General features: G+C 33.4%; 1 protein-coding gene and 2 non-coding genes across 6 annotated transcripts; 2 read left to right on the top strand and 1 right to left on the bottom strand.

The window, feature by feature from the left end:
* The first annotated feature begins 8,456 nt into the window (after positions 1 to 8,456).
* On the top strand, positions 8,457 to 8,563 carry LOC128283297 (small nucleolar RNA R71). Its single transcript, XR_008273639.1, has one exon. It is a non-coding gene; the product is annotated as a small nucleolar RNA R71 (small nucleolar RNA).
* Positions 8,564 to 14,637: 6,074 nt separating this feature from the next.
* On the bottom strand, positions 14,638 to 21,173 carry LOC108484394 (filament-like plant protein). 4 transcript variants are annotated; one of them, XM_053020203.1, is made up of 5 exons: positions 20,789 to 21,173; positions 20,325 to 20,535; positions 18,742 to 18,919; positions 16,798 to 18,155; positions 14,638 to 15,277 (listed from the first exon to the last, which is right to left on the bottom strand). In XM_053020203.1, exons 2-5 carry the CDS (start codon positions 20,436 to 20,438, stop codon positions 14,888 to 14,890), a joined length of 2,040 nt encoding a protein of 679 aa, XP_052876163.1. In that variant the 5' UTR covers positions 20,439 to 20,535; positions 20,789 to 21,173; the 3' UTR covers positions 14,638 to 14,887. The 4 variants fall into 4 exon arrangements, with proteins under 4 accessions (XP_052876163.1, XP_052876165.1, XP_052876164.1 ...); XM_053020205.1 differs by having other exon boundaries at positions 20,325 to 20,584; positions 20,789 to 21,172; XM_053020204.1 differs by having other exon boundaries at positions 20,325 to 20,631; positions 20,789 to 21,171.
* A 48,534-nt stretch (positions 21,174 to 69,707) lies between these two features.
* Positions 69,708 to 69,814, top strand: LOC128282943 (small nucleolar RNA R71). Its single transcript, XR_008273292.1, has one exon. It is a non-coding gene; the product is annotated as a small nucleolar RNA R71 (small nucleolar RNA).
* Positions 69,815 to 72,089: the final 2,275 nt, after the last annotated feature.

Below are 72,089 nucleotides of genomic sequence, written 5' to 3' on the forward strand. Positions count from 1 at the left end.
TAATTTGTATGCTTGGATTGATTGGTATTGGATGTATGTTTCAAGTGCAGGTCTTGGGTGAAATTTTGGGTGAGAAATGAAGCAAGAAATGGCTTCATTTTGTCCACGTGGGCTTGTGTCTAGATCATGTGTGACACACGGCATGGTAATTGTAACACCCCTTACCCGTATCTGACTCCGAGACAGGGTTCAAGGCATTACCGAACTTAAACTTAAAAAAGCATACAAATCCGGGCCACAAAATTTCATCCAAATTTGAAACCTTTCAGTCACATGCAATTTGACCCTTAAAAGGGCGTACGAGGCCCAAAACATACACCGGGAGCAGTTTGGGACTACATTGAGAACTTTCAGAACCTTTTTGACATTTAGAAAATTTTTCTTATTTTGGAGAGTCACATACCTGTGTGGGTAAGCCTTGTGGTCACACATGCCCTTGTGGGTAGGCCATGTGATCACACATGCCCGTGTGGCTTGGGACACGCCCGTGTCCTCAACCCGTGTAACTCTCTAACTATGATGTCATCAACCAAAATAAAGTCACACGGCCAAGTCACACGCCCGTGTGCTCAGACCGTGTGGTGAATTAAATTCCAAAATCAGGTGCAGACTTCACATGACCTGGGCACACGCCCATGTCCTAAGCTCATGCCCTTCACACGGTAGAGACACACGTCCGTGTCTCTGCCTGTGTGTTTACTACTGGGCATTCTTTTTTGCATTAATTAGGGTGTACGGTACACATGGCCGGATCACACGCCTATAGGGCAAATCGTGTGTCACACACGCCTGTGTGCCTACCCGTGTAGACAACTTTGAGGCTATTTTCCAAGCCATTTGACACTCATAAATGCTCATTCACTCATTCATATTTGATGGCATGTAACATAGTATATTTAGTCACTCAAATACTCATAAACATGATTAACCCAAGCTTTTGTAATGTCAACATATTTCCTATCCATACCATCATGCTTTCATATGGCATTCCTCACCAATTTCATATTCATTCATCATGCTAAACCTACTTTCAATTTACTCAATTATACCATAGTTTTTGTCATACTTATTGATACATGATATTCACGACAAGTTTTAAAAATTTATAATTAAGCGTTCTTGAAACTAACTATTATCACGATGAAGGGAAGTGTACCTATCGAACAGTAGTATAGCTTAGCAAAACCAAGAGTACTAGTAATTACTTTCTTTTTATTATCTAGCCTAAAAATTAAGGGATTTGTTTATCTAAATTAATTAACTAAACTAAGAGTGCACAGAGAGAAATTGGGGAAAAGGTTTTAGGATAATTCGATTGATTAAGACAATACCTAAGGAAAAATCCACCTAGACTTCACTTGTTATTTGACTCTGAATCAGACGATTTATTCATTTGACTTGATCCGTAGAAATCCCTAAGTTGTATTATTATCTCTCTCGAGACTAATAATGTCTAACCCTAGGTTGATTAATTCAAATCTCTTTCTAATTAACGCCTTAGTGTTGCATTAACTCAATCTATAGATCCCCTTATTAGGTTTCACCCCAATCCGGAAAAATCTTATCACCCTATCTCTAGTCGTGCAATCAACTCCGCTTAATTATGATAAATTTATTCTTAGACAGGGTCTATTCCTCCTCTGAATAAGAACATCAACTTGAATCAATATCCTGGAATATTAAAACAAGAATTAAGAACACATAATTAAGAATAAGTCAAATATTTATCATACAGTTCAGATAATAATAACAAGATTTGTCTTAGGTTTCATTCCCCTTAGGTATTTAGGGGGTTTAGTTCATACTTATGAAAGAAAGCATCTCAAAAGCATAAAGACAACAAAACATAAGAAAACCCAAAAATCCTGAAGGAACTTGAAGGGAGATCTTCAGTTTTGATGATGAATTTAGCTTCTAAGGTGGATCAATCGACTTTCCTTGAGTAATTCCTTGGTTCCCACTCTACGTCCCCCTTCCTAAGTGCCTCTTCAGGTGTTTAAATAGGCTTTAGAATGCCTAAGAGCCCTCAAAATTGGCCTTTTCTGAATAGGGTTATACTTGGGCTCAGCAGGGACACGCCCGTGTGTGATTACTCCAGCCCGTGGTCAAGGCTGTTGAATAGGCACGAGCGTGTAGTCTACCCATTTAAGTCATGCTTCGATCCTGCCAAAGGGACACGGCCGTGTGACACGCCTGTGTGAGGAAGTCCAGGCCGTGTTGATTTCCCATGTAGGTTCATTTTCTCCGTTTTCGGCCCGTTTCTCGATCTTTTTACTCTCCTATGCCCACCTAAGTATAAAACATGAAATTAAAGGATTAGGAGCATCGAATTCACCAAATCTAAGAAGAAACCATCCATAAATGTGCTGAGCATAGGATAAAAATATGTATAAATACGATTTATCAAATACCCCCACACTTAAGATTTTGCTTGTCCTCAAGCAAAATCCTCAACTCACAATCAAAATAAATTCTTCTCAATTTATAAACCCTATCAATAATATCTCAAAATAATTCATAAGATTCATACATTGAAAATTCAACTAAAAGTACATCAAAGTTTCAAACATTCCAAGTTGAGTATTTTATCACAAAAACATAGGTGTCTCCCCTTATCTAAGTGATTACCTTTGATCAAAATATCACAGAGCTTAAAATCCTCACTAAAGATTCACTCAAATCACTCAAGGTGTTTAAGGACACCAATTAAAGCACTCATTAGTCAATATGATTACCATAGGCTTGCTTGAAAATCTCCACCACTATAAATTGAGTGATACATCAATCAAAAAGGTCTTTTAGAGGGTTGTAATGTGGCTTTGGTTAGGGGGTGTAGTCACAAGCTGAAAGAAAAAGTTAGAATCGAGATTGAATTGAAGAAATCACCTAACTAGAAAAATAACTAATTATTAGTTGAATACAAGTGAGCTTCTTCTCAGAATATGGAATTAACACTTAAGGTCAAAAATGACGAATTACTACTAATATGTATTGAAATATATATTTTTTTAGGAACAAGTCAAATGCATAGAAGAGCAAAACATAGCTAAGCAATTAGTTCAAATCAAATCTCAACAAAAATAGGGATCAAATTAGGGGATTTCAACAATAATAGGTTATGGGTTAATATTGAGGTAAATCAATTAATGGCTTGTTAGGCTCAAAGGGGTTCGCTAAGGGTTAATTATGAAGGTAGGCTTTTGTGGAGTGAGTGGGATAAACCTAAGTGCCTTTATTATCTTGATATATCAAATCAAATGGTGTGGTATTGACATGCATAATCAAGCAAGCTCTAGAATAACAAATCAATACTGGCGCACTCATAATAAAAGTGAGCATGAAAGAAATAACATATGCTCTAAAGGCTCAAAATCTCACAAAAATTATGGCTTTTTTATGTTTAAACTTGTGAATTTCAACACACGATAATACCTAAACTTAGGGAAACAACCTAAAAGTTTATAATTCCACAAAAATCAACTTATCATGCTTGATTCCCTAATGTCTTAAAGTTTAAACAATCAATGCATAAATGCCTATGTTCTAATTCAAGACATATCAATAAAAATCATAAATTAAGTAAAATTCATTCTAATAGTGATATGAGTGATTCACGTGAGAATAAGACAAAATTCAGGGATTTTTAATGATGATATGAAAGACCCTCCACACTTAAGATGTACATTGCCCTCAATGTACAAAGATAGATATATTGAAAAATATAGATAAATAATCATAAGATAAGGAGAGAAGCGAAACTTCCTAAATGATGAATGAACTCCTTAATTTAGAGTTATGGAGGATAATCAGCGAAGGTAATGATGAGAGTGAAGGGGATACTCCGGTGGTGGTAGAGGTTCATTAGTCCATAAGTCCTGCACCAAAAGAATATTATATCTGGTGGTGGCTATGGTCATGGTCGAGCAGGACATGGCAGTCGTGAAGAACTGTTGCCAGTGGAATTTTTAGTTCCTATGTGATGATGGGTTTTGGAGCTCTTTATGACTGTGATAGAATCAGGAACTCTTTAGGAAATATAAGGAAGCATAATTACTCGTAATGAAATAGCCGAAAAAAATCATAAAAACTAAAATTAAACTAATATTAACGGAAAATAAAATAAAAGTACTTAAAGAAGATAAATAAAGATAAAAGTGAAAATAAAAATAATAAATAAAAAGTTTTTAAACATCATCATTACCGGATGGTTCGCGAGGTGGTGGTGGCGATGAGATGTGAAGGTGCTGACAAATCTGGTGAAGTGTAGCATCAATATGATCAAAACGCTGAAAGCACTGCTGCTCAAATTGAGTAAGGTGCTCAGCGATGTCAGAGTATGAGGCCTCTGCATGAACTGAACGATGGATGGGTGGTGGCTGAGACGGTGGGTCCTCGTGACGTGGAGGGACATCATCAGTAATGTCCTCTAGGTCCTCCTCCTCGGTGGACTGGACAAGGCGGTACTGAGGAGGGTAGGTGCCACGTCGTTTCTTGATCATCCTCATGTTTAGCATGCTCGAGATACCCTATGGAGACATCTGGCCGATGAGAGTGAAGGACAATGATTGTGCCACTGTGTTGAGGAGCCCGAAGTGTCGTGCCAAACGAGTCACATAGGGCCCAATAGAGATGACCCCTTTCCTATATCGCTTCGTCTAATAGCGGATGGCGAGGGCGATGAAATAGGCAAAGTCAAAGACGTACCCATTCGCCATGCTCCATAGGAAATAGGCGTCGTGAGTGTTGATGACGCCGGTGCTCTTCCGTCTCCCGTCAGTGTGTGGGCCAAGATGGCATATAGGTATCGCAGGGATGGGGTGAGGGCCGATACCTTAGAGTGGCTAGGATCATAGGAGGCCGAGGTAGGGACGAGGTCTTTCCACCACTTTGAGGGAGAGTAGTAGATGTGGCGGTGGAGGGTGTCGAGTTCATTGTCGTCCATGAACTCCTCCGTGTATAGCCCTAATGCAATCCCCAACTCGGGTACGCTCAACTGGTGCACTAGACCACCAAGGCGGAACTGGACCATTTTAGGATCGTCGAAGTTTGTCATGACGACTTGGAGATGGATGGTCAAGCATAGTTTCATCGTGAGCTCGAGGTATGTCGGTTCAATGATCTCAAAGAAGAGCCCCCACGGTTCAGTCATCAGGAAGGCTCAGACTGCGTCAGCCATCTGAATTTGTTCAAGTGACGCCCAATCAATGCAGCAGCCCACACCTAGGGGTCGGGCCAGTAATATCTGAAATAGCTCCTCCTGAGGTCCCAAGGGGAACTCGAGGAAAGGGTGCCTAATCTCCACGGTAGGACCCAAGGATGACGCTGCTCCTTTCCTTTTCTTCTAGGCGAGGACAGCGATTTTCTTACCATGTGAGGATGACATTGTATACCTGAATTGAAAAGTCGAAGTTCAACCAATACGCCCCAAAAATAGCATGGAAACACAAAACTAAATAGGAATATTTCATAAGACTCGCGTATTAGATGAAGAGAACAAAACTAGAACAACTAAAGCAAATATATTAAGTTATTAAAATAGGACTATGAGAATAATACGACGGGAATATCTAATGTATGAATGCATATGGGTAAGCATAAAATCCATGGAAACACGAAAGATGGATGAATGTAATATAAAAAATGGAAAAATTCTTTAATAATAAGCATGAGTATTTCTATTATTCTACTATGAATGTTCACTTAAAATAGTCAAATGCATCAGAGAAAACTTCAAATAGGCAAAATATTTAAAGAAAATAGAGTGAAAAGAGTAAACAAACGCAAAAGGGAGAAGCTTGGATCGTCAGAAACTGTGTTGTAAGCTGCGCACGGGCGTGGCAGGTAGGGCGTGTAGAGTTGCAGCAGCTCGGGTTAGGAATTTTTGGGGAGCGGGATGATGAATAGTGAAGGGTTTATATAGATTTTGGGGCACACGAGAGTGCCTAATTTTTGCCCGTGTGTTTCAAGATTTTTAAATTTAGGCGCGTCTGACATTCGCCCCACGCCCGTGTTCCTTAGGCGTGTAGGTGCACACGACCGTGTCGCATAGCCGTGTCTTGCTTCGTTCGCTTCTCCCACGCCCATGTTAGTTTGACAGTGTCGACCACGAGAGCTGGGCACAAGCGTGTCGAACGCCCGTGCTAAATTAACAGGATTTCCCACGGTTTCAAAACACGGGTGTGTTGCACGCCCGTGTTGGTTCGGCAGTTTCGCCCACAGCCTTATCACACGGCCGTGGTGACTTATCGCATCCCGTGTTGGGGAAAATTTTTTGCCTTGTTTTCACAAGGCCGTGCTGCACGGCCGTGTCTCCTCCTGTGGTGTGTGCACGGCCTAAGGCACGCCTATGTGCCTGGTCGTGTAGATGGGAAAACCCTGTGTTTCAAGACTTAGTTAGTAGGTTAAATGTGAAAAACTAAAATTTAAATAAATCATTACTATTAGTGCTCAGGTTGCCTCCCGAGAAGCGCTTATTTATAGTCTAAGCTTGACTTACCTCTCTGGTGTGTGATCATAGTGGCTCAAGGAGTTTACACTCCTCATCCCTGCTATCAACTTTATCAATATAAGGTTTAAGACGAGTATTGTTTACCTTAAAAGTTTTGAATTTGGGGTGAATTACCTCGACTGTACCATATGAGAAAATACTGAGTACCGTGAGATTCAGAAGTGGTAATGCGAGGATTTGCTGCATCTAGTAGTACTTTGTCTCCAACCTTAAGTTGATTTGGTGATGTATTGAGCTCGTCTTGGCTTGGTTTCTGTTTATCAGGTGTTCTTGGTTTCTGTATCTGCCATTCATCTAGTTCCTCAATTTGTAGCTTTCATTGTTTATAGATAGGTCCTTTGTTGTTGCTTGAACATGGCTCGTGTATGTTCTTCGAACTTATTTCCTTCAAAGTAGGTTGCACCACATGGTCAGTTTTAGTAGAATGATTTATACAACCACCTTCAATTTTCGATGTGTTACTTGAATTACGAGCTTGAAGGGTGATTGTTTCGTCTCCTAGACGAAGTGTGAGTTCACTTGTGCCAACATCAATTATTGTTCTAACGGTTGCTAAAAAAGGCCTCCCTAAAATTAAAGGAATGTTACTATCATCTTCTATGTCTAGAACAACGAAATCAACTGGGAATATAAATTTGTCAATTTTAACGAGTACATCTTTAATAATCCCCCTAGGAAATCTGATTGTTTTATCGGCTAATTGAATACTCATCCTAGTTTGTTTGGGTTTCCCAAGACCTAGTTGATTAAACATTTTGTAAGGCATGACATTGATACTAGCCCCTAAATCAGCCAAAGTATTATTTACATCTAGGCTACCAATTAAACAAGGAATCGTAAAACTCCCTAGATCATTTAATTTGTTGGCCAGCTTATTCTGTAGTATGGCTGAGCAAACTGTATTTAGTTCCACATGCGACGCCTCATTCAACTTCTGCTTATTTGTTAAAAGCTCCTTTAAGAATTTGACTACGTTTCATCTGCGAAAGAGCTTCAATAAATGGTAAGTTAACATGTAACTTCTTTAATAATTTAAGGAATTTACCAAATTTTTCTTCTATGCGGTCTTTCCTTGTCATATTTGGGTATGGCACACGAGGTTTGTATTCTTTACTTACCGATTTCTGGTCATTGTGGTCCATATCACCCTTACCTTTACTTACCATTGTTTCTTGCCTCGGTTCTGGTTCAGGTGCAACTAACCCTTCCTCATCTTGAATGGTAATTGCATTAATTTGCTCCTTGGGTTAGATTCAGTGTTACTTGTGGTCGTTCAGATATCAATTTAGCGAGTTCACCTATCTGAGTTTCGAGCCCTTGGATCGATGCTTGTTGATTTTTAAGTGTTGTCTCGGTATTCTGAAAAAGAGTTTCTGACACCGAGATGAATTTTGTTATCATCTCCTCAAGGTTCCGCTTTTTCTCTTGTTGGTAGGGTGGTTGTTAGAAGCCTGGAGGTGGTGGTGGTCGCTGGTTCTCTTGGCCTCCCCATGAGAAATTTGGGTGGTTCCTCCATCCTGCATTGTAAGTGTTACTATAAGGATTATTTTGAGATCGAGGATTATTACCCATGTAATTTAACTGCTCGTTCTCCATGTTGTGGCCATAGGGTGGGTAATCTGAATTGCTTGATCCACATCCACTTGCTTCGCACTGCATTACTGGGTGAACCTGTGAAGAACTAAGAAAACCGTCAATTTTCTTATTCAAGAGTTCTACCTGATTAGAGAGCATGGTGACCGAATCGACGTTAAAAACGCCAGCTGTTTTCGTTGGCTTTGTCCTCATGACTTGCCACTGATAATTATTCAGTGACATCTCTTCTATAAATTCATAAGCATCTTCAAGTGTCTTTTTATTGATGGTTTCGCCGGTGACTGCGTCGATCATCTATCGAGTTGAAGGATTCAGGCCATTATGAAACGTTTGAACTTGTAGCCAAAGTGGTAACCCATGGTGAAGGCATATTCTCAAAAGGTCCTTGTATCTCTCTCATGCATCGTAGAGTGTTTCTAAATCCATCTGCATAAAAGAAGAGATATCATTACGTAATTTGGCTATTTTAGCCGGAGGAAAATATTTTAATAAAAACTTTTCAGTCATTTGTTCGCAAGTAGTGATTGACCCTCGTGGTAACGACTTCAACCACTGTTTGGCCTTATTCCTCAATTAAAAAATAAACAACCGAAAGTGGATGGAATCATCAGAAACACCGTTGATTTTAAAAGTGTCGCAAAATTCTAAGAAATTTTCCAAGTGAGCGTTGAGATCCTCGTCCTGCAGACCATCAAACTTAACAAACTGTTGTATCATTTGAACTGTGTTAGGTTTCAGTTCAAATGTATTTGCAACTAAAGCAGGCCTAACTATGCTCGATTCAGTTCCTGTTAAAGAAGGTTTAGCATAATCATACATAGTACGTGGAGCAGGATTCTGGTTAGCAGCAATCAGAAGAGGTAGTGGATTTTCTTAGTTTTCAGCCATCTCCTCGGTTGTGGTTGAAATATCGTCCTCTTGCTCTTCCTCTGAGTATCTTAAGCTTCGCCTTATTTCTCTTCAGTTTCTGCGAACTGTGCGATCGATCTCACTATCAAACAGTAATGGTCCTAACGGGTTTCTTCTGGTCATAAACTAGAAAAACCTGTCAGAAGAAAATAAATGAAGAATTAGAAAAGAAAATAAAAATTTAAATTGCAAAAAAAGTAAAATGGCTAAAGTAATAAAAATTGAGTGCTCCTAATATTCTAGTTCCCTGCAACGGTGCCAAAAACTTGATACGTGATATTCATGACAGGTTTTAAAAATTTATAATTAAGCGTTCTTGAAACTAACTATTATCACGATGAAGGCAAGTGTACCTATCGAACAGTAGTATAGCTTTAGCAAGACCGGATTGTCGAACCCAAAGGAACCAAGAGTACTAGTAATTACTTTCTTTTTATTATCTAGCCTAAAAATTAAGGGATTTGTTTATCTAAATTAATTAACTAAACTAAGAGTGCACAGAGAGAAATTGGGGAAAAGGTTTTAGGAAAATTCGATTGATTAAGACAATACCTAAGGAAAAATCCACCTAGACTTCACTTGTTATTTGACTCTGAATCAGACGATTTATTCATTTGACTTGATCCGTAGAAATCCCTAAGTCATATTATTATCTCTCTTGAGACTAATAACGTCGTGTTGCATTAACTCGATCTATGGATCCCCTTATTAGGTTTCACCCTAATCCGGCAAAATCTTATCACCCTATCTCTTGGCATGCAATCAACTCCGCTTAATTATGACAAATTTATTCTTTGACAGGGTCTATTCCTCCTCTGAATAAGAACATCAACTTGAATCAATATTCTGGAATATTAAAACAAGAATTAAGAACACATAATTAAGAACAAGTCAAATATTTATCATACAATTCAAATAATAATAACAAGATCTGTCTTAGGTTTCATTCCCCTTAGGTATTTAGGGGGTTTAGTTCATACTTATGAAAGAAAACATCTCAAAAGCATAAAGATAACAAAACATAAGAAAACTCAAAACTCTTGAAGGAACTTGAAAGAAGATCTTCAGTCTTGATGATGAATTCGACTTCTGAGGTGGATCAATCGTCTTTCCTTGAGTAATTCCTTGCTTCCCACTCTATGTCCCCCTTCCTAAGTGCCTCCTCAGGTGTTTAAATAGGCTTTAGAATGCCTAAGAGCCCTCAAAATTGGCCTTTTCTGAATAGGGTTATACTTGGGCTCGGTAGGGACATGCCCGTGTACGATTACTCCAGCCCGTGGTCAAGGCTGTTGAATAGGCACGGGCATGTAGTCTACCCGTGTAAGTCGTGCTTCGATCCTGCCAAAGGGACACGGCCATGTGACACGCCCATGTGAGGAAGTCCAAGCTGTGTTGATTTCTCATGTGGGTCCATTTTCTCTATTTTTGGCCCGTTTCTCGCTCTTTTTACTCTCCTATGCTCACCTAAGTATAAAACATGAAATTAAAGGATTAGGAGCATCAAATTCACCAAATTTAAGGAGAAACCATCCATAAATGTGCTGAGCATGGGATGCAAATATGTATAAATTACGGTTTATCACTTATTATCCATGATTCATTCATTTAGCACATGTGCAATTCGTCACACATCTCATCCACAAGCAGTCACGTCAAGCATAACACATTGCATGCATGCATAATTATTAGGGTTACAACCCAAATAATCAATATAAACCATATCACATGGCCATATACAAAATGAATCAAATATTACCATAAGCCAACACATTTGGCTAGACCAATATGACATATAACAAAAAAACCAAGTCCCTATACATGTCATACTTAAAATGTTGAGACTAACTATAGCCAATGTCCAGTTGATAGTGTAATCGAGCCTCCGATGTCCTTCGATCCCGAAGCTAGCTTGGCAATACTATAAGAAAATGAAAAAGAGAGGGGAGTAAGCATAAAGCTTAGTAAGTTCACATGCAAATAAATAGCAACATGATCATATATATAAATACCATTGACATAACATAGTTTACTTATGTGTTATCATAAATTCATAGGCATAGCTTAAATTGGAAGACATAACCTACACATTTTCAATCTTACCAAAAGCTCATCACATACCGAGCTCATTCATATGAGTTTTCCGTACATACCTGTACCAACTCGTAAGACATTGTCATATTTCCTCATATTTGACTTACTTGTCGAATAACTCACAAGTTTACCCATTGAACACTCAGAATACTATCGGATACCCGGAAGACTTGCATATAGTGCTTCAAACGTAGCCACATCTACCTCATATCACAATCACACATTGCTCGCTTTTGAGCTAATCATGAGCCTGCTTACACAAGCTGACAGTCAAGACGTAACTACTTGGGCTGCTCACACAAGTTGACAGGTACCGGCAACACATGCTGGGCTACCCAACCACCGGTAGAACGTACAAGACTAGCACCTGGATTCACAAAATCACATATACATATAATTTCATGAGCTCATAATCTCATAGTTCCTAGTGACATGTCACATTGTATCCTGCATTATTCCTAAGGTTCAAATGGGATTTTCTCGATAACTCGTATTCGTCGAACTCGTTCACAGTGTCATTCTCATTGACCATAAAGTCGTTCATTCACTCGTCAGAATAATTAAACATCAAAACTCATACATTAATAAAGCATTAAAACATGATTCAACATTGCATTATTTACACATGAACTTATCTCGGTACAAAATATGGACAATTAATTCGATTTAGTCCAAAATATTGTTCTTTCTCCAGTCTAGGTCCAGACTTCTTTTTTCTTGATCTATAATAGAAAATTCAGCTCATTTAATCATCACATTATTCAAATCAGTCCAAAAACTATATTTAGGCAAAATTATGATTTTCCCCTAAACTTTTACATATTTACAAATTAATCCCTAAGCTCGTAAAATGAAATGTGTTCATTTTCTTTGTTACTCAAGCCTAGCCGAACCTATACCATGCCCATACAACCCACATTTTCCTTTATTTCACATTTTTACTACTCATTTTTACACCTTTTACAAACAAGTCATTTTTATGCATTTCTATCAAAAATCACTTAGTAAGAGATGTTAAACACACATCAATCTTTCATTTTCTTCCATTAAACATCAAAATACAAACATGTCACAAATGGGTCAAATTTCATACATGAACCCTAGCTCAAAATATGGCTAGAAATGGATAGATCATGCTTCAATGACTTCAAAAATACAAAGAACATAAAAAACGGGGCTAGAGAGCACTTACAATCAAGCTTGAAAAGTTGAAAACCCTAGCTATGGAACCCTTGCAAATTTCGGCACACAAGGAGGAAGATGGACACAATTTTGACTTGACTTTTCCCTTTTTATTCTTTTATTTACCAAAAGATAAAAATGCCCTTAAGGCCTTTCTTTCCAATTTTTCCTATTCATTTTGTCCAAAATTTTAAAACTTGGTCAAATTTCTATTTAAGAACCTCTAATTAATGATCCAATGCAATTTCATGCTTGAAGCTTCTAGAACACAAGTTTTACAACTTATTCAATTTAGTCCCTAGAGTCAAATTAGACACTTTAGGCATAGAATTTCTGCATGAAAATTTCACACAAACATGAAATCATATCATGTACCATCAAATAATCATAAAATAATTATTTCTATTTCAAATTTGTGGTCTCGAAACCACTGTTCTAACTAGACCCTAATTCAGGATGTTACAGTAACATGGGCATGTAGTTAGGCCGTGTGTCCCTTGCACCTTAATTTTGAGAAACAGAATGCTTAGAATTGAGTACACGGGCAGAGAGACACAAGTGTATGTCTCAGCTGTGTGTGCTACACGGCCTATAACACAGGCGTGTGTCATGGCCATGTGAAACCTACACTTAATTTTGAATTGAATTAATTAACCACACGGCCTAGCACATAGGTGTGTAGGATGGCCGTGTGCACAAGTCAGAGAGTTACACAGGGTCGAACACCGCCTCTAGCATGGGCGTGTCCCAGGGTCACACAGGCGTGTCCCTTGGACCACACGAGCGTGTGAGCCTTGCACCTTGGAAAATTTTTGTAATCCCGTGAAAAATTCTTAGAGTCCCCGATTAAGTCCCGACTTAATTTTAATGCTCGTATTGGACCTCGAAGGTTCAATTAGGGAACATTTTGAATGATCTCGGTTAATAAATAGTAATTTGCATAAATTATTTGTATGGTATTGAAATCAAGTTAGATACTGAGTATATCTAAACTATTACTTGTATGGTATTGAAATATTAATAACAGACATACGCCCCAAGAAAAGGGAAAGTAATGCAGTAGCATGTGTTTCATACCACATGTGCATGGAATGACCAATATGGGTAATAGAAGATTCAATCTTTGCTTTTAAGTTGTGCGAGACCCATGAGATCAATTAGATATCTCTATAACGTACTCTTATGACCTTTGACCATTTTTTATATTTTAGTTAAATGTTAGCTATCTTAGTATGCTATCAATGATCAAGTATGATTTGATTTAACGAAATATATCTAGAGAGTAGTTGAATTGAAATAGAGAGATTTGAGGAAAAGGAAAGATTATTATAGTGTCTCATTCAGTTGTATTAATAGACGGACAAATTATGTTCTAATAGTGAACAATTTTGTGAATACAAAATGTTGATTATCATTTTAATAATAAAATAGATCATGAACAATTGGAAATGGAACTAAATGAATCTGTGCTATTGCATGCAAATTTTACTTATATTCACGAGCTGCCACATACACCTAACAGTTATATGGTAGCCAGCTCTCAAAAATAATGTATGTTGATTACGCGACCTACTTTCTATATGAAACTTAAAGAAAAATAAAAAGAGATAATGATGTCTTAATACTTAAGTGTGAGAATAGGTGACAATTACGTACAGGTGGAAAATGTTAGTGTAGACGTTCATAATGTACTTAAAACTCCTCACATAATAGATCAGTTTTCTTGCACTTTACATTTGAAAATAAAAAATCTGAAAAGAAACTGCAGATAGCAGTTCGTGAGGTTAAAAAGGTGAAAAGTCCCTTTACTTTCACCCCACGTTTTTGTTTAGAAAAAAAACAGCCAAGTTGTTAAGCATTTCGCTTATCCTCTAACCTTTGGGGCTATAGTATTGTTGGTATGTAGACGATTTGGGTTTGTGATTTTATTCTTAATCAGTATAGTAAATCGTACTTTTGTGATTATTCGGTATATTCATTTCTTATCTTCTTTTATTTTTAATACTTTCATAATATATATTAGGAGATGTTTACAAAACAAAATAAAATATACAATTAATTAATATAATTAATTAATTACGTAAAAATATGGGTGTAATGCTTGACATAAGTGAAAACAAAAGACAGTTTGAATTGAGCTTCAACCTTAAATGTTAGGGCTAAGCTTGAAGCTTTTATCCAAATGAATATTTTATTTCAAATTTATTTTTTAAAGTCTTTTATTTTTAGTAAAACTCTATTATTAACATATAAATTTTTGGACTCATTCGAATTTCTTAACCTTTGAACATGCTTAGTTTAATGAGGGAAAGAAAAATAATTCATTTTAATCCATTGATATAATAGAAAAATGGAGATAAAATTCGAAGTTTATTATTTTATCATTATAAGATAATGAAATAAGACAAAACAATACTAACAACCTTATAAATATAAGGGAAAGTGAAAACATGGAAAAAAAAATGCTATATTTGTATACTAATTTTCTTTGAGTAATTACTTTTCGTAATTACTTTTCGTTTTGAGCGTTTTTTATATATACCTGGTGCTTCACAAGCTAAAGATTTGGGTCTAAAACCAAATATGAGTGACAACAGATATTCAAATCGGTTTCCCACTCCTACTGCGAGGGAAAATATTCCCAAAACCGGTTCGAGTTCTGTTAGAGAGGATGACAGGTTTAACTGGTAATGTAGATTCCTTGATAATAGCATTGCTATTCTGATTCTCTGAAGATTTAGTATACTCACCTACAATTTTAGAAAACTCAGGAGAGTCTCTTCTAGGAAATTCCATGCCAGTAACACCCAGTTTTGGTTGTTTCTCACTGTTTCCAGTACATTTTAATCCTCCATCTACAAGCTCCAATGGCTTATCAGAGTCTATCAAAAAATCTTCCAGTGTCGCAAGTGATTTCAACTGCTGCCCCAGTGAAGCAATCGTCTTCTGGCACTCTGCGAATTTACGGGCTGCAATTGATAGCTCCTTGTCCTGCATATAACCACTCTCATGTTTATAACGTTACAGCTAACAATTCACAAATGACAGTGCCAATTGACAATCACTCTTTGAACAATTTTTGTAGAAATAAAATGGAAGGCTCATTAATCCCATCTCACATCCCACGTCAGTTTACTTCGTACACATCTTCGCTTGCATTTTTCTTAAAATATCTTTGTCTAGTATATGGATTTGAAAATATCACTTATCAAAAACTTTTAGAAAAAATTTAGTTTACAGTCTTGAATTAAAAGCTTGATAAAAATTTAACATGCATAACCGTATTTAAATATGTTCACAAGTTGGGTCAGATTGTAGCCCAATAATTTTCAAATCTCTTAGCCAAGACCATTTATACCGAATGTGATCTAGCAAACTTTTTATATTAATATTTCTATAATTTTAAGTAAAATATTAATTTTATTATTAAATTTTAATTGAAGTAAAAATTATCTTGTCAAACCTAGGTCAGGTCAGGTTAGACCTACTGATCTGGATGGCTATCCTAACCCTTGGATTGGCCTATCCAAATCTCACTCCCAGTATGAGTAACATAGAGTTGCATCTTATACCAAACTCTATGCATCTTATACCAAAAACCAGCACTTGAAGTTGGTACTCCCCAGTACTCAAACAGCAACTTGCACAATGAGCATGTGCATGGATTGGAGAAAAAGATTGTCACTGCACCTGGGGAATTAAGCTAATAGTCATCCAAAGCTTAGTAAATTAAGGCAGTATAAAACTATGTTACCCAGACTCAGGTATCTGCCCAAGAAGGGTATGTTAAGCTTTTCTTAAATTTTTTCATGAATTTGGAAGATACTCAGAGAGTGATATCCTTATATGTGTCTGACACAAGTTTCTAAAAGAAACAAAGAATCAGAGTAGCATAAGCATATAAAATCATGACAAATAGCAAAACTCAAGTCAGTTTTTCAAGACAAATGCAGAATTCTAAACCTCCAGAATCTCAGTCATTTTACAGCATTATATTGGACATCGATGCTAAAAAGTAGAGGGTGAGCAAAACATCGGTTTGACCAGTTCAGTTTTTATGTAGAAAATATCAATTAAACTGGTTGAAGCACCAGAACCGACTGAAATGACCGACCATAGCATCCTCAACCGACTTAACCTAACCAAACCAAACTATTTTAGTATGGGTATGGGTATTGGGTTTAAGGTGAGGAGATGGAAACGGTTATATATGTTGGTTTATTCAGTTTATTTGGTATTTGGTTTGGAAAACTGAAACCAATAACTCACTAATAAAATTATTTAAGTCGACTTAACCAAAAACCAAAGTCGGTTTTAATTACTTCCTACTTCTTCTAGATGAACCTACATGAAGCAATGCAATAGAAAATGCGAACTTACAGAATAGACTGAAGTGATGCAGTTTCTATTTGAGCTAACATTTGCATATAAGCTTTGCTTCTTAAAAGAATAGATTTCTCTTTTGATGCGAGCAATACCTACAGTTAAAATAAGCATACTAAATAACTAACCTGCTGCACCTTCAACTCTTCATTATATTTTGCTGCATGTTGGAGCTCAGCCTCCCGTCGGAGCTTGGTTTCACATTTCATTTTAGAAAGTTCGTTCTCCAATTCTTTGCACTTGTTCATGTTTTCAGTAGACAATGCTTGTTCCTTTCCGAATGCTTCTTCTAACGAAGTCACTTTCGACATTAAAGTCTTTATTTCAGTTTCAGCATCTCTAAGTCTTGATTCTGCCACTTGTCGATTCATGTTGGCGACTTTTACTTCTTTCTCTGCAGCTTGCTTTGAGTTGTCAGCAAGAGCTAATTGAGTTTGCACATCTTTGAACCTTATCTCAGCTTCACTTAGTTGATTCTGCAATGTTTTAAGTTGTTTTTGAGATTCAGTGAAAGCTATCTGCATTTCCGACTTTTCTTCTTCGGTCAGTGCTAGCTTCTCCTCTAGTTCAGCAACTCGGTGGACTAAGGTTTCAAGATCAGCCTTCAATGGGTTTTCAACTATACTGTTTTGATAAGATACCGGACCGGCATCATTAAAACCACTTCCACTTTCTGTATCCGGCAAAGCTGCAAGCCTTTCCATTTCAAGAAAATCATCCATGAGATTGATTTCAACTGAAGGCGCCATGATGTTTCTTCCAACGGCCTTCTCCTTCCTAAATTGATCGAGTTCTGTAATGAGTGCAGACGCCCATGCATCTGAGCGGCTTCTATCACATCCATTCATCTCCAACCCGTTCATCTTTTGCATATCTGTTTCAACAGCAAGTAGCCTCTCCCCACTGTCTGATTGGCTATCTGTAAAAGATTCAACACAAATTGAGGAGGCAGTGTAAGACTTCTGATCATTAGCAGGCGATGCTTTACGAGCAATGGCTTTTAGCCTGCGGCACTCGATTTCAAGCTTAGCCAACTTCTTTATGCTGTCCAAATGCTGTTTGCTGGCAGTTTCAGCTGCTTGAGTGCTCAGGTCCCTCTCAATAATCCTACGTTCTAGCTCCTCAGCTCGAGAATGGAGCTGAAGTTTAAGGGCTGAATTTTCTTTCTCACATGCATCAAGCTTCAGTTGAAGGTCAGGATCAACTGAGGCAGCAGCGTCACTTTTGGCGGTTTCAAGTTGGGCCTTGAGATTCAGAAGCTGACTCTCAAGCTCAGACTTGGAAGATTCCCACTCATGACATTTCTTGGAAACAGCTTCATGGATTTTCCGCTCTTGCTCTTCCCTTGCTTGCCTAAGTTGTCTAACGCATTCCTTGAGTGCCCCATCCAGATGACCAACTCGATCTTCAAGTGCTGCATTTTTCTTCATAGCAGCATCAAGCTGTTGCTTCAAAGCTACTACATCCTTTTCAGCTTTCTCCCAGCCTAATTTCATATTCAAGAAAAATAAAGCAAGCAGTTAACTTCTCTGTTGCAGCAGATTTTCATATATATATATATATATATAGAGAGAGAGAGAGAGAAGAAGAACCCTAAACTTCCAAGAGAAACGTGCTACCAAGAAAAAACTATTACTCATTAGTTGACCACAAACATGAATAGAACTACTAAGTTGTTTATTCTGTAAACATTTCATCTCTCAAAAAGTTTTTCTATCATTCTCTGTTTTATTTTCTTATCCCCCTTGCAGCTGTATATCAGTAAATCACAGCCAATGAAACAAAAAAGGAGGTAAAATACCATTCGGGCGACCTTCTTTAATAAATAGATGAACATAGAAGCTATATTTGCTGCCATTTTCCGCACCATCATACATATCGATTTGATTTTTTGACTAAAATGTAATTCAAATAGGAATACAGTACTACTGTGACATATCCACATAGTCTTCTAATTAGAGGGGAGATCATGATTGTAAAAACCTGTGCTATTCAAAACAATTTGTTTAAGATTGTGCTGATTTTAATGTTATTTTTCTCACTACAATAATAAATTTTTAGAATAACGATACCTGAGACAGCTTCTTCTGCAACTTTAGCATGCTGCTTAACCAACTCTTCTTTGGCACTGATATTCATAAGAGCAGTAGATAATTTCTCTGTTAGAGATCTCACATTGTTGCTTTCTTCATCAACAGGTACAGCTTTTGATGTAACTTCCAGTGATTGAGAACTAATGGTGGCGCTAGCCTTTGAAAACAAAGAAAGATCAGATTGTCTCCAAACCAGACCAGCAGAAACTAAAGACATTATTACTACATACAAACATACAAACGGAACATATAACTCTAAAACCAGCCTCACATCTCTATCATCATGTGAGAAGAAAATTATTAAGACAAGAACATAATACAACAATCAAGGACCTTTTTTACAGGTTACGTAGGTCACCGTATAACGTATTATAAAGACAAACTATACATAAAGTCCAAGATATTTGAATTCATTGAAAAAATAGGAAAGATAAAACTGGTGACAGATGAGCACAAGCCTGAATCATCCAAAGAGCACCTTCTGGCTCACCTTAAATACATACCCACTACCATCATTTATTTCCTTAAGTCTAGAAGGAACTAAAGTCTGATCAATCATGCTTGTGTAATAAACAAGGCTGCTTAAAACTAACCTACGGCTAGGGAAAACTTCGAAAACAGCCTTCTAAACTTTGCAAGAACCTAATGCAATAGTGATCTATAATTCCTTTCCGTATGTTAAAGGTGATTGAAGGCTCCTATGGCTTCACAGGTCCAATGACAATTTCCTTTTACTAAGAAAGGAAAACTAGACACTTCAAGAATATTAACTTAGCTTTGAAAAGCTTATAAAGAATTCCTGAATCATTCTTGAGTGCTCAAACCAAATATTTTTAGCTTCTCAAGCTCTCGAGGTCTTCAATGCCTTAAGGTTAATCACTCTTTCTAACGTAAATCAGAAGCGATGTCTCACAAGTGATATTCAAGCGCAAATGAAACTAAAGACGGGCAACAATGAAAACTTCATATTTTTCAATGCTATTGCTCCAGTCTTCTTGCTCTTAAGAATTGCCTTCTTATAAAATTGAGTCCAACTATGCTCATAAACACAAGAAGACTAGAACTTCCTGGTACATTCTCTATAAAATTGTAGCAAAAAGTATAATTAATGAATCAAAGCAACAAAAATGCAGAGATTAACCAAAAAGGAAAAGCATCCAAGAACATTTTCAGCAAAACTTGAGCTCCTTAAAGGAAACATTTAAAAGACAAAAGTAGATGGAGCTAACTGATTGCCTAAGCAAGAATGTCCAGACTCAATTATTGGTCTCAACTCTCATCAGAGTTTGAGAATGATAATAAATTTGAAATAAGCAGCCTAGAGGATCATCAAGGGGCTAACAACCAACTTGAGTTAATTCTGGTTAAACAACATTGGATATCATTCAATTTACAACAACAAAAATAACCCGAATTTTTTTCATACGAGTCCATCAAAATACAAAGAAGGGACATACTTACAACACAATTGAAGAATCCATTCAACAAAATTGCAGGATATTAATCTTTCCAAATAAATTGACAATGACAAAGAAAACCAAATAAAGAAAAAAGATATATACCTGCTCATCAGAGAATCTTTCAGAAAAAGATGAAATGGAACCTCCTGAACTATCAGTTTCGCCTGGACTCTTCTCTGTCGACTTTCTTCTCCATAGCCAACTCCTTCTATCCATCTTCAACTCCAACACAGAGCACAATTCAATTCAATTCAGTTCAGTGCTTGGTTTAATCCATAACTTTTTGGTTGTTGTTGTTGCTGTTGTTGTCGAACTGTTGGATGAACAAGAATCGAGGTAACTTTTTTTTCTTTGAATATAATCTGAGACGAGACTTTGCTTAGAATCCACTCTCAATGGACAATCTAACCTCCAAGAAGCAAAAAATGAAATGTTTTCTATAATCATATAATTAATGCATAAACACTGCTAATAATAAAGAATTAAAAAGGGAGAACAGTAAATAATTAGTAGTAAAATATTAGTCTTAGAAAATAATTGAAGGTCACAGTGAGAGAGAAAGTCACCTATCCAGAATCCCGAATAGCGAAATCCAAATCAAAATCTCCCAAATTTTACGCCATTCATTGCTGGGAGACTGAGAAAGATAGATATAGAAAGGCAGACAAGGACTTTAGAACCTCCAATTTCCCTCTTTTCAGTTTCACATTTATGGCTATTTAGCCCATCAAACCAAATTAAATCCTTAAGAGACAGACAGCTAAGGCTAATGGCTAATCGCCTATTCCTCCTACTCCTTGCCCGCCATTTCCTACCTTTGCTTAAACCTATTCAATATTAACTCACAATTATTGCAATTTAATCCAACTACTTATTACTTTAACTCCTTCATTTATTCCTTCATCGCACTTAGTATCTGCAGCAATTTTATTTTATACAAATAAAATGGAAAACCGTAAATTATAAAAAAAATTGAATATGTACCAAAAATTATTTAGTATTAATTTATTTCTTTTGAATATGCAAAATTTGAAGTTTTATTTTATCTAACTTCTTTTAAAAATTTTGAAATATCTTCACGACAATTTTATTTTAAAAATTATATTTATTATTTTTGATTTTTTTTCTTTTTGGAATGAAGGATTATTTTGGAACACTCGTTTTTTATTAAATTCATAATTAATTTCAAGAAATAATATTTAAGAAACCAAATCAAAATGTGACATCAAAATTTATTAGAATAAATATAAATTTCAAAAACATTCCAAAACGAACCATCCAAATAAAATTAACTCGATAAGAATGAAATTCCTTTTTTGTATGTCACAATCCAAACAAAAAGTATCCAACACATGTGCCGAAAATTAAACAAATCGATAAAAATAGCCAAGAAAAACAATTTCAAGCCTTTACAAATTTATTAGTTAATAAATTAATTAAAAAAGAATAACCATTGATTAAATTTGTTAATTAGATTAAAATAATTAACAAATTTAAACACTCCAAAAAACACACGAATAAGCGGAGAATAGGAGAGAGAAATGTCAGTAGAAAATGCAGGGAAACGCACCTGCAGCATAAAAACGTGCACATTTATCGAAAGGGATTTTATGCTCTTTTCAAAAAAAGCAAACATTTATAGTTTTTTATATTAAAGTTTAATTCTAAATTTTACCCCCTTATTTTATGAAATCTGATAAATTAATCACTCTATTTTCTCATAATTAAACTCTATTATTTTATATAAAAAAAATTGAGGAGTTAGTCCAATTGAATAATAGTGCTAAATCTCCTTGTTAAATTTTGACCTAGAAATCAACAGTTAGTAATTTATATGTAAGGAATTAAGGGCGAAGCAAACAAAATTTTTAAAAAAATCAAGATAAAATAATTATTTTTTAGAGTGGTCAAAGCTATCTTTTTGTTTGAAGAACTTAAATTGAATTGTTTATTTTTGGAGGGTCAAAATGTAAATTTTTCATCAATTAACTAGCTAAAAGACATAAATTAAACAATTGATTATTAAAAGAGATTAAAATTGAAATTATCAAATTTAATAAAGTGCAATGATCTAATTTTGATAAATTAAAACAAAGAAATAAACTTCTGAAAGTGGAGGGATAAAACTAGGAAATAATCTATTTTTATTTTTGGAAACGGTAAAAGGATTATTCTACATCAATGATTGAAAATAAATGATAGAAAGCTGGGGACGTCTAATGCAAAGTGGGCGGCTGCCCTTTATGACAGAAATTATTATTATTATAATATTAATATTTTAGATTAGTTGTATTTTGTATTCATTCTCTTTTCTTTTTTTTTTCTTTTTTTTTTCTTTTTTGGTTTTTCCAAATCTTGGTCCGTCTTTATTACCAATTTTCAAATATGTTAGGCGTAATTCTCTCCCCCTGATTTCAGATTGAATCAATTATTTTGGTTTTTTTTTTCTTTTTAAACAAAAATAATTATTGCTCTACCATATGTAGAAAAAGAGAAACTGTTAGAGAGTTTTATATTTTTAATATTAGTTTTATTATAGATTTTTATCATTTCTCTTTCTTTTAAGTTGTTAATAACTCTTTCTCAATCCTTACATACAAGAATAATATGTACTCAAACGCATTAGAATCCATATCCTCCTGTACTAACAATAATATTGGTACTAATAGAGTTAAGACTTAATCAACAGTTGAATCTATATATTAAAATCAAGGCATTTACTAAAAAAAATGGAAATTGTTTTGTATAGTCTAATTTTTAGACTTACGATTTGTCTTATTAAATGCTATGTATTTAATAAATTTTAAATTTTATGAAAACAATATCTTAATAATAAAATGTATTTTTCTAATTGGACCTATATACTTAATTTTCTTTCTATAAATTTTATTTTGACAATTTCAATAGTTTATATTTTAATTTTTATCATATTTTGCATAATGTAATTATTTAATTGATTTTCATTCACGATGAAAAATAGGTTAGAAGAAACATTGATTTGAAAATTTATGATTTGAGAAGGAAAGTTGGTGCACCACTTTGGAAAGTGTGATTCAAATCCCTTCATGAATGGGGGGCAACAAGGACCAAAAAAGGTGTCTAATATATTTAAAATATACTAACTATTTTGGTTAATTAAAAAAATCAATCAACGCTAGTTTTTCTTACATAAAATATAATCATATAAGAAAAAATTATTATATATAACAAATTATCAAAAAATATTTCATATAACAAATTCTTTTAAAGTTTTCAATTTTGTAGTAGTGAAAGCAGGTTAAAGTGCATCTTCACCGTGGTCGGTGACAGTGATAGGCATCGATGAAGGGTGGATTGCATGGTGGCTGTCGGGTTTTTTTGAGAGAGATGGGAAAAATGTGGGAGAAAGGAGAAGAGAAAAAAATACAAAGTAAATATATATATATATATAATGAGAAAATAACATTTATTTATATAAAGAGAAAATAATATTTATTTTTCTTTTTATGCAATACTGTAGTTTTTAATTGGTTGTCTTTTATCTTTCTAATAGGTCCAACAGTTTTCATTGACGGTTGACTAATAGGGTACCAATTTGGAAAAAAATAGTTTATGTGTTACTTATGATAAAAAAATTTAAATACTAATTTGAGAAAAATAATATAGTTTATGTATCAATTTATGAATTAAACCTTAGTTTTATTTCTATATTTTGCAAAAGAAATCAATTTAAATAATTATTTCTTATAGTAATTTTAAAAGAGCTATTTCTTTTAATTATTGGATCTATTTTGTGGCTTATGCTCAATGTCGTAACCATTTTTTTGAAAAAAACAGGTATCGACTTGGAGAAAAAAAAACGAAAACAGGAGTCGTCACCAATCTTTTTAGGTGTGATCGGATCACCTTAAGTTAATCATTTTAATAAAAGTTAAGATTTACTAAAACGATAATTTTGGTCTTGAAAATCGAAAATGAGTTCGGAGTCGATTCATACGAGGAAGGATTAGCACCCTCGATCGCCCAAAATTGGTACCTAGTTGATTAATTAGTGTCATAGTGTCGAAAATTTGAAAACTTGAAAGAATTTAAAATACGATCCTCATTGTAAAGAAAATGCTCAAATGTTAAGGACCTTCTCGTCTCACAATATAAAATGTCACATCCAGTAAGTTGGGACACGACATCTTGAATTTTCGAGAGCGAGCTTGCCTCCGTTACATCAATGTCGAACCTCAAAAAAACCTTTTTCGTAATGAAAATATGGGTAAGCTTCTTACTTTTATTTTTACTTTAGATAAAAAAACAAAATAAAATTGAAAGGAAAACAATAAACAAACAAAGAACTAAAGATAAGAATAGACAAAAAAACCTCTTTTGCTTTGATCTTTGATTAATCTCCAAAACTAGCCTTTCCAAGAAACAAAATAACCTTCTTTCCAAAAAACAAAAAACACCTCCAAAAACAAAAAACCTCCTCCAAAACAAAGAACAATCCTTCTCCAAAAACCAAAACCCACCTCTAAAACAAAGTCTTGAATGGCTTTTATAGCCAAATTTTACAAGTGGAGTGGTTGGGGTGCTTTAGGTGGCCAAGGGTGGTGGAGTTGGTGGCCAAGGTGGGTGGCCAACAAAGGTGGTGGAGTAGGTGGCCAAGGTTTTTATTTATTTATTTATTTATTTATTTTTTGTGTTTGGGTTGGGATTAGGTTGGGCCAAAATTGGGTTTGGGCTTGTAACTGGATAATAGGCTAGGTTTAATTCGGGTTTGGTTTTATTGGGTCTCGGGCAAAATTTGGGTCTTACAGCTGCCCCTCTTTGCTCATTATCGTGTAACGATAATGGAGCAAAGACTACAAAAAGACCAATTTTGCCAGGGCTCGCCGAGTCTTGAGTTCTTGATCTTCTTTAAAATGGCCTCTTGACGGCTTCAATCTGCTTCACTGCAACTCAGGAAGGCGATATCCGCTATCTTTGATCTGCTTTACTGTAAGCACAGGAATGTCAGATTTGTTGTTTTCAACTTGTTCCCTATAAGCACAGGGATGTCATGCTGAAATCTTCGATCTACTTCACTGTAAGCACAGGAATGTTAGATCTGCTATCTTCGATCCGTTCCCTATAAGCACAGGGATGCCAAATCTGTTGTTTTCAACTTGTTCCCTATAAGCACAGAGATTATAAGCACAGGGATGCCAAATCTGATGTTTTCAACTTGTTTCCTATAAGCACAGGGATGCCATGCTGAAATCTTTGATCTGCTTCACTGTAAGCACAGGAATGTCAGATCTGCTATCTTCGATCCGTTCCCTATAAGCACAGGGATGCCAAATCTGATGTTTTCAACTTGTTCCCTATAAGCACAAGGATGCCAAATCTGATGTTTTCAACTTGTTCCCTATAAGCACAGGGATGCCATGATGAAATCTTTGATCTGCTTCACTGTAAGCACAGGAATGTCAGATCTGCTATCTTCGATTTGTTCCCTATAAGCACAGGGATGCCAAATCTGATGTTTTCAACTTGTTCCCTATAAGCACAAGGATGCCATGCTGAAATCTTCAATCTGCTTCACTGTAAGCACAGGAATGTCAGATCTGCTATCTTCGATCTGTTCCCTATAAGCAAGGGATGCCAAATCTGCTTGCTTTTCAACTTGTTCCCTATAAGCACGTGGATGCCATGTTGAAATCTTTGATCCGCTTCACTGTAAGCACAGAATGTCAGATCTGCTATCTTCGATTTGTTCCCTATAAGCACAGGGATGCCAAATCTGATGTTTTCAACTTGTTCCCTATAAGCACAGGGATGCCATGCTGAAATATTTGATCTGCTTCACTGTAAGCACAGGAATATCAGATCTGCTATCTTCGATTTGTTCCCTATAAGCACAGGGATCCCAAATTTGTTGTTTTCAACTTGTTCCCTATAAGCACAGGGATGCCATGCTGAAATCTTAGATCTGCTTCACTGTAAGCACAGGAATGTCAGATCTGCTATCTTCGGTCTGCTCCTCTGCAACTTCAGGGAGATAAGACTTGTTTTGATCTTCTTTCACTGAAACTTCAAGGAGATCTGCTTTGGCTTTTAGCCTCTCCAATGCCATTTCTGGAAGAAGAGGTTTGCTGAAACTTCAAGGAGATCTGTTGTGGCTTTTAGCCGCTCCAATGCCATTTCAGGGAAAAATAAATTTGTAATTTCCAGCTTGTTACCCTACTACTTAGGGGTTTAAGGCCCATCATCTTCGATCTATTTCCCAACTGCTTAAGGGGTTAAGATCTGTAAATTCAACGTGTTACCCTACTGGTTAGGGGGTTAAGGTTTGTAAATCTTCAGCCTGTTACCCTACTGCTTAGGGGTTTAAGGCTTGTAAATCCGGCTTGTTACCCTATTGCTTAGGGGGTTAAAGCCCATCATTTTTTATCTGTTTCCCTACTACTTAGGGGGTTAAGATCTGTAAATCTTCACCGCCACCCTACCGCTTAGGGTTTAAGGCTTGTAAATTCGCTTGTTACCCTCATCGCTTGGGGGTTAAAGCCCATCATCTTCGATCTGTTTCCCTCTTGCTTGGGGGTTAAGATCTTCATCTTCAATCTGTTTCCCTACTGCTTAGGGGGTTAAGATCTTCATCTTGATCTGTTTCCCTCTTGCTTAGGAGATAAGATCTGCAATTGATCTGTTACCCTACCGATTAGGGGTTTAAGACCCTTCGTCTTCAATCTGCTTCCCTCTTGCTAGGGGTTAAGATCAGAAATCTTCACTGTTACCCTATTGCTTAGGGGCTTAAGGCTTGTGAATTCACTGATTCTAGGGACATCACCTGTAGAATCAGTTCCATATATCTATGCTTATGTCAAATAATTAGGATGCTATGATCGAAATGAATCAAATGCTCCTAACTAGATGTGTTATGAATGTGTCAAATAATTAGGATGCTATGATTGAAATGAATCAAATGCTCCTAACTAGATGTGTTATTATATGAATGTAGAAATGTCATGAGCCCTTAAAAAGGCTTAAGGTATCATCGTGCGTTGTTCATTAGGACATTATCGCTAACGTATTACGCTGGCATCTTGTTCGGCTGGTATTCTTGACAGAAAAGTCAAAGAAACAATCACATTTTGCTCGGAAAGCTTGCCCCACTGTAATTTTAGAGTCCCTTCCACTGTACCTTTTAGGACATATAGTTTGTGCCTCCTACTGCAATTTTAGAGGAATAACATTTGGTTTTTTCCATCCATTCCACTGCAACTCAAAGGCATAGTATTTGTATCATCTTCAATCAGTTTGATCTGTTACACTATTCCCTAGGTGTAATGACCAGATGTACATGAATGCAAAGTATCAATTCTTTTTTCGAGAATGACCCTCTTTTACACTTAGGTTGACATTACTCGTCATTTGTCGAGGTTGTATCACTGATGAAATGTCTCGTCTTTTGGTTCAACCAATAAAGAGTCCAAAGAGATAATATTTCCAACCTTTAGGCTTGGTGAGTTCTATTTAGAAACTTCCAGAGTAATATGTAAAACTTCTTTTGTGAAAGTGTTATTAGTCCATTAATCATTATTTCAATGCAAAATGCTTGAAAAAGATCAAAACAATTAACAAGAAGGAAATTAGTTATGAGCATAGCTCGAAATGGATAAATTAATCAAAGATTGCAAATGCAATAAGAATGAAATCAACTCAAAACGAATGATTTAATCAAAGATAGTAATGCAATAAGAAGAAAATTTATTTGGACATATCTTGAGAAGAATCAAAGATAAAAAATTCAAAATGGGCAAAATGGAAGCTAGATGCCCCAGATATCGCAGCCTGAGCTTCTCTGTACCAACTTCTTGAGGACCTTTCTGAGTTCAATATGTGTTTAGAGGATCCGGAGTACTTTGTCGATGCCCCGAGACGTAGCATACTTATTCATTGTTAATTAAGGCATAGCAAGACTAATGTATGCCCCACTTTGATCCAAATTTGAGTTGCCCTTTTCAAGTTTTCAACTTGAATCCCTTTTAGTCTCAAGGCTCCATTTGCGGGGTTTCGCCCTAGCTTCTCTTTTTTTCCGCTTTTTTTTTAGAATTTTTTTGTTTTTTTTTTGTTTTTGTGTTTTTGTGTTTTTTTTTTTTTTGCCTTTGCCTTTGCCTTTGCCTTTGCCTTTGCCATATAACGCCTAATCTTTAAACAATCGCGACCTTTTGATATTGTACAATTTGTGTTAGACATGATTTTCGCACTCTTTATTGGCACCCTTTTTGAAATTTGATGATTGTCGACCTAGTGACATTGGCATATGAAACAACTTTTATCCTTTTCGGGGTAAACGATGACCCCAAAGGCGAATCGGTATTGGTTAGAAGCTTTCAAAGAGATCGGCTCATAACCTCCATGCCCCACATGAAGGGGCACATGAATTTTCTCTCTATAAATTTGGCATTTACAGCATACTAATGCAATCCCTTTCTATGGTGGGCCAGCAGAACCCAAATCTCATGATTAGCCTGGCCATCGTAAAACCATTAGCATATGTCATTCAAAACCCTGCAACATCCTCCTGTCTTAGTAGCCAGGCGTATCTTGATATGATCGTGCAAAAAAATCTTTAAATTCTAGGAAGTAACTCAATGACGTCTCGCTTTGCCTTTGTGGTAATGCAGACTTCGATGTTTGCCTCTTTCTCTTGTCCTAGGCCTACTGTCTACTGTCTTTTTGTAAGAGAGGATCTGTTTTCATCTTACTCTACCATCCTTAACAAATTAAAGAGTAGTCTACATCTCTATCATCTTCGAGTGTTGAGATCCCTTTAGGCCCATATTTCGCTCAAAAGGAGACTCGAGTCAATGACAATTACTCACATCATTGATATCTGGGGACCCGCTGAAGGCAGATTCCAAAGAAATAAATGATTCTAAGGATGATTATTTGTATGGTATGATCATGAATGAAGAATAAATGAATATTTGAAATAAATCCAAAGAAAAAAAGAATCTAAGAACAATTATTTGTATCGTATGAGATGAAATCAAAGAATATTTGCTCAAAAAGATGCATTTTATTGAAATAAAGACTTAGGATACAAGCCTATTTCACAAAAGGGGTTTAATTGCTTCAAGGCTTAAAGCAACAAGCGTGTTTTGAATATTACTCTAGATTAGCTCTAAAAACTACAAGAGGTTCTCTACAGACTAATCATTCAAAACATTTCCAGGTTTGTAAGGACGAATGCCTCACAAGTTTCTCTACTCAGGATCTGATGCTACTAATCCTCTTCTTATTTTTCCATCTTTGACAGAGTCCTTTAATCATTTGCTCTTATCATCGTGATTTGGTAACGGACTCTTTGTACCAGGGGTGTCATCAAACTTCACAATCCCCATCTCGAGGAGTCTTTCAACCATCTTCTTGAAGGCAGTACAGTTTTCTATTGAATGCCCCGATACTCCCGCATGATAATCACATTGAGCGTTTGAATCATACCATTTGGGGTATGGGGGTTGCAACGGCTTTATATAATATGGGGACACCACGTGTGAATCAAATAAACTTTGATATAACTCCTTATATGACATTGGGATTGGCGTAAATTGGAGCTTTTCAAAATTTTGCCTTACACTTGATTCTGCTTTGTCGAACCTTGTTGCCCTCGTAGTCACCTTTGGTTGATTGACGCTTATTGACCTTGAGTGATCTCTATTGTATGAGCTCATACTGTTCACTTCATTCTCCTTTTCTTTGAACCGACCTCTTGGTAGTTTCTCCAACTTCAATCTTGCCACTTCTTATGGCATTCTCAATCATCTCTTTGCCATTACCATATCGTAAAAATTTTGGTAGTATTCCCAATCATATGGGTGATGAATGGGGCCTTCAAAGTATTAATGAAGAGCATGGTCGTTTCCTTCTCCAAAAGAGGTGGTGGACTTGCATCGCTATTTCCTCCACCGCTTGCATCTTGCTGAAACTCTCACTCGGCTTCTTTTCCATGTTTTGTAGTGTGATCCTATCTGGCGTCATATCAGTCACATGGTTATACTGTTGCATGAAAGCCTGTGCAAGATCTCTCCATGAACCGATCTTTGCACGGCTCAACTGATTGTACCACCTAGCCGCTGCTCCCATTAGGCTGTCCTGAAAACAATGGATCAATAGTTGATCGTTGTTTACATAGCCAGTCATCCTTCTACAAAACATTGTTATGTGCGCCTCTGGGCAAGTAGTCCCGTTGTACTTTTCAAACTCTGGCATCTTAAATTTATGAGGAAGCACCAAATCTGGAACCAAACTTAAGTCTTTGGCATCGATCCCCTGATGATTGCCAGTGCCTTCTAAAACCCTAAACTTCTCCTCTAACCACCTGCAACGATCTTCCAATTGTTTCGAGGATTCAGTGGCCATTCTTTCCTTCTCTATTAAATCCAGATTAGGAGTAATAGGGTTGACCGAGCTATCACCCAAATTATTTCCCAACCCAGATGGGAAATTTATGGGGATTCCAGCATCCACTGGCCCATATTGAGGCCTCACTGTGACAGATGGCCTTCTAGGAGGTGCCTCGGTTTGTAGGGGCACATGAGATGGGGTAAAACCTGGAGGGTAAGTAGGATCTTCATTATCTTCTCCCGCATTGATCAAAGGGTTTTTCCCCTTTTCTAATCCGCCAACCAATAGACGAGTTAATTGATCCATCATACTTTTCTGGGACTCTAACATATGGTCCCTCATATCTTGCTGTATCTTAGCCAGTTGCTCTTGCATCTGCTCTTGTAATTGTTCTTGCATCTCCCTTTGCATTTATTCTATCCTTTCTAATCTCTGGTCCATTGCTTTGGTTTTACGGCGGGTATAGTGGCTGTGTTCGGTTGCTTGATTCTCGTTGGTTTCCAGATTAACTAAAATAATTTTGTTTAATCAGGGTTCTTTAGTGAAAGTTTAATGCAAATGTTACAATGTAATGCAAATGTATAGAATGAATGGAAAAGAAAGGAAGATGTTGATCTTGAATTCAATTCCATTAGAACAATTTTTCTAGAAGATAGATTTCTTTACATGAAAATAGATTACATATGTGGTATTGCCCTTCATAGTCCAAGTAAAGGCTGATCTTTTCTTCATGGTCGAATCCTGTAAATTCTCTAAAAGATGCATTTACTAGTTCCTTGCTGCTTAATCTGAGCCTCGATCTCTTGCCCACTTATCTCCATGATACTCATCAAAAGTGCCGGCTCTTGGATAATCTTCGTTGACAATTAAATCAAGTCAAGTATTCCTTCGTGGACTTCTGGCTTTCTCTTGTCATGCCTTTGTTGGCTTGAATCTCTAGCAATTACATCATGTATTCCTCCGTGAACTACCAGTTTTCTCTCATCGTGTTTACTTGGACTATATTCAGGCGATCGCACTATAATCTACTTTATCAAGAAATTCATTTCCTTATGACAAACTATTCTATTTAGAAATCGAATTTCGAATCAACACATTCTTTTCTTTGATGTAATGTAATGCAAATGCATGAATGCAAAAAAAAGGAAGGCATTGATTCTAAATTTAATTTCATTAGAACAACTTTTCTAGAAAGTAAATTCCTTTACATAAAACGGACTACATATACGGCTTTTCTCTCATATTCCAAGTGAAGACACCTATCTTCCTCTTCATATCCGAATCTTATGGTCGAGTCTGACGAATTATCCAAGAGATGTCTATATTAACTCTTTTTTTGCTCGATCCAGGCTGTGACTCGTTGTTCACTTATTACTGTGATACTTGTCAGCTCCTTTAAGAAAGTCAAGACGTGACAGCTCTCGAATAATCTTTGTCAGTTTCTGTCTTCAGGCAATGAAGCAAAGTCTTGTATTTCTTCACGGACTATCAGCCTTCTTTCATGTATTCACTTCGATCATATTTAGACAACCGTATTATAATCTACTTTATCAAAAAATTCGTTTTCTTATGACAAACTGTTCTATTTAGCAATCAAATATGAATCAACACCTCCTTCCTAGGATGATGTAATGTAATGCAATTATAAACAAAACAAAAATAAAACACGTTAGTGCAGGATAAATAAATAACAAATAAAGCAATTCGGGTGACCACTAGGGGTTCGGAGTGGCTCTACCTAGGGTGGGCTCCTAGGTCTCACTATATGTGGTTTGGTTCTAGAGTAAGGGTACCTGAACCAACAGATTCCTCGATCCTCACCCATTATAGGCTCATTTGAATCGAGTTCAATTCAGGAGAATACATTTCCCTATGGCTACACGGAGATGAAAATCTCACGAAACCATAGGTACGGATGTATTCCGAAAGTGATCCACTATCCTGCACGGAGGTGAAAACCTCACGAAGGCGTAGTTTCTCACTCCCACTTAAGGGTGTGACCACAACGGTCATGCAATGCAATGCGAGAAGATATATGCATAAAAACTTGAAACGATTAAAGAAAATAGGAATAAAATGATGAAAACAAGATCGAAAAACGGGTGAAACACAATGAAGTGATCGATATCAAAACCAAATTCTCAATTTTCAAAAAGACAAAAGTTAATCAACTTGTGGCTTGACTCTCTTATAAAAGTCCCCAATGAGTCGCCAAGTCGTCAGTAACCATTTTTTGAAAAAACGTATCGACTTGGAGAAAAAAACGAAAAGTCGCCACCAATCTTTTTAGGTGTGATCGAATCACCTTAAGTTAATCATTTTAATAAAAGTTAAGATTTACTAAAACGATAATTTTGGTCTTGAAAATCGAAAAATGAGTTCGAGAGTCGGTTACATACGAGGAAGGATTAGCACCCTCGACACGCCCAAAATTGGTACCTAGTTGATTAATTAGTGTCATAGTGTCGAAAATTTGAAAACTTGAAAGAATTTAAAATACGATCCCTCATTGTAAAGAAAATGCTCAAATGTTAAGGACCTTCTCGTCTCACAATATAAAATGTCACATCCAAGAAGTTGGGACACGACATCTTGAATTTTCGAGAGCGAGCTTGCCTTTTATATAAAAATTGTGTATTTCAAAAGGTTATTCAGTTAGTTAAGGTGAACGAGGAAAATCGAAACCCAATAAGTTAGGCACGCTTCCTCAATTCCCAAACACCGAATATTGCCTTTATTTGCAAACATCTTATTTCGAGGTAACAAAATGCCATACCCAGAAGTTAGGGCACAACACCTCGTATCTCCGAGAATAAGCATTTTCAAAACTCATGTCGCGATTTAAAGGAGTATTCCGTTATTTAGGTTAAAGGAGAAAATCGAAACCCAATAAGTTAGGGCACGATTGTCTCGAATTACCAAATACTGAATATTACTTTATGAAAGAATTATTATTGGGTTGGATATAATGATAATAAGAATAATATTAAAGTAAAGTAAACAATAATACTATATATAAATATATATATATGTATATAATAGAAATACACACTACTATATAATAATAATAATAAATATAGAAATACAAAAAGCAAATATAATAAAAATATTAAATTAAAGTAATAAAAACAATACTATATATAAATATATATATATGTATATACATAAAATATACACTAATATATAATAATAGTGATAGCAAAAATAATGAAAATATGAGTAATATTAATAATATATTAGAATACAAAAGTAAAGTAATAACAATAGGGTGATAATAATAATAATAATACAAACAATAATACATATATATATATATAATAATAGTACTTAGAAATAAAAATAATAAAAGTAACAATAATGATAGTAATAATATAAATAAATATGGAGAGGGCATATATAATATAATAATAATATAAATAATAATATATACATGAGAAATAATAATAATAATATAAATAATAGTAAAATAATAAAATAATAAAACAAAGCTCTCAACTCTCTTTCTCCTCTTTTCTAAATCCGCCGTTGGTCCGCTTTGCTTTGGTCATGGACCTCACGGGCCACCATCATCGCCACCACCAGTACACGGCAATGGGACCTAAAAAAAACCTTTTTCAGAATGAAAATATGGGTAAGCTTCTTACTTTTATTTTTACTTTAGATAAAAAAACAAAATAAAATTGAAAGGAAAACAATAAACAAACAAAGAACTAAAGATAAGAATAGACAAAAAACCTCTTTTGCTTTGATCTTTGATTAATCTCCAAAACTAGCCTTTCCAAGAAACAAAATAACCTTCTTTCCAAAAAACAAAAAACACCTCCAAAAAACAAAAAAACCTCCTCCAAAACAAAGAACAATCCTTCTCCAAAAAACCAAAAACCCACCTCTAAAAACAAAGTCTTGAATGGCTTTTATAGCCAAATTTTACAAGTGGAGTGGTTGGGGTGGTTTAGGCGGCCAAGGGTGGTGGAGTTGGTGGCCAAGGTGGGTGGCCAACAAAGGTGGTGGAGTAGGTGGCCAAGGTTTTTATTTATTTATTTATTTATTTATTTTTTGTGTTTGGGTTGGGATTAGGTTGGGCCAAAATTGGGTTTGGGCTTGTAACTGGATAATAGGCTAGGTTTAATTCGGGTTTGGTTTTATTGGGTCTCGGGCAAAATTTGGGTCTTACACTCAAGATTCATGATTGCCCCTTCCTATAATATTGTCTTCACCTACGTCTATTTTAAGAGTATAATATGCCTTATAACGTCACCTAACACTTATTAGTAAATTTTTTATTACATGTAATTGTTAACTGGTTTGATTAACAAGAGATAGAAGATGGTGGATAGCGTGGTGGTTCACCTACGAGAAGGTGGAAAGCTACAGAGGATGACAGGTTTTTTGGGATGGATCTTTGGGAAGGAAGAAGACATGGTGTGTTCATTTGTTCTCTGATCCATTGAATGAGTCCTTTTATTGTGGGAGATAAGGTTTGCAATGTAATGACCCAAAGTTCACGGGCATCAGAAAAGTATATTATCGGGCCTCCGTTTTAGTAAATCGAGTTCGAAAATAATTATTAAGAATATTTGTGAGTCTAGTAGTGTATTTAATTATGTTTTAATTAGCTGAATTTAGCTTAATTAAGAGAAAATAGGAAGAATGACTAGATTGAATAAGGGGTAAAATGAATTATAGATTAAAAGAAAATATAAAGGACCAAAATGGAAAATATGCCATTAAGTAATAGTTGAGGTCATAAAACAATGAGAAAAATCTAAAGATTTTAATGATTTAAATTATTATAATTAATATTAGAATATAATAGTATAAATTATTATTTAATGTATGGTAATAAAATATACATTTGTAATAAAATAAGCATACAATTGCAATTCATGAATTTAAATTACTTAATATTTAAGTAAATAGATATTTATTATTTATTATTAAATAAAAGATATTTATTAATTAAATAATTATATTATAAGATTTTATGTGATAAATAAATTAAAACATGATAATTGTATGATGATGATATGGTAAATATGTAAATATAAGTAATATTACATTTGTAATAAATATATTGATTATTAAATAGATATTTATTAAGATATTATATTATTATTAAACAAATAAAGCATAAAATAAAATAAAATAAAACAAAAAAGGAAACCAAAACAGAATAGGTTATTCGTAAGTACCAGGGGAAAAAAAGAAGAAAAGAAAGAAAAAGGAAAAACTGGGTTTGGAAGCTTTAAACTTTAATTGGTAAGTCAATTAAGTCCTTTTTATTTAAATTTGATGTTTTAGAAGCTTTAGAACAAAGTTTTGTTGAAATTAAGTTGAGGATTTGGAAGTTTTTAGGTTTTTGAATATAGTTCATGTTGAACAAAATAATGAATTAGGGGTTTAATTGAATGAATTTTAAGTTAGATTTGATTAAAGGATTAAATTGTAAACTAGGCTATAAGTTTTGGTGATTGAGGGATCAAATTGAAAGAAGTTTTAAATTAGGGTTTTATTATGAACACTTGATAGTTAAGTTGAATTTGATAGGAATTTGAATAAGAATAAAGTACGAATTAAGTTAGTAAAGTGAATGAGTTAGTTAAGACCTAATTGAAAATAATGTATAAATTGAATAAAAATTCAATTATTTATTATAATGAGTGTTGTAATTAATGGTATAATTATTTTATTTTTCATAGCTAACGTAATTCGGAGACCTAGACAAAGAAAGGAAAGGAGAAGGTTGACTAAAAGTAATTCGAGAATTACGGTTTGTATTTCTATAAACCGAATTTAACATTTAAATTGTTGCTTTTATTATTATATGTGTATGGAAAGATATTAAGGTAAGTATTAGTGTTCTGATATTGAATTAAATGTATGTGAATTTGTGATTTTTGTGAAATTGATATTGAAATGATTAATTACTGTGAATTGATAAATGAGTTGAATACCCTATTAACTGTATCGGACTGAGTCGGATATAATTGGCATGCCATAGGATTGGAAGTGTTCAGGGATACTTCGACCTTGATTCGATGAGGCACTATAAGTGTCATACTGTTACTTCGACTTTAAGTCGATGAGTCACTAAGTGCCGTACTGATGTGTTGGTTGGATCCGTGTATCCGTCTAGGTTCGAGTTATGTTAATAGGGGTAAACTACTGTACTGAATATTGAATAACTAAACTATTGCAATGAATATTTGATAGTTACTGAATGACTAAATTACTATACTGAATAACTGATTGTTATTGATTAAATATGATTAGAATCATATACTTCCGAACTCAAATACATGGTGATGTATTTTCTCTTTTGAAAATGGCATGTACCTAGGTTGTAATTTGTTGTTATTTTGATACATAAAATATTAATGATAAATGATGGTAATGGTTGTTCCATACAATTACATATGTCTTAAACATAGTCTATATAATAGCTTTAGGCAATTTTGTTGAATGATAATTTAAATGAATCAATTAGACATCTTATGTTAGATTTTTATAAACATAAAATGTTAGAACTTTATATTATTAGTTTGTTATAATTAGAGATGTATAAATTCATGAATTGATTTGTTTTGATTGGTTGCGATTTGAAATTGCGGGAAGGTTAAATATTTATAAAGGGTTATATTGAGTTTTTTTTTTAAAATGAAGTCAATTAGCAAAATTTTATATGAATTTATGATTATATTATAATATGTTTGTTATTTATTTAAGAATTATTTGTAAATTGTCTGATAAGTTTGATAATGTCTCGTAACCCTGTTCCGGCAACGGTTTAAGGTTAGGGGGTGTTACATTTTAATGGTATCAAAGCTATTTAGGTTTAGTCGATTCTAGGATTAAATTGAGTACAGAAATGAGTCTAGAGGTACATGTCATAATTGAGTTAAATTTAAGTCGGGATTGGATGCTGATATATATGTATACTGAATTATTGTTTCTGTTTTATAATTAAAGATGTCTGGTGAAAATATTGAAGATACTGATCGAGAAATGTATAATAAAGATGATGAATCATATGATATGAATAAATCGGAGTCTGCAACGCCAAGTATAAACCCGGTAGGTAATCAACCATCAAATGTTAAAAGGAGTGATACTAGAGAAAGAGATAATTTAGAAATACTCAGAGTGGTCGTCGATGCCCTTCAAAGAGCAGTAGGAACTATACCTGTTATGCCCCTATTCCTACTACCGAAGAGTCCCGATTAAAGAGTTGCAGACGTATGGTGCTACCGAATTTCTGGGTTCAAGGGGAGTTGATCCGTTTGTAGCTGAAAACTAGATAGAAACCACAAAGAGAATTTTGAAGTAACTTGAATGCACCCCACAGGAAAGTTTATTATGTGTCGTTTCTTTGTTACAAGGAGAAGCGTACGTATGGAGATTTGGTTGAACAAGTGTTGGGACTAAATAAAAAGCCTGAAACTTCTTGTTCACTTGGAAAGCGTCCCGGAATTACAAGTTCTAATCCATAACTTAAGAGATCAAAAGAATTTCGAGGCAGTTGGAGATTTGGTTCTAGATCAAATAGAAGTGACAGAAATCGTGGTAGGCAGAAGACAGTTTCCACTAGCAGCATCAGAGGGTCATCTCAGAATACTAAAATTTTGGAAGGTCAATACTGTGGGAATAAACATCGAGGAGAGTGTTGGAAATTAACTGGAGGATGTTTCCGTTGTGGATCCACCAATTATTTCATAAAAGACTATCCAAAGATTAATAAAGCAGCACCAACAGTATCACAGAGATCTGAATCTGCTTCTAGAGGTTGAGGATCAGGCAGAGGTGGCTCAGATAGTAAAGGAGGTGCTAGAAGAACAAGTGAAGTTGCCACCCAACAATCGGAAGCTAGAACCCTAGCCTGAGCATATGTTTAAGAACTCGTGAAGAAGGAGATGCATACGATGTGGTGACAGGTGTATTTTTATTGCATTTAGAGCCCGTTTATGCTTTAATAGATCCGGGATTGTCACATTCTTATGCTAACACAAAATTAGCTGAGAATGGAAAATTAAAACCTGAACTGTCTAGAGTAACAGTAGAGGTATCTAGTTCTTTGGGGCACACTATATTAGTGAATCAAATATGTTGAAGATGCCCGTTAATGTTAGGATAGAATCTTTTCTGTTGACTTGTTAATTATGCCATTTGGCGACTTTCACATTATATTGGGCATGGACTGGCTATAAGAACATGGGGTAATTTTGGACTGCTATAAAAAGAAGTTCACTGTTCAGAATGAAATTGGTGATCAGATTGAATTAAATGGTATTCAGACCAGTGGATCAGTTCGTATTACCTCAACAATTAAAGCTAGTAAGCTTCTTTGTCAAGGTTAGGCTACTTTCTTAGCATATGTAATTAATTCGGATTGGGTGGAGAGTAAATATAGTAAAATCAGGACTGTATGTGAATTTCCTGATGTATTCTCTGAAGAGTTACCTAGATTACTTCCTGATCGGGAAGTTGAATTTGTGATCGAAGTATACCCGGGTACAGATTCAGTGTCAATACCTCCATATTGTATGTCACTTATGGAGTTGAAGGAATTGTAAATACAATTGCAAGATTTGTTGGATCGAGGTTTTATACGACCTAGTACATCACATTGGGGAGCTCTAGTGTTATTTGTTAAAAAGAAAGATGGTTTGATGCGGTTGTGTATTAATTATCGGTAATTGAACAATGTGACAATAAAGAATAAATATTCATTACCACATATTGATGATTTATTTGATCAATTGAAAGGAGCTTCAGTATTTTCAAAGATTGATTTAAGATCGGGCTACTATCAGTTAAAGGTGAAAGAAAGTGATGTACTGAAGACAGTATTTCATACAAGATATGGTCATTATGAGTTCTTAGTGATGTCATTTGGGTTAACAAATCCCCCAGCTACTTTTATGGATCTTATGAACAGAATTTTTTAGCCATACGTGGATCAGTTCGTGGTAATCTTTATTGATGACATTTTGGTATATTCAAAGTCTGAATCTGAACATGAGCAACAGAATCTGAACATGAGCAACATCTTCAAATTGTTTTACAAATGTTACGAGAGAAACAGTTGTATGGGAAATTGAGTAAGTGTGAATTTTGGTTATCAGAGGCGGTATTTCTTGGTCAAGTGGTGTCAGCAGACGGAATTAGAGTGGATCAAAAGAAGATTGAAGCAATCGTCCAGTGGAAAACTCCCAAAAATGTGTCAGAGGTATGTAGTTTTCTTGGATTGGCTGGGTATTATCGAAGATTCGTGAATGAATTTTCAAAAATAGCTTTACCAATGACAAAGCTATTGCAAAATAATGTTCCGTTTGTTTGGAATGATCAATCTCAAGAAAGTTTTATGAAATTGAAGCAGATGTTGACAAAGGCACCAATTTTGACTTTACCAGAATCAGGGAAAGATTTTATTGTGTATAGTGATGCTTCTTTAAATGGACAATCAGAATTAGTGATGATGGAGGTTTATTGGGTGAATTAAGAATTAAACCAATGATGTTTGAACGAATCAAGTCAGCTCAATTAGAAGATGATAAGCTAATGAAGAGAAAAGAAATGGTTCAGAGTGGCATAGCAGGGAATTTTAGTATTGATGAGCATGATTGTCTGAGATTTCATAATCGGATCTGTGTTCTAAATATTTCAGAACTGAAAGAGTTGATACTTCGAGAAGCACATGATAGTCCTTTTTCATTACATCCCTGAAGAATGAAAATGTACCATGATTTACGAGAATTATATTGGTGGCCAAGTATGAAGAGAGATATAGTGGAATTTGTGGCTAAATGTTCGACATGTCAGCGAGTCAAAGTAGAGCATCAAGTTCCAACTAGTTTACTTCAGCCTATTAACATTCCTGAACGAAAATGGGACTGCATCACAATGGATTTTATAACAGGGTTGCCATTGTCACCAAGTAAGAAAAATGCTATTTGAGTGATTGTTGATCGGCTTACAAAGTCAGCTCATTTTATAGCAGTCAGAACGGATTGGTCACTTTAGAAACTTGTTGAAGTTTATATTCGAAAGATAGTACGATTACATGGTATTCCGGTGTCAATAATTTCTGATCGAGATCCACGGTTTACATCCATATTTTGGAGGCAACTACATGAATCTCTTGGTACTTGACTTAATTTTAGCACAGTTTTCCATCCACAGACCGATGGACAATTAGAATGAGTTATCTAGATTTTAGAAGATATGCTTTGAGCTTGTATTATTGATTTTGATTCAGGTTGGAAATGTTATCTACCATTAGCTGAATTTGTATACAATAATAGTTTTCAATCAAGTATTCAAATGGCACCATATGAAGCTTTATATGGTCGAAGGTATCAGTAACTAGTGTGTTAAATAGAATTGAATGAGAGAAAAGTGATTGAACCAGAATTGACTCAAGAAACAGAAGATACTGTTAAGAAGATTCGAGAAAGATTGAAGACAGCTTTTGACAGGCAGAAATCATAAACAAATTTGAAACGTAGAGATATTGAGTATATGGTTGGTGATAAGGTATTTTCAAAAGTTTCAACTTGGAAGAAAATTATGAGGTCCGGTCGAAAAGGAAAACTAAGTCCTCGTTTTATTGGGCCATATGAGATTATTGAGAGAGTTGAACCAGTTGCATATCGTATGGCTTTGCCTCCAGAATTACAAAAGAATCATAATCTTTTTCATATTTCTATGCTTAAAAGATATCGATCAGATCCTTCACATATTATTTCTACATAGGATATTGAAATTCGACCCGATCTGTCATATGAAGAAGAACCGATTAAGATATTGGCTTGTGAGGTAAAGGAATTGCGTAATAAACAAGTTCCTTTAGTGAAAGTTTTATGGAGGAGTCATAATGTAGAAGAAGTGACTGGGGAACTGAAAGAGATAATGAGAGCACAGTATCCTCATCTTTTCTTAGGTAAATTTCGAGGACGAAATTTATTAAGGGGGAATAAATGTAATGACCTAAAGTTCACGGGCATCAGAAAAGTATATTATCGAGCCTCCGTCTTAGTAAACCGAGTTTGAAAATAATTATTAGGAATATTTCTGAGTCAGTAGTGTGTTTAATTAAGTTTTAATTAGGCGAATTTAGCTTAGTTAAGAGAAAATAGGAAGAAGGACTAGATTGAATAAGGAGTAAAATTGAATTATAGATTAAAAAATATAAAGGACCAAAATGACAAATGTAATTCATGGATTTAAATTACTTATTATTGAAGTAAATAGATATTTATTATTTATTATTAGTAAAAGATATTTATTAATTAAATAATTATATTATAAGATTTTTATGTGATAAATAAATTAAAACATGACAAATGTATGATGATGATTTAGTACATGTGTAAATATAAGTAATATTACACTTGTAATAAATATATTGATTATTAAATAGATATTTATTAAGATATTATATTATTATCAAACAAATAAAGCATAAAATAAAAGAAAATAAAACAAAGAAGGAAACCAAAACAGAATAGGCTATTCGAAAGTACCAGGGAAAAAGAAGAAAAGAAAGAAAAAGGGAAAAACTAGGGTTTGGGAGCTTTAAGCTTTAATTGGCAAGTCAATTTAGTCATTTTTATTTAAATTTGATGTTTTAAAAGCTTTAGAACAAAGTTTTGTTGAAATTAAGTTGGGGTTTTGGAAGTTTTTAGGTTTTTGAATATAGTTCATGTTGAACAAAATAATGAATTAGGGGTTTAATTGAATGAATTTTAAGTTAGAATTGATTAAAGGATTAAATTGTAAACTAGGCTATAAGTTTTGGTGATTGAGGGATCAAATTAAAAGAAGTTTTAAATTAGGGTTTTATTATAAACACTTGATAGTCAAGTTGAATTTGATAGGAATTTGAATAAGAATGAAGTATGAATTAAGTTAGTAAAGTGAATGAGTTAGTTAGAACCTAATTGAAAATAAGGTATAAATTGAATAGAAATTCAATCATTTGTTATAATGAGTGCTGTAATTAATGGTATAATTATTTTAATTTCCGTAGCTAACATAATACCGGAGACCTCGACAAAGAAAGGAAATGAGAAGGTTGACTAAGAGTAATTCGAGAATTACGGTTTGTATTTCTACAAATCGAACTTAACATTTAAATTGTTGTTATTATTATTATATATGTATGGAAAGATATTAAGGTAAGTATTAATGTTTTGATATTAAATTGAATGTATGTGAATTTGTGATTATTGTGAAATGGATATTGAAATGATTAATTACTGTGAATTGATAAATGAGTTGAATACCCTATTAACTGTATCGGACTGAGTTGGATATAATTAGCATGCCATAGGATTGGAAGTGTTCAGGGATACTTCGATCTTGAGTCGATGAGACACTATAAGTGTCGTACTATTACTTCGACTTCGAGTCGATGAGGCACCTTGTGTGCCGTACTGTTACTGTTACTTGGGTTTAATCCGATGAGGTACTAAGTACCATACTGTTACTGTTTACTTCGACAAAGCCGATAAGGCACTAAGTGCCATACGAGTGTGTTGTTTGGATCCGTGTATCCGTCTAGGTCCAAGTTATGTTAATAGGGGTAAACTACTGTACTGAATAATTGATAGTTACTGAATAACTAAATTACTGTATTGAATAATTGATAGCTATTGAATAACTAAACTACTGCAATGAATATTTGATAGTTACTGAATAACTAAATTACTGTATTGAATAACTGATTGTTATTGATTAAATATGATTAGAATCATATACTTTATCGAGTTAAGAAATTAACTATTGTTATGTAAATAAGGTTTTATAGTCAAAATGGATATGAGCTAATAATTGATTTAAGTATTGGTTTATAGAAATACCATTAAGTGCATACTCAGCGTATGGTTTGTTTTCGTGCACAGGTTAGGTACAAATCAACATCCAAGTCAATTCCGAACTCAAATACGTGGTGATGTATTTTCTCTTTTGAAAATGGCATGTACCTAGGTTGTAATTTGTTGTTATTTTGATACATAAAATATTAATGATAAATGATGGTAATGGTTGTTCCATACAATTACATATGTCTTAAACATAGCCTATATCATAGCTTTGGGCAATTTTTTTGAATGATAATTTAAATGAATCAATTAGACATCTTATGTTAGATTGTTATAAACATAAAAATGTTAGAAATTTATATTATTAGTTTGTTATAATTAGAGATGTATAAATTCATGAAGTGATTTGTTTGGATTGGTTGCGATTTGAAATTGTAGAGAAGGTTAAATATTTATAAAGAGGTTATATTGAGTTTTTTTTTTTAAAAAAATGAAGTCAATTAGCAAAAGTTTTATATGAATTTATGATTATATTATAATATGTTTGTTATTTATTTAAGAATTAGTTGTAAATTGTCCGATAAGTTCGGTAATGTCTCGTAACCCTGTTCTGGCGACGGTTTAGGGTTAGGGGGTCTTACATGCAACATGTTTAGGGACTACTGACAATGGGATCTGATGTTGCTTCTTGGTAGTGACAGTGATGTGATGTCCTAGAATATAACGTTTTAGGACAATTAGGTAATCAATGATCTTAGACTTCCCTAGATGCACCTCGCATATGTTTGGCGAAGGTGCGTGTTACATGATGTTCACCTAATTTAGGATCGCATCTAGTGAGGTAGATGCACATGGTTTGCCGAAGGGTCAACTCCACTAGAGGACACATTTTAGGCTTCACAGGAGACATATATTGGGGTTCGTAGTATACGTATAAGAATACAAATTTATAATGAACTATAAAATCTAATGGTAAAGTCTAAAAGATGTTAGTTGTTTCTTTATTGTAATTAGTTTCTACCATCACATGTATTGCATGTGATTCTATATATCTAATTTTTAATTAATTTTCAAATAATATATTGTTAATTAATTAATTAATTAATGTAACATTTTTTTATAAATTGTTATAATTAAAATATATTAACTTATTTAAAATTTAAATATTATAATAATAAAATTTGAAATCATAATTAAAACATTTTTAACATATTTAATGTGCAATTAACTTTACATCATGTAATTAATGCTAAACAACATTATTCAAAATAATAACTAATTAGCATAATTAATGTATTATGTCATGTGTATTGTGCGAAAATATATGTATTTAATATTTGAAAGATGAATATGTTGTAGATCAATATTTTCTACTCTTCAATCTTTATTATTTTGATCCCTGGAAAATTGATATTTCTCATAAAATAAATATTTAACTAAAAACAATTAAACATCAAAAATCAGAGCTACATAAGAAAATAAATTACAATATTAAATTAAAAATAATAAAAGTAGGTAAAACAACATATAACAATTTTAATAATTCAAGATAAATACAGAAAATAATTACACTAAAATAATAAACGCATTAAACACATTTACTAGTAATGATTAAATTTTTTGTTAAAACATTTTCACCTACCCAAACAAATAATATTAATAAGGTAAAAATAAAAATAAAAAGTGTTTACTTTACACAATATAAACAACTTCAGAGAAATTTTAAAAATAATATCATAATATTATATTACCTTATCATCAGTTAAAATGATAGTTTATCTATCTCTTCAAAGAATCATAACTTTAATACTTCATTCTTTTTGAGATGCTTCTAACTTATTAACACTAAGAATCTTGAATTTTTTTATGGGTGATTTTTGTTAGATGGTACCAGGTTGAATATGCCTAATTATTGAAAGTTGTTTATAAAATTAAACTTAAATTTTAATTGATTATATAATTCTATTGTTAATTAAGTGATAATTAATTTAAATCAATCTCTATTTTATGCTTAGACTTCTTCTCAAATTATAAGTCTATTTTAAATCAATAAAATAAAATTATCACAACTTTTTTAATGGAACTACAGTACATATTTTATATAATTAATAAATCTAAATGATGCTATTATTATCATACCATTTTTAAATATAACTACCATAATATTATTTTTTTGGTAGAACTACCATAATATATTTAAAATAACTAATTATTCTAGATTATATTATAATTATAATTATCATATTTTTAAAATAATTATAGTATATTTTTTAACTACTAAATCTAAATCTAAATTACTGTATTTTAAAAATCTATAATATAATATAATTAGCATAACTTTTTACCGTAATCTATTTCATTTTCTAACTAATAAATCTAAATTTATTATAATTACCACAAATTTATTTTATTATAACTATAGTAAACTAATTCAATTTTAGACTTCTTATTTTACTACAAAATAAATCTAAATCCATAAAACAACTATCACAACTTTTTAATTATAATATATTTCTTTTTGTAAAGTATAAAAATCTTAACCTGGTATTTTCACCTCCATTATTGTTGTCATCATCTTCTTCAAGCAACCATCAAAGAAATTCCTAAGTTTTCTCTAACATTACTCTTGTGCTTATTTTAATGAATGATTTGAGTATGTGTTGGGTTATTGTTTGCATGAAAATGATGTTGGATAACTAAATCTATGGTGGTTGGTTGATGGAATTGTTGTTTGGTTAGTTTTTGATATAGAGACTAAATTGTAAAAACTAGGCTAAATCGAATAGACTTCAAAACTTAGAATTGACGACTCTAGGTGAACATTTAAATAGGTAAGATTGAGAGGAGATCTTATTCGTCATCAATTTGGTTGTCCCAAGTTAATTTGGCAAGGTTAAGTGATAAACCAAACTAAATCATCTAATTTGGTAAAATGGTGATCAAGAGGTAAAATTAAGTCAATTAGGACTTTAAGCCTTTTAGATCCATAATCCAAAGACTAATCAACAACATGAAAGTCAAATAACCACTTGTGTTTCTAGAATTGTTGATTGCGTGGTTTTAACTATTTTACAATTTGGTCTTTCCTAGTATTAGATAGTTAATTTAGTGTAATTACCCCTCCATTGTGACTTGTTGTAATATGGTGCTTAGCGAGTTGTTATTAGACTTCCTCTTTGCATGTTTTGACCATTAATCACCTTGACCTCAAATTCTCTTGGGTTTGATCCTTAGAATATTCCATAGTGTTCCATTGTAACAATACAAATATTTCAACTCAACCTGTTACACTTGCAGCATATAGCTAAATATTTAATTATAATCGTGTTGATTCATAGCCCCAATGCACGTATATCAGGGTGCAGTCAACAGGTTGGATTACAAGTTTGAAGCTTTCGTGACCTTTCTATTGATTTTGGTCCTCATCAACAAACCCTTCTTGCTAGTTTTCAGCTCAAATTTGAAGAATCATGACCTAAGATGCTTATACTACTAGGAAGAGCGCATGAAAGGATCATAAGGTAACGACTCTTCTTTGGCTTCAAATTGGTGCAAATCAAGCTACTGTTACCTGAAAAACGTTGGTGCTTTTGCTGACTGAACTAACACATTGGTTTATTTGTCGACTACACTAATGGCTAAAGTCTTGATGCAAGTCCTGAGGCATCCCTTTTACACTTTTTGCTACAAAGATTTGGTTCATTCCACATTGAGTGACGCCAACAACTACTACAATTGTTGGATCCAATTACAACTGAGCTTCAATTGGATCCAAAGAAATTCAATGTTTCTTATATGTTTTTCCTTTCTTGTTCATCACTTTCTTTTGGTGTTTTTATGATGTTGCTGCTGCTTGTTTAGCTGTTGCTTTGATGAAGGATCTTTTCCCTCTTGTTGATTTTCCAAGCATTTTTTGTGCTTCTCTATGTCGTAAGATGGTTTCTTCAATTAATCTGAAATCATTCAAACCAAGAACACCTCTAAAATGGAAATTTATCATTAAGCCTTTTAAATTTTTAATAATTTTAATTAGGGCTCTAAAATTTTAAAAATTCTCCTTAAGCCTTTAAAAATATTTTAAAATTTTAATTAGATTACCAAAATTTTAGAAATTCCCATTAAGCTCCTAAAAGTTTTAAAATTTTAAATAATATCTCAATTTTAAAAATTTTAATTAAACCCCAAACCATGTTAAGTCCAATTCTTTCAAGTATAACATGAAACTTATGAAGATGTATAAGTAATAATGATGAGCTTTATTATCTATATATATATATATATATATATATATATATATTACATTCACAATGTGGGTGAAAAAATTTATGTAACAAATCTATAAAAAAAGTTAATGCGAAAAGAAAATATTATTTTGGTTGAAATGATAAAATCAAGAAAAGAATTTGTTAAACAAAATTGAGAAAGTACTAAATGTTGCTCAAGGTTGAATTAAGATATTCTATAAAAAATGAAGGTCTTTGGACATTTCTTTTATTGACACATGCACCTCATGGTGCTCTTTTTTCTTTTTTACATTATAGATTAGTTGTTAAATTTTAATTTTGGTCTCGTTATTATGTCTAAATTTGTGATTGAATCTTTATACCTTAACTTCTAACGTAATTTGGTTCTTATATATTTTATAATATTATTAATTAGTTTAAATAGTTAATATTTTTAACTTTTATATTAAAATATTATGTGGTTATATATAACTTAAATGTTTTAAAAGTTTTAGAGACTAACTAGTGGCTTCCCATTTATATTTTTGAGTTTGCCTTTATTTTTATTTTTTATATTTTTACATTATAAGATAATGGTTAAATTTCAATTTCAGCTCTTGTAGTATGCATAAACTTGATATTTAATATATATGCTTTAATTTTTTATGTAATTTGATTCTTCTACTTTTAACATCATTAGTTAGTTTAAATAGTTAATATTGTTAATTATTTCAATCAAATGTTGATGTCAATTTTTATAAGAACACTAAAAAAATTCGATTAATATTTTCAACATTACTTTTATCATTGCATGACTTACCAAGTGAATATATATTTTTAATTTCAAAATGTCATTTCAGTAAGTTTAATAGAAGAATTTTAATAGTGATAACAACTGGACTTGAATTTTTAAATTAAAAAAGTTGAGGGATTAAATTCCTGAAAATAAAAGTAAGAATTAAATTCAAAATGTACAAAACGTATAGAGACTTAATGTGGGTTTGGATGGGTGGTGCGTTTACCTACAGTTAGTGTAAAAACAACGATAGCAATGAGATTAGATACTGTAGCGTGAGATAAAAAGTAAGCTAAATCCACCGCAACGCACCCCACCGCTCATCCAAATCTACCCTTAGACTATATTTTAACTTTTAAATTTTTATTCTATAATTTAACACAAACAAATAACCAACCCGAAATATGAAGATGATGATTAATGTGGATGGATTTATAAAACATTATGTACTCCACTTAAAGAACCATCATCTCTAAATGTAAGATTAATTAATTAGAGAATCAATGATATAAACTATTGGTTCATTGAATCCAGTTTTTTTTTTTAAAGGATTATCATGTCTATTATATCTGTTGTGAACATGTCAAGGATTATAAGGAATCATAGACTATTAAATTTGGTTGAAATGAAGTGAAATAAAGAATGGGTTTAAGGACCAAACTGAATTAAATTAATTGGATTTGGATTATAGCAAGATGTACCAAACACAGTTTCATTCATTGAATAATCTTTCATCTTTTGAGAAAGAACAAATTAGAGGGCAATGATTTTGACGGCTGTTAAACTTTTAGAATTTGTTTTTTCTTGTAGATTACCGTTAACGTGTAGATATTTGGATAACAAGGTTTTCCCATTTTCTTCAAATAAATAGCTTTAAAAGGAAATTATAATATACTTAGGGCTATAAAACAATTTAGGAAGATTTGGATATTATGCAAATTTAATATATATCATTTTATATATTTATTCTATTATTTAAGAGTCTAGCTCGGTTGATGTTACTCATCAATAGTATCTAAATTTAATTTTAAAAAATAAAAAAATATTTTTTTACAAAATAACAACTATTATTATGAAAAATTTTTTCGTTTTATATTTTTATCTAAAATATACATATTATGGATTTAAATTTAAAATTTCATCATAATCTTTAATATTTTAACATTATCATTTCAACCTAAACTTTATTTAAATTTTATATTAATTTTTTATAAATATATTTGTTATATAAATTTTCTTATCCAAAATGTACCATAATCTAGTATTTATATAATTAGTTGTGACGTATATCATATAAATTATCTGTTGTAATTTTACAAATATGCAAAATAATTATTGCGAACAAAAATGAAGTATTAATGAGTTTTATAGTTTTATTACCTTTAAATTCTTCTTTTTTGGTAAACTATATTAGTAGTCATTTAATTATTGGTAAATTTTTCTGTCTTTAATTATAAAAGAAGTTATAAAATGTCATTTAAGTATTTGATTTTGTCTTTTTGTTACTAAATGGCTAAGGAAAAGATGATGTTACAGCTTTTTAAAATTAGCATGATACAACTTTAACCCTTAATATCTATGCATTATGTTAATTTAGTCTCTATTCTAAAAAAAATTAGGTTTCTTTGTGACCTTTCACCTGAAAAGCTTAAAAAGAACAAATTCATCAGTTAATTTTGATTGAAAAAAAATAGAAACACCCAAAAATCTAAAATAATAAGTTCAAAATTTTCTCAATGTTTTACATTTTATCTTCGATATCACAAAGAAACAAAACTAGAAAAAAAAATACAAATTTCACAAGTATAAATGTTGATGGTTAAGTTTTTTTAGAATTTAGACTAAATTGACATAATGTACAAATGTTGAGGATTAAAGTTGCTCTTATATCAACTTTAAAAACTGCCACATTATCTTTTTATTAGCCATTTAACAGTCGATGACCAAAAAAAGATAAAATCGAATAATTGAGTGATCATTTTGTAATTTTTATAATTATGTAACCAAAAAAAATTTACAAATAATTAAGTGACTAGTAGTGTAGTTTAAGCATTGCTCTTGTAATTTTATCTATACTTCTTTCCTCAAATTCTATCAATATATCAATATTTTATTTTATTTTATTAAAATAATAATAAAATTTATTTTATCATATAATTTTAGGATAGCAGTTAAAATTGTGGCTTTTATTTTTAAATTTAATATTGATTTTAAATGGATAATTCTATTTATTAAAATATTTTAAATATAAATAAACTAAAACAAATTTTTTAGTATAATCAATGTATCTTCTATGTGTTTTATAATCCAAAGAAATTATTTTTTGGATTTGTGTTTGTCTCTCTAACAACGTTGTCTTTAAAATTTGACCTTAAATTCTTCTCTTATAAAAAAATTTAATAAATTAAAACTAAAAGTTATTAAAAAATCAAGTTAAAAATATTGTTTAAATTGAAACCAAAGAATGTTGGAAATTGATTAAAAATAATTAATTAATGATGCTAGATTTTTATTTTAAAACTAGAATGTTTTGTCCGCTTTTGCTTTTGCTAGGCTTCAATTTTTAATTATAATAATGATAATATTATAATTATTTATTAAATTTTATTAAAATTCTAATGTATACTTATTAAAATAATTAATATAAACTAAATCCTAGGCTTTAGCAAAGTAGAGGTTCAATATTAAAATTTTACCATTATCTTATAGGGCAAAAAAAAGAAGAAAAGAACACGTGATTATAGAATCGCTTAGAACTTTTTTATATAAATAATTAATGAAATTATAAACATTGAGGTACCAAATAATCTAAAAAATAAAATATGAAGATTAAATCTTAAATTCCAGCGTAGTATAGGAACTAAAATTGAAATTTGAACATTTTTATGTAATCTAAATAAAATAAAAGGACCAAAATTGAAATTTAACCATTTTATGTTTACAATGAAAAAAAAACGTAAAAAAGTAGAGGATCAATATTAAAATTTTACAGTTATCTTATAGGGTAAAAAAGGACACGTGATGACAAAATCATTTAGGACCTTCTTTTATATAAACAATTAACAAAATTATAAACATCGAGATATCAAATTATGTAAAAAGTTAAAGTATAGAGATTAAATTTTAAATTTCAACATAGTACATGGACCAAAATTGAAATTAGACATTTTATGTAATCTAAATAAAATAAAAAGATCATAATTGAAATTAACCATTTTATGTTTACAACCAAAAAAAGAAAGGAAAGACTTGTACAAGTGGCAAAGAAGAAGGGTCTCCGGACCTTCATTTATATATAGTAGTATAGATTTTAAAATTTTAAAATTTGATTGTGTGTATATATTAGATGTAAAAATCGAATCTTAATTTAATTGTTAAATTATTAAAAAATTATTTAAACAAAAAAATGAAAATTAATATTTTGTATAAATGTTTTAACAGAATTTAAACCCAAGATCCCATAATATTCACTTTCCAACTTAACCATTTCTTTATATATGGATTTCAAAAACATGATTTGTTAAATTTAAAAATATTTTAAGAATTTTATATTCATCACTAAGTCTCTAAAAGAAATTATCCTAAAATTTTAAAATGTATAAATAAATAATAAAATAATATAATTTATACATACCATCAACTCATGGCATATACAAACTAATTTAAATTATAATGTTAAGATTAATGAAGGATATCATTCAAAATATTGTTTTAAAATGAAACGAACTATATATCTACTTTAAAATGATAAAATATATTTTATTATATTTCATTTATAAATGATACCAAAATATAAATTTATTAATAAAATATATTATATTATATTTCATTTATGAATGATACAAAATATAAATTTATTAATTTAAATAATAATGTTAAGATAAATAAAGGATAATCCCCGTAAATAAAAATAACTTAAAATATTGATTTAAAATGAAACCAATTATAAATTCACACTAAATTGATAAAAGAAAATTTTATATTATAGTTCACTTTTAAATTTTCAATTTTGATGGTTCTTTTGAAAGATAAATAAAAGAAATTCATTTTTTAGAATTTTTAATTTTGTTTTTATTTACGTGTCATATCCACGTAAGCATGTTACTTATTATATAATATATTATCTTATTGCAAAATTGAGTTATTTTTAGAAGGTGTTTGATATTAATTTTATTAGAATTCAATTTTAGAAATATGCTTTTAACTTAAAAGCATAAATTTTGAAATCTTTCACCCTAAAGGCCATATAAACCATCCCAGTTTTAGGATGAAGCCCAAATGAAACATTAGATTCATTTTCTTTTTGAAATTGAGAATGACCAAGCCCATCATTTTATCCCTTAATCATGTAATTGAGAGTTTAATCTTTATTTATAAGAATAAAATATATTTTGTGGTCAATTATTTATCTCTTGAAAATCTCTTGTAATGAAATGATCAATCATCATTATCGATAATAAATACTTTAGTTTCGACAAAAAATTTATATGTAAAGTTAACACAAATTTTAAGGAATATATACATAATGAAAATTTATTTTTCTTTTTAGATTATTTAGAAAACGAGGACATTATTTTTTAAAAAGTGAATCCATTATGTTAGGAAATGAGTTGAATATCGAAATGAGACCCTCATTTTAGAAATAAAAATAAATATAATTGAAAAGAAAATTAAATTAATCACTTCAAACAATGAAACGAGAATATGCAAATACTTCACTTTCCCTTCTCCCAATAACTCCTCAACCCCGTATAAGTTTTTGAACTCTCTTAATAACATTTTTTAAAATATTCAGTCACATGTCGAAAAATTATTGAGCACGCCATCTAATATGATAGGTAGAATTTTTCTTTTCTTTTTTATAAATTAAAAGAGTGTCACATGCCATTTATACATAAATCACATAACGTGTTCACTTTTCAGGAAATAAAAGATGTTATATTTTTCTAAATAATCTAAAAAGTAATAAATTTATAAATAAAATTTTCCTTTAGGTATATATGTCTAAATAACCCCATCAACATAATTCCGTAATTTTGGTTTGCCAACAAAATATAACTTTTATATTTTTAAGTTATTAATCCAATCTTACTTATATTAATTTTATATTTTAAAAATGTTACTTTTTAGTATTTAGTGTTTGTATATATATTATTTTATTAAATTCTTAAACATAAACAGTTTAATATATTTTATTATTTATATTATAATATATATTTAATTTTCATATAATATAAATTATATAATTATTAAAAATTAAAAATAAATTAAATCGAGCTAAAGAATATCTAGAGTATAGTACCAGAAAAAGCCCATTTCTGAAATTATTATGGAAATGGGCCGCTCCAAAAAATAATTACTAGAATGAATCGAAAACATTAAAACACGCTGACGTTAACGCATTTTAAGGGGAAAACATAGAAAAGCGCGTTGATGAGGACATGTTTTTCCTTATGTCAGCAAAAGCGCGCTGAGACATACTTTTGTAAAAAGCGTTGACAGGGACATGCTTTTTCCTATGTTTTTTTATTAGGGTTTTTGGGTTTTTTGCAAATTAGGGCTTATGTTTAAGATTTAGAGTTTTATAAAAAATAAATTAGGGTTTAAGGTCTAGGGTTTAATTTTTTTTTAATTGCTAAGTATTGTTCTGGAAGAAATAAATTTGACAAGATAGGATATGAAAAAAAAAGTTTGACATAATGTGTTCTGAAAAAATTATTTTGACAAAATAGATTTTTTTTTTTACAGTCAGTAATAGTATAGAAAAAGCTTCCAGTTGGACTTTTTTTGTACTATTGATTTTGAAAATATAATTTTGAGAAGATGGTTCTGAAAAAAATTCTTGGGATTCCTGGGAAATCTGATAGTTGTGGTTGAAAAACGCTTCAAGCAGGATGCACTGTCAGCAAAAGTATTGAAAAAGCTCCCATCTGAATGCTCTTTTCAGTAGTGTTGGTGACAGTGCATCCTACTATCCCTTAGGCTATAAATGACCCAAATTTCATTCTCTTGTTGCATAAGTTACAACAAAAGAAATTGAAGAAGTTCAGAAGAATAGAAATTGAAAAAGTTGAGAAGGTATAAGTTGATTTATCGTGTTAGTATTTATACGAATCATTATATTTTTGCATAATGTTTTTTGTTTTGAATTTCTTTCCATAGGTAATCTAGATGAACATGAGTGGACGTATTAGTGTTGTTATTTAATATGACGGTAAGGTCCGTGACATCGAGAATGACGTTGTTTTTTTATCAGAGAACATAGCGCAACTGGTTTTTAACCAGAATATAGAATTGACAAAACTTCGTAAAAGAATTAAGCATAAAATCTTCAGAACGACACCAATGAGAGTTTCGTCTATTAAGTATTGATTTTGTGCTTTGCCTGATCCGGTGACATATGACTCATTTGGTATCAAAAGTGCTCATGGCTAAGAGGCGATAGTACAAAAGCACATCACTTGTGGATCACCCTATCTTGAGTTATATGTGGAATTTTCAATGCCAATGAAGCACTTGTGACTTCAACTTATACTACTATTCGAGAAGAATACACGATCTCTGTCTGGCACTCTGTTAGTAGGAGGCAGAACACAAAATCGCCTATTTTTTTGTGGCAGGATGGAATACACGACCCCTACACGTCACTCTATTAGTGGATCGCACATGCACCTCGGTGGGTCAATATTCAATGCTGGAAATACTTATTGAGGAATGACATCAACTCCTAGTGGTTGGTAATTCATATATGATTGAGGACATTCTAAAATGTACACGAGAATGGAAGATGTACTCCTTGCGACATTCGTCGGTGAAGGGATCTCCTACATTGTAGATGTTGGTGGGTCGGATGATAACTCCGATGTGGATCCACCTTGGGAGCCTGTGCCAATAGTGCAAAAGTTACATTATTTTCTAAATCGAAGCATGTTTTAACCGAACCTGAAGAAGGTGAAGGGGGTTCAGATGAAGGAGAAGAAGATCCACGATTCATAGCGTACTCGCCTCTATCCTATTTTCATAAGGTCGGTCTATTGACAGATGACAGGTTAGAGTTTTCAAATCTACCATACAGAAGGTGTGACAACGCAAGTTCATTATTGGATTTGGGTGAATTGCAAGTTGGTAAGGAGTTTTCCAGTAAGGATGATTTTCTCGGTGCATTGAAGCAATACAACATCATGAATGGGGTTAACTACCACGTGGTTAAATCCAAATCCAAGAAGTTCGAGGCCAAGTGTGCAATGTTAGACGATACATGTTCATAGAAAATCATGGCTTTGGTTAAGAAGAGGACAGGGTTATGGGAGATAAAAAAGTTCACCAATCCACATACGTGTGTTGACTTTAGTAAAATATCACTAGGTGTTTAGGGTTTTTGAATATTACTATTATTATTTAATGTTTCATTATTTAATGTACTCATGAGTTGACAAGTGTTTCACAAGATCATCCCAAGTTGGATTTAGAGATGATAGCGGGCTTAATACTACTGATAGTGAAAGTGAATCCCAAGACTGTTGTGTCGGTCTTAATTGCCAATATTCATAGCCAATTCAAGTACACGCCTTCTTACCGCAAAGCATGGATAGCTAAGTAAAAGACGTTAGAGAAGATGCACAATGGGTGGGACGCTTCATACAATGAGGTGTGACAGTGGTGTCAGCTGCTAGAGAGGTACATCCCAGGTTATGTAACAAACCTTGAAACGGTGCCTGCATACTACAATGGCCACTCGCTCTATGGATGCCAAGCATTAAAGCGTCTGTTTCGGAGCTTTAAGTAATTCTGTGACGCATTTCAGTACTAAAAGCTATTGGTACAAATTGACGGTACCTTTATATATGGTAAATGTACCCATCGACTATTGCTAGTTGTGGCATAGGATGGTGATAGGAGGATCCTTCCAATTGCATTTGTAATAACACCGGGGGAGTCAAGAGACGACTGAGATTTCTTTCTTTCTAGGTTGAGGAGGTATGTCTACCCCCAACCTAATACCTGCGTTATATCGGATTAGGGCACTAGAATACTAGCTGTAATTGAACGATAGGGAAGCCTCTAGGTGATATGTGTTTTCCGTACTAACTAATATTTACGACAAATACAAGCACACATATCGAATAATAGTATAGCTATGGTGAGTAGAGATATCGTATCCACGAGAACTAAAAGTATTAGTAATTACCATTTTCTTATTATTTAGCCGACAATTTGGAGTAATGAGTTTTAGTCTAAAATCACTAAACTAATTTAACTAAGAACGCAACAGAGAATGAATCGAGAAAATAATCGAAATATAACCAATGAGAGAGACAATACTCAAGAAAGAATCTACCTAGACTCATTCTATTATTATTAATCTGATTTAAACGATTTATTCACTTGGTGTCTTGATCCATAGAAATCCCTAAATTATGCTAATATCTTTTTCGAGAATAGAAGCAATTGACTTTAGGTTGATTAATTGAAATCTCTTTCTAATTAAAACCCCTATTGTCGTAGTAACTCGATCTATGGATTCCCCTATTAGATTTGACTTTAATCAGGTAGATTTATGTCGTCCAATTTCTAGTATTGCATGCAACTCCACTCAATTATGTTAGATCTACTCTTAAATAGGGACTTTTGGTCCACTGAATTAAGCACATTAAACATGAATTAATATTTCAGAAATATTAAAATAAGGAAGAAGCACACATAATTGAGAACAATAATCAAGTATTTATCATGTAAAACAGAAGTTGAATAATAGAATTTGTCAATTTTGTGTGTAAAACAGAAGTTAAATAATAAAATTCGTCAATTAGGTTTGACAGTATTGATTGGACTTCGCAGCAGATTTGTCAGCACTTCTATATATCCTCTTCAGCACTAGCAACTCACGATACTGATACCTTTGATGATGAGGATCATTGAGTTTATTTCTTTTTTTTTTCTTTTTAGTTATAGTTATAGTTTTATTTTTATCTTTATTTTTATTTTTATTTTTAGTTGTTTTATTTTTATGTTCTTAAACTTCTTTCATTTATTATCTTTTGAATTATATTTTTAATTTTATGGTTGTTTCTAATTGAGTTGTAACCTCTTAATCTTCTTCACTATTTGTGTTTATTTTTTTATTAGTTTGCACAGAATCATGCACTTCACTTTCAATTGCCTACAATTCCAGTTTTCACTATTTTGGCAATTTCATCCATATTCAGGGTAGTTTCAAATTTCTCCCTCTTCTATGATATTCTGCTTATTCTATGTTTATATCTGTTTGTACATTGAGGATAATGTACGTCTTAAGTGTGGGGAGGTTATTTATATAATTATTAGAAAATCCCTGAATTTCTTGTGTTTAAGTAATTTTCTCATATGTCTATTAGAGTGAACTTTTTTCGATTTGGAATTTTTATTGATGTTGTTTTGGATTAATTTGTAGATATTTGTGCATTGGTTTATTTAAACTTTAAGACATGAGAGAATCAAGCATGATAAATTATTTTTCAGATATTAAAAGTTTTTAGGTTATTTCCCTAAATTGAGGTATTATCTTGAAGTTTTAAATTTGCAAGTTTTACATCAAAACCATGATTTTTTATGAGATTTTGAGCCTTTAGAGCATACATTTTTCATGCTCATTCTATTGTTGGTTATGAGCGTGTCAACTTGAATTGTTATTTTAGAACTTGCTTCAATTATGCATGTCGAGACCACACCTTTGATTTGATAAACTGAGAGGATAAAGGCATTTAGGCTTTAACTCACTTATCTCATAAAAAGCCTACCTTTTTAATTAACCGTTAGTGAACCCCGTTGAGCCTAAACCAGGTTTTTGTCCGCCTGTCATTTTCTTTTCATTTTTATTCCTTTTATTGTATATGGCTTTTTCTTTATGTTTCTTGCAGTTTTCATTTTTCCCTGCTCTTGTTTTTCTTTGTTTTCCTCTAGCTCCGTAAGTTTGCATTTTAGCCTCCACCTTAGGCTCTTTGTTCTTCTTTCTTATGTTTCTTTCAGGGTGATGTCGCTTTTGCCTTTTGGCGATTTGGGGGGTTGGTCTCTTGTTGAGACAAGATTCACGATAGCTGAAGACATTAACGTGATGCTAGAAAGATGAAAATTTTTGGAAGAAGAATCGGTCCAGGTCATAAGCACCAATGCCGTTAACAATTTTCAAGGCTTCGAAGCATGGGCGGTGGGAAAAATAATGGCAGAGGAGAAACCAAATAGAGAGGTGATGTATAGGAAGCAGAATCCTCAACCTTATGCCCTGGCTATTTGACAACTGCTTATTTGCTATGATGTCATTCATTAAGGGTAAAGACATAGATACATACGAGTTCAATCTTTCTCCTTTTTGGTTGCGGGTTTACAACATTCCTTTGGAATACATAGATCAACAAATAGCGTTGGATGTCAGCAATGCTATAGGAAAGCTAGTGGCGATCGACTAGAAAGATAGAAATGGAGGCTGGACCGAATTCTTAAGGTTGAAAATCAAAATTAATGTGTCAAACCCCCTTTGAAGGGTTATGAAGTTAGTGGGAAAAAGTAGGGTCGAAATCATATATGTGCTCAAGTATGAGAGATTACCAAAATTTTACTACTACTGTGGATTAATTGTTCAAACAAAAAAAAAAGTGCAAAAACATGGATGGTGCATTGGAATCTAATATTTTAAACTTTCACTTTAGAAACTGGCTAAGGGCTAATATAATGGCTTCGAACTAAGACACAGGCATATGGCAAAACGGTATTGAGATAATGGCAAACAAAGAGCCCCCGAATGAGGACAAAGAGAAGGGTAAAGCATATACAATGGACGACAGTAGGCAAATGATACAAAAAGGAAAAGAAAAAGAGGTGTAAAGAAAACTTAGTATCTAACTCCCCTTTGGAAAATAGAAGTCATAAATCAATGCGTGATGGACTGGGAAGGTTTAAAAGTAAAAGAAAGAGACATAGGGGATCAAACGGAGATAAAATAGATGAGAGTCTATTTAAGATTGTGAAGAGGAAACTGCTGGAAAATGTTTCACCCTACAAGGTGACAACTGGCAACTGGCAACCAACCCCGCCAAAAGCAATGAGGATTCTCTGCTGGAACTGTCGTAGGATTGGGAACCCTGTGACAATTCGTGAACTTAAGCAACTTCTTGTTGCGAATGATCCTGAGGTTATCTTTCTTTGTGAAACTAAAGTTCATACTAATAAGTTTGTCTCTATTCGTAGCAAATGCAGGATGGAGGGGTGCTTGGTTATTAATGCAATCTGCAAAAGTGGAGGTCTGGTCATGATGTAGAAAGAATGCATAAAGGTCGAGAAAAAAATTATTCTAACAACCATATTGATTCTCTAATTCACCTGGATAATGACAAGTCCATCCGTTTCACAGGCTTCTATGGGAATGATGATCCTAACAAAAGACAGAGTTCATGCGATATGTTAAGGAAGGTGGGAAAGTCAATAAAGGAAAAGTGGATCATCGAAGGAGACTTCAATGCGATTCTCAATAATGTGGAAAAATATGGGGGAAGGAGGAAACCAAAAACTTTAATTGATGACTTCCACGCGATTGTGCATGAGTTTTTATTAGTTGACTTGAAAATGGACAAAGGGTGGTAAACATGGGTATACAACAGAGAGGGTGACGCTTTGGTAAAGGAGAGGCTAGATCGCTTTTTGATTTCTTCAAATGATGTGGTGTGTTTTTTGTTCATGGAGACCAAAGTGATCCGACAATCCATTTCTGACCATGACTTTATTTTTTTAGACACTGAGGGTCATAAGCCAAGAGAGAGGACAAGAGACCCTAGGCTCAACTTCAGATACGATGTCTGCTGGGCCAAAGAGAATAAAGCTAAACATATTATTAAAAATGCGTGGCAGAATGGTGATGTGGATATTATGGGAAAAATTGAGAATGTGGGTTAAGACCTGGGAGTTTGGCAGTATAATAGATACAAAAATATGCGCAATTAGATTGGAACTTTACAGGTGAAAATCAATAGAATCATCGATATCCCAAGAAGCATGTACGCGGGTAACAGGCTTAAGGCTATGAAGTTAAAGTTGGGAAAGCTATTGACAACAAAGAGAAATATTCAACTTAACATTCGAGAGTCAATTGGCTTAAGGAGGGTGATAGAAATACCCGAATTTTCCATGTTAGAGCTACAAATAGAAAGGAAAAAAACAACAACATTGAGAGATTGAAAGACATGCATGGCCACTGGAAGGAAAACACCAAAGATATTTGTGAGGAGGCCAGGGAGTATTTTCAAAATTTATTTGAGTCAAATTTAAAAAATGTTGAAATGTTAAATCTTGACTATATTGAGAGTTGCATTTCAGGGGAGGTGAGTGAAAGACTGATGAAGGAGTTTATGGATAATGAGATTACTAAAGCCTTCAATCAAATGGACCCTAGGAAAGCCTCGGGAATTGATGATTTGTCGGGGAATTTTTACAAAGAAAATTGGGACGTGGTGGGGGAGGATATTATTAATTTGTGTTAGGGGATTCTTAGGGGTGATAGAAATGTAGATAGTCTAAATGAGACTATTATTGTTCTTATCCCTAAAATTAAAGAGCCTATTGATATGACTAATTTCCGCCCAATTAGTCTGTACAGGGTGGTGTACAAAATAGTAGCCAAGGTGCTTACCAGCCGATTGAAAGATACTCTCCCAATATGCATTAGCCAAATTCAAATCGCTTTTGTTCCCAGAAGAATGATCCACGACAACATACAGATTGCCCATAGCTAGTCCAGTACCTTTAAAGTGCCAAGAACGGGCCCAACAAGGGTTTCGTGATCAAGCTTGATATGAGCAAAGCATATGATCGGGTAGAGTGGAAATTCATTGAAGAGGTTATGCACAATATGGGCTACGCCGATGCGTGGGTGATAAAAATATTAAGTTATGTCCGTTCGGTCCGCTACGTTGTTAAATGCAACTCAACCCTCTCAGAGACTTTTGTACCGAAAAGAGGGCTAAGACAAGGGGATCCTCTCTGTCCCTACTTTTTTTGTATTTTGTATGGAAGCCTTCTCTAAATTTCTAATCTGAGCACAAAATGAAAATATGCTAAAAGGAATTCGGGCTAGTATTAATGGGTTGAGAATAAATCACTTTTTTTTTGCCAATGAAGCACTCCTCTTCATTCGTAATAACAAAGAGGATGTTGAGGAAATAGTCAATATTATTAATAAGTTTACAAGTGTTTTCGGCCAAAAGATTAATAACGATAAATCTATGATTATGTTTAGCCCAAAAACTCTTTTGGCCGAAAGATAGATTTTTTGTTCTATGCTCGGCATGCACATGGTTGATGCTCTTGATAGGTAATTAGGATTACCATTACCTATTAAGAGAAAAAAGTCAGTAGCTTTCACTAATATTATCAATATATGCACTTATAAGGTCAATAGTTGGTCAAAACGTTTGTTATCCTATTGTGTGAAAGAGGTGTTCCTTAAAGCCATCCTCTAGTCTATACCAACTTATGTGTTCTCTGTTTTTCTTGCCCTGAAAGAAACCATTGAGGAGCTCCATTCGAAAATGAGCCAGATATGGTGGACTAACAACGAGAAGACCCGCGGCTGGAACATGATGGCTTGGGATCGTTTATGTTATCCAAAAGGGATTGGTGCCATTGGCTTTCGGGATATGCACTTATTCAACTTGGCTCTTTTAGGAAGACAAGCGTGGAGGCTCATAAACTTCAATGGCACTTTATGTTTTAAGATGTGGAGTGCTAAATATTTTCCTGAAGGGGATGTGTTTAAACCCAAGCTATGTGATAACTGTTGTTTACTTGGACTAGCATAGCAAAAGCGGCGAAAATGTTGAAAGATGATTTTATTTGGAAAGTTGGGGACGGTAACACGATCGACATTTGGTGGGACCATTAGGGTATTGAAGGGCTTAATGGGGACTCTATTTTTCGGCCATTATTGACTAACGACGAAAGAAAGGTTAATGATTTGTGGGACCAGGATCAAAAGCGGTGGAAAAGGGATAGGGTCATCGAGCTTTATGGCAAAGAAATCGGGAGTATATTTGTAATTTACCCATTCCTCCTAATGATGTTAAAGATAGTAGAATGTGGTTACAAAACCCTAATGGGGTTTATACATCGAAGTCCACCTACTCTTGGCTATCTCTAAAGAGAATTGGTTTTGGCCCTCACAGGCTATCTCAAGATTAAAGTTTTCAATTGGAAAATTGGCCATGATATTTTACCCACATACGCTAACATTATTCGCATCCGTCAAAACTTCTCTACAACCTATTCGAGATGTAAAAATAGTGAGGAAACACTTCTCCATGCTCTAAAAGAGAGCCCGAAGGTTCGTGAAACCCTTATAATTAGGGGCTTAAATAATAGGCTTCTTGAAAGAAACTATGTTCATTGCATTGACTGGTTGGAAGATATTATACGCAAGCTTGACTCCAAAGCTGCTGCTAACTTATTTACTCTCCTCTGGAATTGCTAGAACAACATAAATAAGATGGTTTTCCAGGGAAAGGATGATCCAGCTAGGGTGGTGTAGGAAAATGCGCAGACCCTTAGTAGAGATTTTAGAATTTTTAACTTGAATGACCCTCTATGATTCCCCCTACCCTGATGTGTAAAGGCTCGAAGAATCCCCCTAAAGATTTTATTAAAATCAACATTGATGCTGCAGTGTTAAATAGGTGTTTCGGTTATGGAGTTATTGCGAGAGACGTTTATGGCTTCATTTTTACTGGTAGCTATGGTTTTGGAATGAAAGCCCTCGATGTTGTTTGGGCAGAGCTTGAGGTGTTGACTATGGGCTTGAATCTGGCTTGAAAACTAAAGGTGTCCAAGCTAATAATGGAATCTGGCAACGCTACTTTAATAAATACGGTAAAAAATTGTGATAAGGATGTTGCTATTTTGGGCTGTTGTGTGTAAAAGGAGTGCATGGCTCTTTGGAATTTTAAGTCGGTCCATTTTAATTGGATTGACCTAAGCAGTAATGAAGCTATTGATTTACTTTGTAAGCTTACAATTAAGAACATATGTAATTTGTATTTTAACTTGGATTATCCATTGGAAATCCACAATGTTATAATTCATGATGCAATAAAATGAGGTTGACCTTAGGGTAATTTTTTTAATCAAAAAAGAAAAGAAAAGAAATAAGCACACATAATTGAGAAAAAAATTCAAGTATTTATCAAGTAAAATAGAAATTAAATAATAGAATTCATCATAGGTTTCATCCTCCCTAGGTATCTACGGAATTAGTTCATAAATTTGAATAAAAACATCTCAAAGTCAGAAAAACCATAAGAAACAATGAAACTCACATTAAAATTAATCTTTCTCAACTTGTAATTCCCATCAATGATGTCTTAAAATAATTCGCAAATAATCATGCATTGGAAATTCAACTAAAAAGACACTAAAGCCTCAAACAATCCAAGCTAACAATTTTTTTAAGCAAGAAAACATAGGTGTCTCCCCTTATTTAAGTGATTACCTTTAATCCAAAACTAACAAGATTTGACATCCTCACTAAAGATTCACTCAAGCACATAAAGTGTTTAAGGTTCAACAATATGCACTCAAAAGTCGAACAAGAAATGTCATTACCATAGGCTTGCATGAAAATCAAATCTCTACCACCATAAAATGATATGATATGTAAATCAAAAGGTCTTTAAGAGGTTGTAATGAGGTTTAAGTTAAGGGTGTGGAGAAAGGCTAGAAAAGTTGGTTATAATTGAGATTGAGTTGATAAATTACCAAACTAGAAAAAAAATAAACCTATGCTGAAACAAGTGCATCAATAAAGAACTATTCAAGAATAAAAACAAGTTTATTCTCAAAATATGAATTTAACTGTTCAAACTCAATCAACATAGAACTAAATAATAATCGATAAATAAATATATTTTTTTCGATTTTTTTTCTTGTTTTTTTTTCTGAACAATCAGAAATAATTCAACAAATTAAACATAAGAGCATAATTTGGCAACTAACCAAATCAAATCTTGACAAAAAAAAGAGAAAATAGAATGGGAAAAAGTCACAATGAACAAAAAAAATGGGTTATGGGTTAATATTAACAGGTCAATCAAGAAGAGGTGTGTTAGGCTCAACGGGGTTCTCTAAGGGTTAATTAAAAGGTAGGCTTTTTATGGGATAAGTGAGTTAAAACCTAAGTGCCTTTATCATCTCAGTTTATCAAATTAAAGGTGTGGTTTCGACATGCATAATCAAAGCAAGTTCTAGAATAACAAATCAAGTTGACACATTCATAACCAACAATAGAATAAGCATGAAAAATGTATGCTCTAAAGGCTCAAAATCTCACAAAAAATCATGGTTTTGATGTCAAACTTGTAAATTTAAAACTTCAAGATAATATCTCAATTTAGGGAAACAACCTAAAAAATTTTAATAACTGAAAAATAACTTATCATGCTTGATTCTCTCATGTCTTAAAGTTTAAATAAACCAATGCACAAATATCTACAAATTAATCCAAGACAACAACAATAAAAATTCTAAATTGACAAAAGTTCACTCTAATAGACATATGAGAAAATTACTTAAACACAAGAAATTCAGGAATTTTCTAATAATTATATAAATAACCTCCCCACACTTAAGATGTACATTGTCCTTAATATACAAATAGATATAAACATAGAATAAGCAGAATATCATAAAAGAGGAAGAAAATTGAAACTGCCTTGAATATGGATGAAATTGCCAGAATAGTGAAAACTAGAATTGTAGGCAATTGAAAGTGAAGTGCATGATTCTGTGCAAACTAATAAGAAAATAAACACAAATATTAAATAAGATTAAGAGGTTACAACTCAATTAGAAACAACCATAAATATTAAAAATATAGTTCAAAAGATAGTAAACGAAAGAAGTTTAAGAACATAAAAATTAAATAACTAAAAATAAAAATAAAGATAAAAATAAAAATAAAACTAAAATGAAAAGAAATAAACTTAATGATCCTCATCGCCAGAGGCATTGGAATCGTGAGTCGCTGGTGCTGAAGAGGATATATGGAGTTGCTGACAGATCCAATAGAAAGTTGCCTCGATACTATTGAACTACTCAAAGTAGTGTTGCTCGAATAGAGTGAACCGTTCAGAAAGGTCTGCTAAGGCAGTAGCAGAAGTAGAATGGTGACTCGAAGGTGGAACCTCCTGGTGGACAGAGACATCATCAGCAAAGTTCTCATGCTCATCCCGAGGATCAGAATGAGATAATCGGTATTGAGGAGGATTCACTCCACGAAGTCGCTCGATCATCCTCATATGAGTCATACTCGAGAATCTCTGCTGGGACAACTGCCCAACTAGTGTAAGAGAGGATGACTACTCCGATCTGTCGAGGAGATTGAAGTGACGTACGAGTCGAGTCACGTAAGGGCCTAAATAGATAGGGCACATCCTACTGCGCCCTGTATGATGGTGGACAGCTAGGGCGATAAAATAGGTAAGATCAAATGTGCGCCCCGTGGCCATGCTCCACAAAAAATATGCGTCAGTTGTACAGACGACTACGGTGCTCTCCCTCCTACCGATCAAAGTATGACCCAAGATTGCATGAATATAGCGTAGGGCTGGAGGAAGGGGAGTCACCTTTGACCAGCTTGGGTCATAAGGCGTCGTACTCACCGTGAGTTCTACCCAGCAAAAAGATGGCGATTAGTGGATGTGCTAGTATAATCAGAGAAACCCCTCAACACTCATGAATTCTACAATGTAGAGTCCCAATGCAACTCTAAACTCTAGGACACCCATATGTCACGCGGTACCGCCGAGTCTGAAGGTGATAGTGCCCGGCTTGTCATGGGTCGACATCACGTCTTGTCATGGGTCGACATCACTTGCTGTAAGCGAAATGTCAAAAAAACCTCTAAGGTCAGCTTCGAGTATGTGGGCTCGATGATGGAAATAAACCGATCCCATGGAGTTGTAGCAATGATGGCGCGGACATGATCAGCTAACTGGACATACTCTAAAGCGGCCCAATCAATACATCAGCCTAATCCGAATGACCTCAGTCAAAGATGTTGATATAGGTCCTCTTGGGGACCTTGTGGAAATCAGAGATAGGGGTGGTGTGCATTGGCGGAAGCGCTTGAGTAGAAGGTCTTGCCCAGAGTCTTCCGCTTTTTCGATGCGGGGACTGCGACCTTGAATTTCCCTTTAGTGTTCGTCATGGAAAATCTTCAATGAAATAACTAAAGATCAACATCACATGAAGTAAATGGACGAATCAACACAAGAGGGGCAATCCAATAACTTAGGCCATAATCGAAGTTAAACATGACAACTTGACGAATGAAAATAAATTAATAACAAAAATAAAATAAAAATAGTCCTAAAAGAATACCAAAAGAAACAGGACTTAGTATTAAACAATCAAGAATAAACAGTACTAAAATTAATTATATGATTGGAATAATTAAACGAAACTAATAACTTTCATAACAATAAATGATAGTGCAAAAATAAAAATCATAAATAACTACTTAAACAAACTTTACTAAACTAAAAAGAAACGTAATAATCATAGACACAATACAACTAAAGGTAACAGGAAGAATAGGAGTAAAACAATAACAAAGATAATAATAATAATATAACTAAATAGCATAAATAAATTAAAATAACATAAATTTTAAGCATAAGAATAATAAAAGAAACAAATAAAAATAATAAGAAAATATAGGAATAAAATAAAATAAATTAATATAACAAATAAGCATAATAAATAAATAAATAAAGATAAAATAAAATAAAATAAAGAAAGAAAAGGGTAAAAGGGGAGGACCGACGGAAGTTAGTGACAGTGGAGACAATTGGCAGCGGCCGAAAATTGGAGGGCGTGGGGGTATTTTGTGGAAGGGGAAGGACGGACAAGGAGAAAGTCGTAGGGGTTTGGGGTGAGGGCTATGTAGAGTGGGAAAAAGTGGGGAGAGAATAGGGCATGGGTCTATCTCGTCGGAGGGAGAAGGGTGGTTGTGAGTGGCTTTTTAGCTACGGTGGAAGGGGCGAGGGTGGTGGTGTGATGAAGGGGAAATAGGTGGTCATGGTGGTTTGGTGAGGCGAGGCCTAAGAAACGCCCGTGTGTGCAGGCCGTGTGTGTAAAAAACACATCTTTTTTAATTTGAGATTTTAAATTAGCATGCAATAGAATTAAAAGAATTAGCAAAAGTTAAACACTCGGGTTGTCTCTCGATAAACACTTATTTAGAGTCTAAGCTCAACTTACCTTGTATTCACGCGATTACAATGGTTTGCAAAGCCGAAGCTCCTCTTTCTTATTATCAATTCTATTACCAAAATAATATTTGAGTCAAATATTGTTTACCTTAAACATATTGAATTCAGAATGAGTTACCTCGACTATACCGTATGGAAAGACGTTCAATACTTTAAATGGGGTTGATCCATTTGAATCAAGCTTCGAATGGGAGATTCGTGGATCCATTTTTTCTAGCAGCATTTTTTCCCTAACCTTAAATTGGTTTATTCCATCCACATGCTCCTCATGTTGTCGCTTCGGCTCTTTTTCGTGCTTTTTCGGTTTCTCTTTGACATGTGTTAGCCATTCATCTAGTTCATCGAGGTGTAGCATTCGCTCTTCGTTTATTGTTCAGTTGTTCTCACCTTGATTGTAACTTGGCTCTATCATGTTTTCTCATGGGATTTCTTGCAAAGAAGGTTAAGCCACATGGTTACTCACCTGAACAAAATATTTAAAATCATCTTAATCACTAGTTGTTCTCATAGAATCGCGTGCTTGAAGAGTAATCGTTTCGTTACTTACACGGAGTACGAGTTCACCTGTACCAACATCAATAATAGTCTTGGCAATGGCTAAAAAGGGGCAACCTAAGATTAAGGGTACCTCACTATCTTCATCCATGTTTAAGACAACAAAGTCAACAGGAAATTTAAATTTATCAATTTTAACAAGCACATCGTCAATAACACCCATAGGATATCTAATGGTCCTATCCACTAATTGAATACTCATCCTAGTTTATTTGGGTTTCCCAAGACCTAGTTGTTTAAACATTTTATAAGGCATGTCATTAATACTAGCCCCTAAATTAGTCAAAGCATTATCAACATTTAAACTATCAATTAAACAAGGAATAGTAAAACTTCCTAGATCTTTCAGTTTGTTTGGTAGTTTATTTTGTAAGATGGCCGAGAAAACTACATTGAGCTCTACAGTTGATGAATTGTCTAACTTCTATTTGTTTGCCAATAGCTACTTTAAAAATTTGACATAATTGGGCATCTACGAAAGAGCTTCAACAAACGGTAAGTTAATATGTAATTTTTTAAAGAGTTTAAGAAATTTACCAAATTGTTCATTTGTGTGGTCTCTCTTCGTCGCGTTAGAATATGGCACTCGAGTTTTATATTCTTTGGCAACCAACTTTTACTCTTTCTGGATTACCTCAACCTTATCGTTATTTACCACAATTTTTTGCCTTGGTTCTTGTTCAGATTCAAGTAACCCTTTTTCATCTTAAATAGTAATTACATGAAGCTGCTCCCTTGGGTTAGTTTTTTTATTACTAGGCAAACTACCTTGTGGTATTTTCGAGATTAGTTTAGCAAGTTGACCGATTTGATTTTTGAGCCCTTGAATCAATGCTTGTTGATTCTTCAATGCTGCCTTAGTGTTTTGAAAACGTGTTTCTGACACTGAGATAAACTTTGTCAACATCTCCTCAAGGTTCAGCTTATTCTCTTGCTGATAAGGTGGTTGTTGAAAGCTTGGAGGGGGTTGTGCTCTCTGATTTCCTTAACCACCCCAAGAGAAATTGGAATGGTTCCTCCAACCTACATTATAGTTGTTACTATAAAGGTTATTTTGAGGCGTAGAATTATTACTCATATAATTGATTTGCTCATTCTCTGTGCTAGAGGCAAAGGGTAACCATTCTGGATTATTTATTCCACTTCCATTTATGTCACATTGCATCACTGGATGTACCTGTGTAGAAAGATATAAACCATTTTCTTATTAAGTAAATTTACCTGGTTTGATAACATGATGACCGCATCTAAATTAAAAACACCAGCTGCTTTCATTGGCTTTGTCCTCATAACTTGTCATTGATAATTATTTAGTACCATCTCCTCAATAAATTCATAAGCCACTTTAGGTGTTCAATGTTCCAGCAGCTGCTGTATCAATTAGTTGCCTAGTTGAGGGATTCAAACTGTTGCAGAAGGTTTGGACCTATAACCATAAAGGTAACCTATGGTGAGGGCACTGTCTCAATTAGTCCTTGTACCTCTCCTATGCATCATATAAAGTCTCTAAATTGATCTGCACAAAGGAGGAGATATCATTCCTCAACTTAGTTGTCTTAGTTGGTGGGAAGTACTTCAGAAAGAACTTTTCGGTTATTTAAGCCCATTTAGTGATGGAACCTCATGGTAAAGAATTTAACCACCTTTTAGCTTTGTTCCTCAACGAGAAATGGAATAACTATAAATAAATGGCGTCGTCAGTGGCACCATTTATCTTGAAAGTGTCGCAGATTTTCAGGAAATTGGCTAAATGAGTATTTGGATCTTCATCTTGCAAACCATCAAACTAACCAAACTGTTGTACCATCTGAATTGTGTTCGGCTTCAGTTCAAAATTATTTGCTGCAATGATAGGTCGCACAATACTTGATTTAGCCCCAGTCAGAGTGGGCTTGGCATAATTGTACATAGTACGAGGAATAAGAGTTGTTGCAGTAGGTAGCTGAATATTCTGATTATCGTCCATCTCCTCAGTAATAATAATGTCCTCTTGATCGTCTACTAAATTCTATCGACTCTGCCTTGCTTTTCTATGATTTTTGCGAGCTATACTTTCAATTTCCCTGTCAAATAACAATAGTCCCGATGGGTTTCTTCTAGTTATAAACCAAAAGAACCTATTAGAAGCTAATAAAAAAATTAGAATGTAAAAATTTAAAATAAAACAAATAAAATAAAATAAAATAAAAATAGCTAAATTAATTAAAATAAAGTGTTCCTAATATTTTAGTTCTCGACAACAACGCCAAAAAATTGATGTGTGTTTTCCGCACTAACTAAAATTTACGACAAAGGCATGCGCACCTATTGAACAATAGTATAGCTATGATGAGTAGAGATATTGTATCCACGAGAACTAAAAGTATTAGTAATTATCGTTTTCTTATTATTTAGCTGACAATTTGGAGTGATGAGTTTTAATCTAAAATTACTAAACTAATTTAACTAAGAACGCAACAAAATAATCGAAAGATAACCAATTAGAGAGACAATACCCATAAAAGAATCAACCTAGATTCCTTCTATTATTACTAATCTGATTTAAATGATTTATTCACTTGGTGTCTTGATCCGTAGAAATCCCTAAATTATGCTAATATCTCTTTCGAGAGTTGAAGCAACTAACTCTAGTTTGATTAATTGAAATCTTTTTCTAATTAAAACCCTTATTGTCGCATTAACTCGATTTATGGATTCTCCTATTAGATTTAACTTTAATCCTGTAGATTTATGTCGTCCTATTTCTAGGATTGCATGCAATTCTACTCAATTATCCTAGATCTACTCTTAAACAGGAACTTTTGCTCTACTGAATTAAACACATTAAACATGAATTGATATCCTGAAAATATTGAAATAAGAAATAAGCACACATAATTGAGAACAGTAATCAAGTATTTATCATGTAAAACAGAAGTTAAATAATTCATCATAGGTTTCATCCTCCCTAGGTATCTAGGGAATTAGTTCATAATTCTGAATAAAAACATCTCAAAGTCAGAAAAACCACAAGAAACAAAGAAACTCATAAAAACTTTAGAAGAAATTAAAAGGAGGCATTCGATCTTGATGGAAATCTGCTTCGAAAGTGGCTCCAATAGTGTTCATTGACTGTTTTCTTCGAACTTCTCTGATAGCTCCCCTATCTTTTCTCCTATTTGGTATTTATAGACTCTAGAATGCTTAGAAAGTCAAAAAATTGTGTTTTTCTGCGTGTTTGGGAAGCAATGTGTGAAATCGACACTGGCTAGCACATGGGTGTGTGCCCAGCTCTTGTGGCTCCTGAAATTTGCTCTTTTTCTCTGATTTTTGCTTTTTTTGCTCCCAAATGCTCACCTAAGTATAAAAACATGAATTAAAGGGATTAGGAGCATCAAATTCACCAATTTAAATAAATAATCATCCAAAAATGCATTAAGAATGAGATTAAAATATGTTAGTTTTATCATTTATCACTAGGATCGCACAAAGTATCAGTAATGTCCAAGGTATGTTGTGTCCAACTACTATTGGCAATATCGGTTTGCCACTGAATGACGACAAGTGACCAACATGGGTATTTAATTGCCACCAATATTTTTTGGTTTGTAATATTCAATTTGATCTGAAGGGAAGAGTTGTATGTAATTATCGCTATCCACTTATATTGACAGGGTACAAAATCAATAAGGATCGTTTACATAAGATGTTGGCAATTTTGTGGTCAACTAACGACCAAGGTGCAAACTACCCATGTACCATACCTTTCAATCAGTGGACACAATCATACGACAGCAGCCTACGACATAGTCAAATGACCTCAAACCTGGCTGAATGCATCAATT

This window comes from Gossypium arboreum, chromosome 10 (assembly GCF_025698485.1).
Source record: "Gossypium arboreum isolate Shixiya-1 chromosome 10, ASM2569848v2, whole genome shotgun sequence".
Lineage (NCBI taxonomy): Eukaryota > Viridiplantae > Streptophyta > Magnoliopsida > Malvales > Malvaceae > Gossypium > Gossypium arboreum.

Excerpts from the sequence above, each read along its gene's own strand:
- LOC108484394 (XM_053020203.1), bottom strand. The coding sequence starts at position 20,438 with ATGGATAGAAGGAGTTGGCTATGGAGAAGAAAGTCGACAGAGAAGAGT. Across the intron at positions 18,920-20,324 it reads AAAGATTCTCTGATGAGCAG|GCTAGCGCCACCATTAGTTC; the intron begins GTATATATCTTT and ends TTGTTTTCAAAG. Across the intron at positions 15,278-16,797 it reads AAGAGTTGAAGGTGCAGCAG|GACAAGGAGCTATCAATTGC; the intron begins GTTAGTTATTTA and ends GGTTATATGCAG.